This window comes from Pistacia vera, unplaced genomic scaffold, assembly GCF_008641045.1.
Source record: "Pistacia vera cultivar Batoury unplaced genomic scaffold, PisVer_v2 Contig78, whole genome shotgun sequence".
NCBI lineage: Eukaryota > Viridiplantae > Streptophyta > Magnoliopsida > Sapindales > Anacardiaceae > Pistacia > Pistacia vera.
The window spans coordinates 3,113,059-3,185,147 of record NW_022196645.1 but is presented as its reverse complement, the minus strand read 5'-3'; the positions used below and the strand labels follow the sequence as shown (position 1 = coordinate 3,185,147).

General features: G+C 35.0%; 4 protein-coding genes and 1 pseudogene across 13 annotated transcripts; 4 read left to right on the top strand and 1 right to left on the bottom strand.

The window, feature by feature from the left end:
- Positions 1-17,361: 17,361 nt before the first annotated feature.
- Positions 17,362-45,437, bottom strand: LOC116116678 (cx9C motif-containing protein 4). Its single transcript, XM_031402722.1, is given in 4 exon segments — positions 17,362-17,447; positions 17,450-17,469; positions 45,136-45,241; positions 45,307-45,437. Coding segments are annotated over 3 exon segments (192 nt in total). The 5' UTR covers positions 45,222-45,241; positions 45,307-45,437.
- LOC116116571 (protein EI24 homolog) lies at positions 28,559-32,934 on the top strand. The gene is made up of 9 exons (XM_031402638.1): positions 28,559-28,581; positions 30,358-30,486; positions 30,579-30,642; positions 30,831-30,916; positions 31,002-31,084; positions 31,694-31,770; positions 31,884-31,999; positions 32,606-32,715; positions 32,791-32,934. The coding sequence occupies exons 2-8, from the start codon at positions 30,392-30,394 to the stop codon at positions 32,679-32,681; spliced, it is 597 nt and encodes a 198-aa protein (XP_031258498.1). The 5' UTR covers positions 28,559-28,581; positions 30,358-30,391; the 3' UTR covers positions 32,682-32,715; positions 32,791-32,934.
- Positions 37,458-42,604, top strand: LOC116116562 (annotated as a pseudogene).
- Positions 45,438-50,820: 5,383 nt separating the features above from the next.
- Positions 50,821-57,399, top strand: LOC116116570 (protein EI24 homolog). 5 transcript variants are annotated; one of them, XM_031402635.1, is made up of 12 exons: positions 50,821-50,953; positions 51,029-51,094; positions 51,959-52,109; positions 52,499-52,551; positions 54,405-54,533; positions 54,626-54,689; positions 54,878-54,942; positions 55,049-55,131; positions 55,741-55,817; positions 55,931-56,046; positions 56,653-56,762; positions 56,832-57,399. In XM_031402635.1, the coding sequence occupies exons 1-11, from the start codon at positions 50,835-50,837 to the stop codon at positions 56,726-56,728; spliced, it is 999 nt and encodes a 332-aa protein (XP_031258495.1). In that variant the 5' UTR covers positions 50,821-50,834; the 3' UTR covers positions 56,729-56,762; positions 56,832-57,399. The 5 variants fall into 5 exon arrangements, with proteins under 5 accessions (XP_031258495.1, XP_031258494.1, XP_031258493.1 ...); XM_031402634.1 differs by having other exon boundaries at positions 54,878-54,963; positions 56,838-57,399; XM_031402633.1 differs by having other exon boundaries at positions 54,878-54,963; positions 56,832-57,396.
- Positions 57,400-57,975: 576 nt separating this feature from the next.
- LOC116116704 (protein EI24 homolog) lies at positions 57,976-60,642 on the top strand. 6 transcript variants are annotated; one of them, XM_031402760.1, is made up of 8 exons: positions 57,984-58,194; positions 58,287-58,350; positions 58,539-58,603; positions 58,710-58,792; positions 59,402-59,478; positions 59,592-59,707; positions 60,314-60,423; positions 60,493-60,642. In XM_031402760.1, the coding sequence occupies exons 1-7, from the start codon at positions 58,100-58,102 to the stop codon at positions 60,387-60,389; spliced, it is 576 nt and encodes a 191-aa protein (XP_031258620.1). In that variant the 5' UTR covers positions 57,984-58,099; the 3' UTR covers positions 60,390-60,423; positions 60,493-60,642. The 6 variants fall into 6 exon arrangements, with proteins under 6 accessions (XP_031258621.1, XP_031258620.1, XP_031258619.1 ...); XM_031402759.1 differs by having other exon boundaries at positions 57,996-58,194; positions 58,539-58,624; positions 60,499-60,642; XM_031402758.1 differs by having other exon boundaries at positions 58,006-58,194; positions 58,539-58,624.
- Positions 60,643-72,089: the final 11,447 nt, after the last annotated feature.

Below are 72,089 nucleotides of genomic sequence, written 5' to 3'. Positions count from 1 at the left end.
TGTTATTTTAGCATATTAGAATATTTCTTTTAGGAGATTTAGTAGGATTCAAATACTTGAACTGGATTTTTTGTTAAGGGAAAGATTAGAGCTTTTGGAAAAAAACACACACGCCTCTCTCTGGTCTTCTCTGTAACTTTTCCTTTGGAATTTTCATGATGGCCATGAGAGGCTAATTTTTATAACTTGGTCGAAGGAAATAGAGGCCTCGGAATCAATAACTGTGAGATCTAATCCGTTTTATTTCAGTGTTCAATTTCATGCTTTGAGTATTGGATGTTCTTCTACGCTTATTTTCATGATTGTTTCATTTAATTGCTAGGAGGCCTACTAGGTTATTATTTGTTACAATCTACTGCTAAGTTAGATATCAAATCCGTAATTGTTTGATCCCTCTAACTTGTGAAGCAATTAGGGTTATTAATTTGCTGCGTCAGGAATTAGTAATCTTAAGAGGAACACTCGACTAAATTAAATACAACCGCTTGAGTTTGTGTTGTTTAGCTTCATCGATCTCTCTAATTCTTAAGGCTGCCATTAGATTAAATCTTTAGCGCTTGTCTAGGGTTGTTTAATGGTAAGATTAATTAAGATCGCTTGTTTCCTAATTAATTACAATTAAGGAGAGATAGGAAAATAGTTCCAACGGTGAATATTCAAAGTAAGAATTGATTTACTTTTGCATCAATGATCAGTTGTAAGATTCCGATGGTGGATGTTGACGGAGACCAAGTTTCGTTATATTAATTGATTTCGAATTGAATTGTTTTTGTTTTTGTTTTTGGCTAAGATTGTTTTCTATTTTACTTAAAACCCCCCAGCCTTATTCACATCATCGAAAATTCGGCTAGACACTCTTCGTGGGATCGACCTTTGCTTACTCTATTTACAATTCAGTAGTTAGGTTAGGAAGGTTTTTAATCTTGGTTGCCTACGACAGCAAATCAGAACCAAAATCAGAGAAGTCATCCATGAAGACTTCTATAAACCGCTCCACCATATCTCCAAAGATCGACATCATGCATCTCTAAAATGTGGTTGGTGCATTGCACAACCCAAAGGGCATCCTTCGGTAAGCAAAGGTGCCATAGGGATAAGTGAAGGTCGTCTTCTCTTGATCCTCAGGAGTGATGGCAATCTGATTATATCTTGAATAACCATCTAGGAAATAGTAATAAGCATGCCCTGCCAATCTCTCCAACATCTGATCAATGAAAGGAAGTGGAAAATGATCCTTCCTTGTCGCTTCATTTAATTTTCGGTAGTCAATACACACTCTCCAGCCCGTGACTATCCTAGTTGGTATCAATTCATTGCTCTCATTCTTTATCACTGTGATATCTCCCTTCTTCGGAACCACTTGCATCGGACTTACCCATGGACTATCAGAAATGGGATAAATTATTCCTGCATCTAGAAGTTTCACCACCTCCTTTCTCACTACTTCCTTCATTGAAGGATTCAATCTTCGTTGTGGTTGAACTCTAGGCTTGATATCATCCTCCATGAGTATCTTATGCATGCAAAAAGATGGAGAGATGCCTTTGATATCCGAAATAGTCTATCTAATTGTTGATATGTGTTCCCTCAACACCCGAATTAACCGCTCTTCTTCCAATTTGCTCAACCTTGAATTGATGATTACTGGAAAGGTTTCTGATTCCCCAAGATACACATATTTGAGGTGGGAAGGTAAAGGTTTTAGCTCAAGCTTTGGAGGTTCTTCCTTTCTTTCCTTTTCCTTCTCTTTTTCAAAATTAAATTCCTTAAATTCTAAATCTTGGCTCTCATCAATCGGCTGAAGTGAGCGGATCTCAGAAGAGAATTGTAGTTTTTGGACTCAGAAGTGAGCGGATCTTAGAAGTTGGGAAAGTTTTAAAGCCGAATGGATGCACGATGAAGCTTGTTTCCATGAGAAAAGTGTCAAAGATCGAAGATTCAAGCAAAGGGCAAGTGGAGGGCAATTCTGTAATTTTAGAATTCCACATGAAGGTTTGCCGAGGCAAAGCTTGTTCTTCGCCACGGCGAAGAGAGTTGTGCACATGGGTTTATTTCACTTCTTCGCCGAGGCGAAGTCTGGGAATTTCAAAAATGCATAGTTTCATTTAGGCATTTGTTTTTAGGTTTTTGGCTAATTATAAAAGAGGAACTTAGTCATTTTTGTAGGGAGTTCGTTTTTTCTGAGAGAGAGCTATTTTTTTTTTACATTTTCCTAGATTAGTTTTGGGCAAACTTTGATTGTAAAGGGTGAAGATTCGAGATTAAACCAGTGGATTCTTCATTTGGGGAGATTTTCTTGTCTTCTCTCTTATTTTCATTATGTTGAACTTTGGATTTTTCATTTCTTTTATTGGTATTGTTGATTTAGCCATGAACTAACCTATTTTGGGTTAGGGTTTTGATGTAGTTCAGATTCTAATGGGTTAAGTAATTGATGATTATTATTTTCATATGATTTTGCTTAGATTGTATAATTATTCTAAAATTAATGATTTTATGTAATGAACATGATGAGATTGAGAAATAATTCATGTTAAGCTTCTTGGGTAATCACCATTGTAATATTAAATGCTAGAGATAGATTTAAGAATCAATGAAATCAATCTAGGACTATTTATGCTTAATGAACTTTAAACTTTTAGTCTTCATTTTGTTGGGTGCGGAAGATTAATAGGGAAGAGTAAGGAAATATAGCAAGGTATATTTTATACTTTAGAGAGTTCGATTTACAATCAATGCATGTGAATATGGAATTAGTATAACCTTTTGGTTTAACCCAGAGAGTCTGAATGAAGTCCAAACCCTACCTGTTTGTTTTGAATTGATTTTATCCGTGTCTTAAATTTTGCTTTCATCATTTAGTTTTGAACATTTGGAAATTTTATTTTAGTTTTTAAGTTTAATTTGTCTCCCTTCAATCCAAACAACTCGATTGCTCCAACTTGAAAATAGTAGAAAAGCTTAGTGCTTAGCCACCAATCCTTGTGGGAACGATACTCACTCATCATTTCATTACTTGTGTGACTAGTACACTTGCTACATTTGCTTGTATATGAAATCACGCATCAAAACGTCTGGCAGATGAATTCATGGAGCGGGCTGAACGTCAGAATTCCATGCGTAAAGCCCAAAGGGATTAAATGAGCATGCCTCATTCAGACGGCCATAACTTTTCATCCAGGAATATTTACGGGGCTTGTAAGATACCGTTGGAAAGCCCATTCAAAGCCTGTCAGAATTCTATTGGTGTGGAGTAACATAGAATGTCTTTCAATTGAATTCATGGTGCGGGCTGAACGGTAGAATTCCTTGTGTAATGCCCAAAGGGCTTAAATGAGCATGCTCCATTCAGACGGCCATAACTTTTCATCAGGGAAGAGTTATGGGGCTGTAAGATACCATTGGAAATCTCATTCAGAGCCCGTCGATGTGGACCAATGTAGAATGTCTTACTGATGATTTCATGGAGCAGGCTGAACGTCAGAGCTTTGTGCGTAAAGCCCAAAGGGCTTAAATAAGCATGTCTTGTTAAGACGGCCATAACTTTTCATCCAGGAAGAGTTACGGGGCCTGTGAGATACTACTGGGAATATCATTCAGAGCCCATCAACATGGACTAAGGTATAATGTCTAATGTATGAATTCATGGAGCGGGTCGAACGTCAGATCTCCGTGCGTAAAGCCTAAAGGGCTTAAATGAGCATGGCCTATTAAAACAGCCATAACTTTTCATCCGGAAGAGTTTTGAGGCCTGTAGGATAACATTGGAAAGCTCATTCAGAGCCTATTGGATATCTATTGATGGGGACTAACATAGAACATCTGGCAGATGAATTCATGGAGCGGGCTGAACGTCAAAATTCTGTGCGTAAAGCCCAAAGGGCTAAAATGAGCATGTCCCATTCAGACAGCCATAACTTTTCATCTAGGAAGAGTTACAGGTCCTGTAATGTTACAGTAGATACCCTAGAGCCAATCAATTATTATAGAATTGACTCTTTGTAATAATGTTCATTGATCAATAAAAATGGCATGTTATTCTATATCACGTAATCATTGTATGTATTGATATATGTCCTTAGAATGGTAGAACCGTGACGAGGGTATCATGTGCTTCAAATCTTGATAGTGAGAACCCTATGAACGGATGTGGTGGCCATTCTAGAAACGTCAGTAGCCCTAGTATTATTATGAAGTAAGGGCACAGATAATACAGTAAGGCTATCATAGTGTTGAACGACCCTGTCAAAAGGTAGTGACTGATCTCACTTGTCAAGGTTGTTTGGTGACAACTTGGTGCAACACGTGGGTGCTTGCTATAGGCAAGTTTACTGGATTGACCCACCAAAGGATTCCATATGGATGGTAGCCCCAATGTCTATGGAACAAATCCTCTAATGAATGGTGGTGCATGTGATCCTTAGACTTGAGATCATTGGAGCGCCTTGTGCACTAATTGGTGTAGTTTGACACTAGCCTAACGCAGTTCTATTCAGAACTGTCAATACGGTAGTGATTAGCTACATTAAAAAGTGTATCAAGACTTTGGTGGATAGACAGAGGATTCATCACTCTCGGGTACGGGAGAAGTTATCTCATAGCGCAATTCAGTAAATGACAATGACACTAAAATTGTGGCCACAGTGGGATTGAGTTGTTGCTCTATCCAGATTATCATTCATGTCATTGGTCTAGTGTAATGCTCTACTTCAGGTACGTCGTTCACTTGTGTTGTATTGTTTGAATGTTTATTAATTTGTTCTCATTTGAGCTTGCATGTTGTTATTTTCCATTGGTTGGCCCTTAGTTGGATTGATGAGTTGATTTGGTTAAGTGTTTGCCTTGATTTTGATTGAGACTTGGTGAATTTTTGAAATTCAGTCTTCGCCGCAGCGACGTTGGCTTGAGAGTTATGAGTCGTTTCTGTAAGTTTTCGTCGGGACGACGGGTCAGTTGAAAAATTTAATAAGTTTCTAGAGAATTCTTCCTTTGGGGCACAATGACCATTCTACCCCTAATTAGCAGGAAAAGTGGGGAGTGAAATGCAAGGAAATTGCGTGGAGAATAGTTTAAATGGGGGTGCATTTGCGAAGAATTAAAAGGACAAAGGTGGAATTCCTAAGAAAGAGTAAGGGTAAAATGGAAAAGAGTGAAGAAAAAATGAGATGTTAAGGGTTAAGTTTTAGAAACCCTTTCATTCTTCTTCTTCCACCGCCATACTCATTCACCACTTTCTCTCTACTTTCCATCCAATCCTTCAAGGATTTTAAAGGGCTTTGGAGTAGCTTTTGGGTAGAGAGGTGATTTAAGGCATCCTAAGGTAAGGGCCTTTATTCTAGATGTGAAATTTAGCTGTAAAGGTGTTAAGGTCTTATTGTGTTATTGTTTAAAAGTGTAGAGAAAAGACATCTACCAAAGGAAAAGAGAAGTGCTAGTGGAATCACACCATCACAAGGTAAGTAAATCCAACTCAAGCTAATGTTTAAGAAATCCTTGAGTAGAGATTCATTTATGCATGTATAAATGAGCTTGGTGAGAAATTGAGGAGAGATATATGTTGTGTGTTTGAGAAATTGAGTTGAGATGACTATTTATGTTGTGGTATGGATATGTTCTCTTTATGGGAAGTGTTAATGTGTGATAAGTTGAGATGATGTTGGAGGAGTTTAAGTATAACTTGGAAGTGTTATTCTATGATAGGAGTTATGTCCATAGAAGGAATTTCTTCCCATTTTGGATGGTTACAAGAGAAGAGATTGTAGTTAGAGAAGAGTTTTTATATGCACATGAGTTGTTTGATGAAATGCCAAAGAGAAGTATGAGAATGAGTATGAACCTAATTCTTGCAACATTGCATATTGGCATTTCCTAAGTGCATTAATGAGCATGAACCATTCTTATGCATAATTGTGCATTGAGAAGTAGCTTGAGAAAGAGTAGAGAATTTTTATACTATGAGTATTAGCTTGAGAAAAAGATGAGTATTAGTTTGAGAAAGAGTAGAGTTAAAGAAGAGAATAGAGTAGGTTGTGCGATAGGGAACCCGTGAGGGATGAGTAAAGTCAGAGAGTGGGTGCTTTGTGATCCCCAGCCGTGCTTCTGGTCAGATGAGGCCGTGACCGTCACGAAGAGGGAACATGAGGTTCCAGCCGTGCCTTCGGTAAGAAGGGGTCGTGACATTCGAGAGATAGAGAGAAAGAAATACACTCATATGGCCAAGGTTAATCCATGCATAACCGAATCCGATCGGTACAGACATAAGTAGAAGTCACGTAGAGCGGAGGTTTCCGGCCGTGCCCCGGTAAGATGAGGCCGTGACATTCCCATGAGTAGAATGGGAAAACAGAGAAATAGAAGAACAGAAAGAGAAATGAGTAGAGTCACGAAGAGTGGGTTGAGTCCTAGCCGTGCCTCCAGTAAGATGAGGTCGTGTCATACACCAGAGAGTAAGAGAAAAAAGTAGTAGAAAAAAAAAAGAAACAGAACAGAAATGAGAAGAGAAGAGAGTAGGAATAATTAAGAGAAGAGTTACGGGGATAGAGAGTAGAGGATTTACTTACTGAGCATTATTTTGCTCACCCGTTGTTTTTCTATGCTTTTGCAGGTTCTAGATGAGGACGCAGTCGGATGGATGTCGGGGGCGAGGAGGAGAGTTACACTGTCCACCACACTTTGTGAACTTTTGTAAAGGCATACTGACTTTGTTAAAAGAATATGTATATTAAATAAAAGAAAATTTGGGCCTACTATTTTTATTAATGTATCGTATATTTATTATACGTATTTTTTATAAGTATAGTAGTTCAAGAGCATTACATCAGTAACTGAATACATACATATCGAGAGTAACCGGTTGACACTATTTTATGCATCGGTCTCATCAAGATAAACAGATGATGAAAGATCGAATTGTACGGTAACCATATCGTTGACAGTAGCTGCTTCGCTGAATTCGAATCTATCAGGTGACCATGATGCTTGCTAGGGGCCAATCTGGTTTGTGTGTAATGAGACGATTAATTGGTGTTAATCGTGATACACACACTACCAATATGATGAGGAGCACTACGGGTCACACACATAGAAGATAATTAAGAACAGTTACAAGAATGGCGTTTTGTCTTTTAGGCAAAAGGGTATTTTGGTAATTTATAGTGCAATTAAATTTGAGGTCGTAGCTTTATTGATTGTGATATTAAAATTAAATAAGTGAGATTATGTTAAATATGTGTTCGCATATATTTAAAAATTATCATTATTGTTATATATATATATTATTATATTAATTGAATTGAATTGAGATAATGATAATTAAAATTAAAAATATATAAAGGGCATGTTTGTAATGCCCTACTATCAAAAGATTATAAGGAAATACATATAAAATAAGATAAAGAAATGGGCCCAAATTTTTCTTTTATTAAACATATACATACTTTTTACAACATAAACATTTTTACACAAAATGTATAAGGTATACAAAAAGTCATCAAAAACATCAGGGACAGTGTAACCACTCCTCCTCGCACGCCAACATCCATCCGACAGTGTCCTCACCTAGGTCCTACAAAACATGGAAAAACAATGGGGTGAGCACTAAAACAATGCTCAGTAAGTAAACCCTCTACTCATGTTATCCCCGTAACTCTCTCTCTAATTCTTTCCTTACAACTCCTCATTCAATTTCTCTTTGGGTTCTACTCTATTTCTCTTTCTCTTTCACTAGAACTTTTTCTCATAACTCTTTCAAAATCACGACCCCATCTTAGGGGGCACGGCCGGGACTCACTCCACTCTACGTGACCTCTATTCACTCTAGCGATCGGACTCGGTATGCATGGATTCGGAACCCTTGGCCAGTGAGTGTATAATCTCTCTCTCGGGTACTCGGGTATAGCCCTATCCGCATGCACTCTCACGGGCTACACCACTTCTCTATCTGATACTCATGCCGCTCTCTCAATGCGGCGTACATGAGGGAATACTCTACCCATTACTCACGGCTCCCCATCGCACAACCTACTATTCTCTTCTCTTAACTCTTAAAGTAGCTTATACTCACATTGTCCCATAATCTCAAGCTATTTCTTACTACTTAAGTGCATAAACAATTTGTAGAGCTAGCTCATGCTCACTAATGCACTAATGAAATGCCAAATACAAGATTCCTCAAAACAGTCATTCTGCCACCAGTCCCACTAAAAAGGCCATAACTTGCGTTATACACCTCGGATGCTACGGTTCTGGTCTCATTTTAAAGCTTAGAAACAGTACTACAATTTCTATGTCTTGGTCTCAGCCCAGTTCAAACCGTAAATAACCAAAAATTACTTAGAAGTTACGACAGTGACAGGGCAGTTTCACTTAGGCATTTCATCAAACAACTCATGTGCATATAAACCCTCTACTAAAATTACTACTATACTTCATTCTCTAGCCACCAAAATGGGGAAAAACTCCCTCAAATACTCATAATCCCTGTTAAGAAAAGCACTCCCAAAAAGTTCACACAACATCTCTCAAACTTCATCTCAATATCCTTCTCAATACACATTAAAACCTTCTCATACATGGAATCTATCCACAAACTACAAAAATAGCTACTCATCTCAATTCAATTTTCTCATTAATCATACTATAACTGATCATGCATACATCTCTACTCAAAAGCTGTTTAAAACTCAAGTTGGTTGGATTTACTTACCTTGTGCAAAGATGACTCCTAGCACTTTTCCTTCCCTTTGTGTCTTGTTCTCCTCTCTACAACTCAAAACAACCAACGGACAGCAACAACCTAATAAGAATTCACTATATTTATAAGAAATTCACATCTAAAGCGAATTTTACCTTAGAAAGCTTTAGATGTAATCTCTACACAAAACCCCTCTTAAATCCCTTAGAAATCTTGGAAGAATGGATGGAGAAATTGAGAGAAATGGGCAAATGGAAGAGGCGGTGGAATGAAGAAATAAAGGGTTTCTCTACACTTAACCCTTTTTTGTTCATAAATAAGCATTCTTTCCCATTTTGCCCTTGTCTTCCTTGGAAATTCCATCTATATCCTTTGATTCTTTACCAATACACCCCCATCCAAACACAATCTCTACTAAATCCTTTCATTTACTCCACCTTTTCCTACTAATTAGGGGTAGAATGGTCATGTGTCCCAAAAGAAGATTCTCTAGAAAACTCAAGAATCTTTGTTTTAGGCTCGTCGCCGCGGCGAAGCATTTTTCGTCGCCTCGGCGAAAGGGCAGAACTACCGTAATGCACTTCTCTCCTCGCCGGGCGAAGCTTCTCTTTCGCCCCGGCGAAGATTGGATTTCCAACTTCACCAAAACTCAACCAATTTCAAGGCAACATTCAACCAACTCAACATACAAACTCAATTTAGTTGAAACAATAAACTTTTAACAAACAATAATCTTAAATACGTACCTCAGTGGGATATTACAATTCTCCCCTTAAAAGAATTTCGTCCCCGAAATTCACACGAATAGCTCCGGTCCTCTCCGCATGTCTTGTTCCGTCTCCCATGTGGCTTCCTCTACCTTGTGATTCCTCCAAAGAACCTTCACTAACGGAATATTCTTGTTTCGGAGCTCTTTAATCTTCCGATCTAAAATCGGTACAGGGCGCTCCTCATACACAGATTCTATAAGTTCAACTTCTTCTTATACAAGATGTGGGGGGATCACTTACGTACTTCGCAGCATTGAGACCGGAAGACATCATGCACCTTGTCCATATGGGTGGTAGTGCTAACCTGTAGGCAACCTTCCCAATTCGTGCAATACTTCAATGGACCAATATACCTGGTGCTAACTTCCCTTTGTTCCCGAAGGCATTACCCGTTATAAGGGGAACTTTCAAAATACCTTATCACCCACTTGGAACTCTACGTCTTTTCTCTTTAAGTCGGCATAACTCTTCTGTCTATTGGGTTGCTTCATTCTACTTCGGATTAATCTTACATCCTCCATTATTTTCTGAGTCATTTCTGGCCAAGAGCTATACTCAACTCTCTCTTTCTGCCAATCTCATCCCATGTAGTGGAGACCTACATCGTCTACCATACAAAGCCTCGTAAGGCGCCATCTTATTGTAGATGATAACTATTGTTGTAGGCAAACTCCACTAAAGTAACATTCATGCCATGACATTCTATAATCCATACAGCCAGCTCTCAACATGGTCCTCAAGCACCTGATTCGTTCTCTCTGTTTGGCCATCTGTTTGAGGATGATAGGGTACCGAATGCCAAACGGTACCCAAATTCTTCTGCAAACTAGTCCAGAAAGCTGAAACAAACCTAGAATCTCTGTCTGACACTATTGTCTTGGGCACACCGGTAATCTGACTATCTCTTTGATGTAGATCTGGCCAACTGATCTGAGGTGGTACTTTCCTTTACTGGAAGGAAATGGGCAGACTTGTTAATCTATCCACAACTACCAAATAGCATTATAACCTTTGTACTCTAGGGAGACCTGTGATAAAATCCATCGAAATACTCTCCCATTTCCACCTGGAATATCAGTGGTGAAGCAACCCTGATGGGCGTTGGTGTTCTGCTTTAATCTGTTGACAGTCAAGCACTTAGCTACAAATTCACAATATCCTTCTTCATACCTGGCCACCAGTAGCTTTTCTTTACATCTTGATACATCTTGGTTGCTCCAGGATGAGCAGTGTATGGTGGGCCATGAGCCTCTATAGTATTCTCTTCTTCAATTCATCATTTTGAGGAATACACAACCGATTCTGAAATAAAGAACACCATCCTGTAAGTGGAACTCCATTACCTTGCCTCATGCACTGTTGAACTATTCTCTGACACCACTCATCGGCCACTTGCTTTCTCGACTTCCTCCAATAAGGTGGACTGAACCTCTAATCTGGCAATCCTCCCGGTATCACTTCAATCTGCTCCTTACACAACTCTTCTATCAATTCTTCTGTCTAGTGAGCCGGGACAAATAAGCTTCCTGCTCAAGATCGGCTACTACATTGGCTTTCCTGGTTGATACTTAATCTCACACTCATAATCTTAACCAGCTCTAACCACCTTCTTGTCTCATATTCAACTCCTTTGAGTGAAGAAGTACTTTAAACTCTTGTGGTCGGTGTAGATATACTCTTGGCACCATAAAGATAAGCCTCCAAATCTTTAAAGCGAAGACAGGCTGCCAACTCTAAATCATGCGTAGGGTACTCGTCTATACTCTTTCAATTGCCGTGAGGCATATGCTATTACCTCTCCACTGCATCAACACAGCACCAAGTCCTTGCAAAGAGGCATCGTATAAGTCATAATCCACACCCTCCTGAGGCAACACTAACACCTGGAGCTGTTGTTAACCTTTCTTTAACTCTTGAAAACAGTTCTCACAAGTTCTAACCATATAAAATGAGTCTTCGTGTTGGTAAGAGTTGTCAATGGTTTAGCCAACTGGGCGAACCCTTCAACACAATCATCTGTAGTAACCTGCCAGGCCTAAGAAACTTCAGACCTCTTTACTGTCTTCGGCCTCTCGCATTCAAGGATTGCTTTTATCTATCTAGATCTACTGAAATCCCTTCCTTCGATACTGTATGGCCGAAAATACCACTTGATCAAGCACAAAACTCACACTTCGAAAATTTAGCATACAACTGTCTTTCTCTCAACCGTTGCAAACAGTGTCTCAAATGTTCTTCATGCTCTCTCGACTTGAATAAAACCAGGATATCATCTATGAAAAACTCTATAAATTGATCCAAACAATCATGAAATACCCGGTTCATCAAGTCCATAAAGACGGCTGGGGCATTAGTCAACCCAAACGGCATCACTACAAACTCATAGTGCCCATACCTTGTACGAAAAGCAGTCTTAGCTACATCCTGCTCAGCCACTCTTACTTGATGGTACCCTGACCTCAAATCAATCTTGGAGAATACTGCTGCTCCCTTCAACTGATCAAACAAATCGTCTATTCGAGGTAGCGGGTACTTATTCTTCACTGTCACCTTATTCAATTCTCTATAATCAATACACATCCGCAGTGATCCATCTTTCTTCTTCACAAACAAAATTGGGGCTCCCCAGGGAGAATGACTCGGTCGGATAAAACCTTTGTCTAAAAGTTCTTGGAGTTGTTTCTTTAACTCTTGAAGCTCTGCTGGGGCCATTCGATAAGGGGCTTTAGATATAGGTGCTGTTCCTGGTGCAAGGTCAATACTAAACTCAACCTCTCTTTCCGGCGGCAAACCTGGTAAGTCTTTCGGAAACACATCTAAAAATTCTTGAATTATCGGCACCCTCTGAATTTCTGACTGTGGAACATCACCACTCTGTACTACATGAGCAATGTATCCAGAACACCCCTTTCTCAACATCTTTCTCACCTTTACACAACTAATCAACATACTCAACCGATGGCCCTCTCCAAAACTAAACTTATCTCCATTATCGAGATTAAATCTCGCTTTCTTCTTCCGACAATCAATTTCTACTCCGTTCCTCCCTAGGAAATCCATACCCAAAATTACATCAAAATTGGGCATATCGAAGACTATTAAATTCCCTAATGTGTAAAACATACCTTCTCAGGCTGTGTTTTCCTACTTTTCCCTATTAAGCTTCTGCGCCCAACAAATTGAAGGTTGATAGTTCCAAGTTCGTTAAGCTAAATGGAATCCTAAATTGATTTCATTGATTCTCATATCTCTAGTGTTCAATACAACAATGGCAATTACCCTAAGAAGCTAATACATGACTCACTTCTCAATCTCATCATGTTCAACAAATAATTTCAACAAAAACAAGAGTAATCACACAATCCATGCAATAGAATGCAAAAGCAACATCAATTTATTGATTAAACATAAAAACCCCAATTACATCAAAACCCTAACCCAAAACGAGTTAGTTCATACTAAAATTAACGCAAATAGAAATAAAAATAGTAAACAATGCATTCAACATGTTGGAATTAAGAAAAGAGAACAAAATCTTCCCTATTTGATGAATCCAAAGAGTTCGATCTTCAATCTTCTCTTCTTTCTCCCAAAAATGTCAAACTCCCTAATAAAAAGACTAAGTTTTCTTTATATAGTCGGTCCAAAACAAACCTAAAACTTTCGCCTAAATTAAAACACACAGTTTTGAAAAACTAAATCTTGCAACTCTTCGTTGCGACAATGAATTGGTTTAAAATTGTTAATCTGTCCCGAAAGTTTATCGTCGTGGTGAAGAATGAACTTTTCTGCAGCGAACTTTTCTGCACAATTCCGAAATAACGAAACTGCCCTTCGCTTGCTTCCTTGCTTGAATCTTCAAGCTTTCGTGCTCTCCAATAGGAACAAGCTTCATAGTGCTTCAAATCCTCTTTAGAACTCCCCTGAATCCTGAGATTCGTTTTCTTCTGGGTCCAAAAACTCAATTTCTCTCATTATTTGCTCTAACTGCATGTTTTGGCCTAAAACATAAAATGTATGCAATTAAGTTGTAATTCAGGCACAAACGAAATAAGAAGTATCCAACTTCTGGCCAAAAAGCCTCGATAAAATAGTATAATCCTAGGATTATCATAACTCTTCCTGGATAAAACGTTATGGCTGTCTGAATGGGATATGCTCAATTAAGCCCTTTGGGCTTTATGCATAGACCTCTGAAGTTCAGCCCGCTCCATCAATTAATCTGCCAGACATTCTACATTAGTCCATGTCAATGGGCTTCTGAAAGGCTCTGAATGAGGTTTTCAATGATATCTTAAAGGCCCCAAAACTCTTCTTGGATCAAAAGTTATGGCCGTTTGAATGGGGCATGCTCATTTAAGCTCTTTGGGTTTTATGCACGGACTACTAATGTTCAATCCGCTCCATGAATTCATCTGATAGACATTCTACATTAGTCCATGTTGATAAAATTCTAACGTGCTTTGAATGAGGTTTCCAATGGTACCTTACAGGCCTCGTAACTTGATGCGTGTTTACTACAACATGCAAAAATAGCAAGTATACTAGTCGCAAAAAGTAATAAAGTGNCTTGTCTAGGGTTGTTTAGGGGTAAGATTAATTAGGATCGCTTGTTTCCTGATTAATTACAATTAAGGAGAGATAGGAAATTAGTTCCAACGGTGAGTATTCAATGTGTGAATTGATTATCTTTGCATCAATGATCAGTTGTAAGATTCCGATGGTGGATGTTGACAGAGACCAAGTTCGTCATTTTGATTGAATTCGAATTAAATTGTTTTTGTTTTTGCTGAGATTGTTTTCTTTTTTTACACAAACCCCCTAGCCTTTTTCACATCAAAGAAAATTCGGCTAGACACTCTTCGTGGGATCGACCCTTGCTTACCCTACTTACAGTTTAGTAGTTAGGTTCAAAAGGTTTTAATTCTGGGTGCCTACGACAGCACGCCACCACCACATGTGCTCAGAGGGTTCTCACTATCAAGATTTGAAACACTTGATACCTTCGTCACGGTTCTACCATTCTAAGGACATATATCAATGCATACAATGATGATTTACGTGATATAGAATCAAATGTCTTTTATTGGTCAATGAACATTATTACAAAGAGTCAATTGTACAAGAATTAATTGGAATTGATTGGCTCTAGGGCATTTGCTCTAACATATGGAACCATTATCAGTGCTAAGAAGGGGACTTCGACGACGCAGCGACACTTGGAGAAGAAGCACCCCCAAATAATGCAGCTGTTTGATTCATCTTCAACTAGACTCGATAAGCAAAATCAAACTCAACATAATTTTAATCCACAATCCTCAACTCTGTCAACATGACAATACAATGCACTCCAAGCACGAAAGGAAATAGCAAGATACATAGTTGCTACAGACTTTCCCCTTTCTTTATTTGAAAACCCTTATTTATTCACATGATTAAAGCTGCATTTTATCCAACATATACTCCCGTTAGTAGAGGTACAAGTAGAAGTGACATACTAAAACTATATAACAAAATAAATGTTCAACTTAAAAATGAATTTCAACATTTTTAGAATATATCTATCGTACTTACTTTAGACATATGGGCTTGTAGATCAAAAAAAGATTTTTAACTGTCAGAATACATTACTTAGATCACATTTGGGGTTTACAACAAAAATTGATAGGTTTTAGACCATTATATACTACACATAATGCTAACACTATTTATTTTACAATTATTGAAGTTTTGCAAGAATATATATTAACTGAATGAGTTGTAGCACTAACACTAGATAATGCAGCTGCTAACATTGCGACTATCTCTTTATTTGAAAAGAGTTGGATCCGCGTGGTGAAGGCAAATTTTTTTCACTAGAGATGTGCTTGCCACATCATCAATTTGATTGTTAAAGCAGGTTTGGAAGCTGTAAATTTGAAGATTGAGAGAGTGCGCGCGACTACCAGATTCATCATCGGCGGTAGCAACAAAAGATCGCAGGAGTACGTCAAATATTGTAAGCAAGAGGACCCATCAGTTCGACCTTTGAAGTTATGTATGGACATGTCTATCCGTTGGAACTCCACCTACTTGATGTTGGAAAAAGCTTTGCCAACCACAAGACAAATTACAAATTTCCTCAACTACAAGAACCATCCGCAAAAAGTTGTCAGCTATGATGATTGGACGGTTTGTGAACTTTTTTATTCATTTCTTAAAGTTTTTTATGAATTCACTAATACATTAAGTGGTATTTATTATCCTACTATTAATTTAGCATTAGATATTTTACTTCAAATTTCTAAAACTTTTGCTAAATATAGATATAATGACTTCTTAATGGAAATTGTTTTAAAGAAGGAAAAAAAAAAAATACGAAAAATATTGGTTAAATATTTCATTCTTATATGGATTAGGCCTTGTTGTAAATCTTAGGTTTAAATTACACGTAGTTAATTGTATAATTACTGAGATATGCCAAGATTTAGGACATGATTATATGTTTTATTAAATTAACTTTAAGCAAAAATTGGAAAGCCTTTTTTCTTTATATCAGAGCAGGTACAGTGGAACTAGAACTGGAACATCCAGCAGAGACGACCAATAGGACCCTGGTGAAAACATCTATCAAGGATTGAGCATGTGGTCGTATATGGAACATGGTAGAAGCAACAGCTCTAGCTCGTACATATATGAACCAAATGAGCTGAATCGCTACCTACAAATGAACATGTCCTACATGATGAAGAAGGAGAAACATGAAATGGATGTGCTTCCATTGTGGAACTAATATTAAAGTCGATTCCCCATTATAGCCCAAATGTCAAATGGCACGTAACATTTTTTCTGTGCTGGTTTCAACAATTGCATCCGAGACAGCATTGAAGATAGAAGATGTTCTTTAACCAATAAGATGATTGAAGTGATAACATGTTTACGGGATTGGACTCGTGCAGAGAGAAGACTACAACAGTATCCTAAAAATCCCGAACCACTCGAACTCTTCAAGAATACAAATTTGAACGATGTAAATATTATTGACGATGTAGATGAATAATTTGAAAAAAAAAAAAAAACAAATTTATTCAATTGTTTATTTGTGAAGTGTAAATGTGTAATTAAAAAAAAAAAAAAAAACAAATTTATTCAATTGTTTATTTGTGAAGTGTAAATGTGTGAATATTACATTTATGTTAAAATTAATTAATTAAATTATCTCTTGAAAGTTTAAATTGAACACACCTCTATTATAACTATAGTATTAATTATAATTTCACCATGTAATTTATTATTATTTTTAAATTAATTAAAATTTACTTATCTCCCATAAAAATTACAAACCCCCTACATAAATTTATTTGACCCCTAATATAAAAAAAGTTGAAGAAAAAATAAAATTTTAGACCCATAGCGAACCGGCCCTAAAATTTTTCATGAGCCTGGGACTGATCAACAGCCCACGAGTGACTATCCCCAATCAAGCCTAGACCTGTGACCCAGTTGGGATCCGTCCCTGGCAAGGGTCTATAGTTGAATGACTAGTTATTTTTATCATGGTCAATTTATCAAGGGAGGAAAGTTTTTTATGTCAAACCTCAGGGTGGCACTGCAATATAAATCCAATCCCTTTACCATGATCAAAAGCATCGGAAAAAAAAAAAAAAAAAATTAAATAAAGATCATGTACAAGTAGTTTTACTAATGCCACGCTGAGTATATCAATTACATGTACTTTTTGGGGTAATATTGCTCTACAAACACAGCGCAAACAAATGTTTTTTTTTTTTTTTTTTTTTTTTGGGTGGTGTGTTGTTGGTTATTATTACAATAGAACCCATCAACAAAAAAGAACAATGGTTTCTGGTTGTGTTTCTCATCCAGAGACTCCTGGTCTCCAATCGCAAAACACATCCAGGTCTATCTCTTCCCTATTTGCTTCAGAAGGCCAGACACCGAAGCACAATGCGTTGAGTCATAATTACACTTCTCACAGCAAGACTGAGCAACTCGATAACCTTCTGGCACCTAGACCCATTTATAAACATCGGTCAATAAAAAGCTATCATAGATTTTTGGTTTAACAATAGCAAAGAATGATAATACTTGCAACTTCCAAACTAAGACAATGTTTAAAAATAAGTTGGTCACGATGCACTACAAATGATTTCGAGTACATGCAGGTTTTAGCACAAGCATCTAACTTCGAAACTAAATTGATTTACTAGATTTAAATGGAACTAGGGTTATAGTAACTACTTTTCCCATATGATTATAGTAGCATTCACATGGGGATTAGATTTGAACATAATGAAGCTCCATTATAGATGAAGTTGATTATACACAAAATGCAGTACCCCACAAATACAATGTTAGTGTCTCCAGTTGGCGGAAACACTTAAATAATTTGTAAGTATCACTATTTTAATAGCTGAAAGGTTTTTGTTACTGGGTGATTACAGCTACGATGGCTCAGAGAGGCAATTACAGAAGCTAGCAGGTGAGAATAGATAAAGGTTTATTACATATGTGAAGTACATTGATCAAGTTCAGGCCTTACTCCCCTAGAAAGAAAACCTTCCACACAGTACCAATAGAAAGGATCAAATTCATATCACCACGCTATCCTGTTTTAGAACTATCATTTACTTATCTACGTTAAAAATACCAACAGCATAAAGGGACTAGACATATGGTTGGCACAGAAGTGAGTAAAAAAGCCCTAGTACATGTCCCTTGACAAGAATCTAGTTGAAAATTCATGCTTTACGGGCTAAATAGACAGCAAAGAATGACAGGAAATGTCAAACCCAACAAGGCCATGAAGCTTTTAGAATTAGATTAAAGTCTGATCTCGAGAAGATATAGAGAATGTGGGTACGGTAAGACAATATAGTACATAGCCTGGAATAATTGGGTGAAAACATGCTCATAAAAACAAAGGAACGGCAAATCACATTCTATACAATTAAGCAACATAAAGAAGAGTGTCATATCCACTTGGGATGCATCACGACCATAAGATCGCAAATGATGAGAAAACAAAAATCTTGGGATTTACATTGACAAACTATTCTCCAAGAGTAAAAACTTGTGAATGATTAGCTCACGAGCTCAATATTGTATCATTTTCTGTCAGTACCAACCATACCAACACAGCGCATTTGACATGCTAGACTCCATTTACATCAATTGGACTTCAAACGTGGCACTTTAAAATAATAGTAAAATTGGGAATTGTTACAGACCTCACTCAATGAAACAATTCAGTCAAAAAGTTCACCAAAACAGCAGTTCATCAATCACAGATTAATAAGAGTAATCCAATACTTGCAATATGAAGCAATGTGATAAAAGAACGAGTGCTAGCAGTTCGAGGAGCTAGCGGCCTCCCACTGGTGATTCCCTAAACAAAAATAATAACTGTCCAGCTAAGCTCCCCCTTAATATTCAGCAATGATTCTCCCACTAATTCCCAATCAATCGCGACACTGTACTCTAGCCTAACTAATTTCCACTGCCCTTATTCCACCCAACGTCCTCCTTCCTTGCCTGAATACTTCTTATTAAAGGGTGGCCTATCAATACACACCCTGCCAACTTGTCCCTAAGGTGAAGTAAGGAAAGTGGAGGTCAATGACTTCTAGGATCCCAGGGTGGCTTCAAAAGGAGGAAGATCCTGCCACTTAATCAAGACCTCTTGAGAACCATCCAAAAGACTGCGGAGAAGAGAGTACCGCTTCAATTGAACTAAGAGCTCCAATTCCTCGGTGAGACATGGGGTACGGCTAAGTTGGACAGAACTATGGAGGCTCGCTTGAGTTGCAAGAACATCGAAAACTGGGTGAATGGAGGTTATATCTAGCAGGCCAACTTGTAGGCGACAGAACCAATTTTCTCAAGCACAGGAAATGGACCAGAGAATCGGGGACTAAGTTTCTTGTTCAATTTCCTAGCCAGGACTTAAACTTATAGGTGCTGAAGTTAAGATATACACAGTCACACCCTTAAAATGAGATCTTTGCGATGAGCATCGACGGTCCTCTTTCATGTGTCCCTATGCGACCAGTAGTTGTCCTTGATCTCATTAAGAATAGCGTTTCTCTCCGACATTTGTCTATTAACATCTTCCACCAGAGAAGGGCACTAGTGAACTTAAGAAGTGGGGGGTGCTCGACCATAGAAAGCTAGGAAGGGAGTCATCCTGGTTGAGCTGGGTACGTAGTGTTGTACCAAAATTCAGCCCAAGGTAGCCAGCAAGGTCATTGTCAAGGTTGGGAACTGCAGAAACAGCAGAGGTAGCTTCGATACAATGATTAACTACCTCGGTTTGCCCATCTGTTAAGGATGATAGGCGGAACTAAATTTTAGAGATGTGCCGGCTGCCCTAAATAATTCCTCCCAAAGGTGACATAAACATTCTGTTTCTATCGGATACGATTGATTGCGGAGCCTGTAGCTTGACTACTTCTTTCACAAAAATGTCGCCACCTCTTAGCATTGTAAGGGTGGATAGTAGATGAAGTGTCCATACTGTCAGGCGGTCTACAACCACAAAAATGGTGTCATAGCCTGGCCCTAGGCAAGCCCCAATGACATCCATAGTAAGGTCCTCAAAAACCGGTTGGGGATGGGTAAGGGCTATGGATACCGCTGGTTTCAATGTCGAATGCTTGTTGGTGACATATAGTGCAAGATTTAAGAAAGTCTTGCAATCCCTTTTGATCCTTCCCAAAGGCAATTCTCCGCCACTTTCTTATATGTCCAAAGAACCCGAAGTGGCACCACCGGCTGGAGTGGAACTCATGGAGCAGCTTAGAAATATAGCTTGAAGACTTAGGAGCACCAACCGACTATGTACAACAAACAACCCTTGCATAGCTCATAGTTGGCCAACTACATGGATCAAACAATAGATCTTGTATGATTTTTGGAGCTTGGGATCTTGCTGGACTTCTGCAGCCAAATTGTCATTTTTTTGAATTGAACTACCAAGAGGGCCTGGTAGTTAACTTCTTCGTCACGCGAGATAAGGCATCAGCACCCTATTTGTGTTCCCTAGATAATATTGGATCTCAAATGTGAACCCATGAGCTTGGAAATCCATTTTGTTGCTCTGGCAGTTTCATCCTGCTGATCAAGGAGAAATTGAAGGCTTGTTGGTCAGTTTTGATTATGAATTTGCGCCTAAGAGGTAGTGACTCCACTTGCGTATGCGAACACTATGGCATTAATCTCTCTCATAGACTGACTTCAGTGTGGATTGAGGAGAGAAAGCTTGCTCAAGTATGCTACTGGTTTGGATTTTGAACTAGGACCGCCCCAAGTCTTGCACCTAAAGCATCTGTGTGAATTTCAAAAGGGAGGTCAAAGTTGGAGCTCCAATACCAAGACGTAGCCTGGCTGTCTTCAACTAATGAAGACCTTTGTGCTTCTCACCCAAAAAAAAGTCTTTTTTAAACAATGTGTAAGGGCTATGCAATGGGGCCATAGACCTTTAAAAATCTCGATAGTACCCCTAAGCCTAAACCCTCTCACTCTTCACATTTTTCGGGACTGGCCAAGCTACATGCTTCAATTTTTTGCGGCATCTCCTCTACCCCATCCGCAGACACCAGATGGCTTAAGTATTAAGTTTTCTGATTGAAGTTGCATTTCTTGCAGTAACCACCAGTTATGATTATGCAGAGTCAAAAGCTTGAGTAAGGTGAACTATGGGTATCCATGTCCAGACTGTAGATTAGAATATCATCAAAGAAGACCAAGACAAATTGCAAAGGATGGTTGAATAGGTGTTAAAAAGGATTGGAAGTGGAAGGTGCATTGGTTAATCCAAAGGGCATCACTAAATTCATGGTGACCTTCATGGCCAAAAGGCTGTTTTCGGAATCTCCTCTTTGACTCTATTTGGTGGTAACCGATTTAAATCCAATTTTGAAAAGACAGTTGCTCCAGCCAACTCGTCCAAAAGTCATCGATCGTTGTAATTGGAAACTTGTCGGGATGGTGAGGTTGTTAAAGGTCCTGTAATCCACAAACGAACCTCCTTGCCATCCTTTTTCTTAACAAAAAAAACCGGACTGAAAGGGATGTTGTGTGGGTTGTATGATGTCACCGCCAACATGTCTCTCCCAACCTTTCGATCTCATTTTTTTGGAAGAATGGTACGGTATGGTCTGATGTTAGGTGGTTGAGCGCCTTCTTTAAGAACTATGGCATGGTCATGAACTCTTTTGTTGTGCAACTTAGTGCGTTGATTGAACAATCTCTGAACTCTTCTAACACTCTAGCTACTCTTGGGTCTAAGGTCCCTTACTATCTTTGATTTACTCTCAATGGAACACAACAACTAGATACCCTATGCTGTATTCTGACTGTTCGAAGCATCGACTTAAGCAATACTCCTGATTTAATAGTGAGGATCCCCTTGCATAATACACCTCTTCCCTCTCCTCCAATGTCATAGTTAACTTTTTCCAATTTCGCACAATATCTCCTAGTGAGCTCCCCCCCCAAATTCAATGGAAATACTCCTGTTGGTATGAATTCTGTATCTCCATCTAAACCCTCACATATACCTTCCCCTTTTACTGTCACCCTGTTTCCCACCATTACTCTGAGGTCCTGCCCTTATCAATTGGTACCCCCAACTTGCACACCAACTCATGTGAAATAAGTTGTGCAAAGCACCACTATCAACAACACATGACCTCCTCTTTCCCGATGAGGCCTTTAACTTTCAAGTTTTATCCGAAGTAATCCCACAATTGAGTTCATGAAAGAGCTAAAGGTTACCTTCTGGATGATCTCTCTTCGGCATCGGGCATCGGTGTCGACATTTCCCTGTTCTAGCTCATCGTCTCCCATGCAAGAACTTGCAGAGATGTGGCTCTTCCATCGATGATTAGGGCCAAATTTCATCGCACCTAAAGCAAAGCCCTCTTTCCCTCTTGCTCTGTATTTCAACCTCTTAATCACCAAAAATTTTCCCCGGAAGCTTGTCGCCGTAGTTTCAGATGTTCTCTCTTTACAGTCAAATTGGCGAGTAGGCATAGAATACCCAATTTGGACTTCGTGTTGGACTACTTTCCCAATTTGGGCCTATGGATCTAGGCTTGGGCTGACCCAGTTGTAAGAGTCCATCCTGCCAAAAGTGCCTCCATTAAACTTTCCAACCCTTTTCAAAAACCAATTTCTCTCTTCCACTCTATGGGCCTGTTCCATTAAATCATGCAAGTTTGTAGGCTTAGTCAACCTAAGGTCAACTTTAATCTCTTCTTTAAGCCCATTGAGAAAATGCCCATGGAGTAACTATCTCCTACCTCCTTCAATGGTGCAGCGTGAGCTTCAAATGCTCACAGAATTCGTTACAGTTCTTGTTTGCCTCAGACGACCACCAGAGCTTAAAGGCTGACCCCTTAAATGATGGACGGAATCTATCGATGATTGCCGATTGAAGGATGCCCAGGAAATATCGATGAATGTGAATCCATCCACTGATACCAGTTTAAGGCTCGGCCCTCCATCAGACGACGACTGCCTCCACCTTTTCCTCCTCCTCATATCGGTTGATGGCGAAATAGAGATCAACTTTGAGTCTACCATACGGGTCCTCCCCATTAAACACCGGTACTCCAACTTCTTGATTATCCTTTTTCTCTATTGACCTCTTCTTTCCCAATCGATTCTGATCTCTATACTTTCCCCTCTAAGTTTCTCGAAATCGTCCCTGTTTTTTCCACTGACTATGATTGATCTCCCTCATCCTTCAATCTCATCCCTCCCTGAGCTCAAGAAGATATCCTTCAGACTTCCATGTCCTCCTTGAGATTTCCCAGATCTTCCCTCACCGAGCTCATAGCTTTTTAAACGTACCACTCCCTTTTCTATACCATCCATTTTGTTCTCCATTTTTGTTTTTAACATACCCCAACGAGGATCTGATACCATTGTTACAACCTCACTCAATGAAACAATTCCAATCAAAAAGTTCACCCAAACAAGCAGTTCATCATACAGATTAATAAGAGAATCAAATACTTGCATTGAATTTAGGGAAAAAACAGTACAGCAATATAGAAGCAATAGGATAAAAGAAAACAGATGCTAGCAATTCGAGGAGCTAGTAGCCGCGATATACTTGTTATTAATGGCTGGCCTATTAGATCAATGGTATGAATATAGAGACAAAACCGAGATTGTTCATGAGGCTAATAAGGCGAAAACGAACAAATGTTTAGCCCCTGAAGCCATAAACCTTTGACAGTAATCAAGAGACAACATCTTTCTTACTCATCAATAGGTCCTTTAGTTGACATGCACCCTAACGGCACAGACTCACATAACAAACACCTGGCCGCTGAAGGTCTTAGAAGCACAGAACTAACCAACTGCATTGATGTATCAACACATCAAATGCAGTCAATTGCGGTCTTTCCAAAGACTCTCATGCCAAAAACTCATCCTTTCAATGTCACCCTCAACTAGTCCTTCACTAACAAAGTGAAATAGAACTCCAAATTTGACTTGGAGGAACCCATATTTCTGTACTGAAAGTACATCACTTCATACCAACAAGGCCACAAATTTACACATTCTCTCCAACAAAATTAACTTCCTATTTCTTATTGAAAATCATAACATTGAACTCATGATCATAGGTTGTGAACTGGAAAAAGAAAAATACTTATTTTGAGAATATACGTATAAAAAGATTAAAAAATAAATACATTTTTCAATACATCAAATACTAATTTTTGTCTTTCCATGTAAAACAAGCCTTATCCTACAAACTTGGCAAAGTATCAGTCAAGTCAATCACTTCTCTATATATAACAACATAAAATCATAAATTCAAAATCCTATTTCAACAGCATCAAAATCTCATTGAAACAAAAGACTTTTCTTTTCTTTTCTTTTTATATCAATTTTCAATGAAACCCAGATGGATGATGGTGAAAGTTGTACCTTTGAGGGAGGAAGTTGTTTTTGGTGAGACAAGCTTGAATATCGCAAGCCTCTTTCTTGCATGGCTCTTGGTGGGCTGTGCCATTTTTAACTCGATCTTGCTCCCTGTTAAAGTTTTCTGATTCTCAGAGGAGTTTTATAATAATACGTTTGCAGCGGTACAGTTTTGTACCTTGAAATAACCGAACCGAACTAAACTCAACTGTCGGAGCCTCTCGATTTGCCACGTGATTTAACAAACGGATTTTATAGTTTAACCGTCTGTGTTAGTCTTTTGTATGAACACCGCGAGTTTCATTCTAACTCATACGGTTTGATCTTTTTTATAGTGAGTCTAGTTTCAAAATGTCCTTTTCAACATTTAAATTATAAAAAAAAATTCATAAATTTGACCTTAAGAAATATATAACCTCTTTGCTCCGTGTGTATAATTTTGTGTTTTTTTGGAAAAGTTTTTTGAAAAAAGTTAAAAAAAAAAGTTGAATTGGGGGGTATTACGATGTAGGATTACAAATTATTAAAATACCCCTATGTTTATTTTACAAAACACTCTTATAATAAAACATTAAAAGTTAACAAAAACACCCCAATCCACCCTCAAATACGACAGCCGGCCACCACACGCCGGGGTGGGCCGGAGCGCGTAACAAAAACATTAAAATATTAGGGGTATTTAATAATAACAAATTTAGGGGTTAAAAAATGTTGAATAATATTGTGAGTTTTTTGGTATTTTATGTTTAACTTTTTTGGGAATACTAAAAGGAGATTCCAAAATCCAACCAAACGAAGCCTTAAGTGGTGATAATTTGATAAAACATTGGCTTGCTGATTCCATTTTGAGAATATATTTTTAGTATTCTCAAAAAAGTTAAACAGTAAAATACCCCAAAAATCACAATATTATTCAACTTTTTTAAACCCCCTAAATTTGTTAATTTAATTAAATACCCCTAATATTTTTAAAAAATTTAAAATACCCAACAATCCACATTTACCAGATCGGCCACCACTGAGGATGTGGTAGGATGGCGCACTACCGGCTGAATCTGGCCGGTAGTCGCGATCTAGCCTTTTGGCAGATCCACGTGGTTGGCAAAAGGCAGATCTAAGGCCAAAGATTGCCATGACGGCCAGATCTTTGGCCGTAACCAGCGTAAACAAGCGCCAACAAACGGTCGTCGTTGACCATCAACGACGACTGTTTGTTTGGCCATGTTGACGAGCAAATACGGCCAGATCTGGCCGCAATGGCAGATCTACGCTAGATCTGCCTTGGGACAAATCCAAGTGGATATGATCGGAAAAGACATATTGCACCGACAGACAAGATCCAGCGGTCATGCTGCCGATACGGCGACTCCGCCACCCTCCGGCGATGGTGGCGGCTGTCCGTATTTGAGGTGGGTTGGGGTATTTGTTAACTTTTAATGTTTATTATAGGGGGTATTTTGTAAAAATAAAACAAGGGGGTATTATAATTTATAAATCCTACATCGTAATACCGCTCAATTCAACTTTTTTAACTTTTTTCAAAACTTTTCCCAAAACACAAAATTTAACCAAACGGACCATTATTCTTTTAAACTTAAATAAGTAATCTAACATTTGTAAAAAAAATAGAGGTAAAGGTCGTATTCGAGACAAGCAAATACACTAAAAAAAGAACCCACAGGAATTAGAATTGTATTTGCTCATTACCAGAAGGACAAATACATGGATAAAAAAACCTAGTTTTTGTTAAAACAAAATCGAGACATAAGATTATTTTTTGAAATTAGTTTCTTTTAAAATCTAGAGATTTAAGGAGTTTGTATATGACTTAATATATATATATATTTTTTAATACAATAGATGAATATTTTACCAATTACATTTATTTTATATACAGTGTGTAATTTATTTTTAAGAATTAGATAAAACCGAAATTAGAAAAAAAGTGATCATTACTTACAAATTGTTTTTACATATTATTTAAGGGTCACTTGTTTTAATCAAAATAATTTTAATACATATTATTTGCTAATGACTTGACAATAGTCTTCTAAAATAATATATAATCCCAACTCTAAGTTATACAGTATTAAATATATTTGTTATTAGAAGAGATCAAATACCATAAAATAATTTCAAAGGTTAAAATTGTTGTATTTTTTCTAAATATAAAATTTTGTGTGAATATGTTTTTTTTTTTTTTTAAACTAAAAGAGTTAAGATTACAAAAAATATAATTTTTTTTTCCTTTTGTACACTTTAATATTACATAATATTTATCTTGATCAAGAACAACTTCTTTAATTTTCTTAAAATAATTTCTAAAAGAACACAATCGTTATGTAATTAAAATTAAGCAAATTACTCTTAACTAGTTAATCTCCAATTAATTAAAAGTTAATTAACTAATAAAATCGGCCTTTTTCTTAAAAAATACAAAATATATCCGTGGCCAATCAAAACCCAAGACATTGATTCAAAATTGAAGTAGCTAAAAGCTTTCTTCAATCGTCTCGCTGAAAAATTTCCGATGGAAAATTCAACATTAATAAATCTTCTGAATCAAAATCAAAACAAGCTTTGCTTCAATGGCTCGACGTTTCCGAGAAGCTGCTGTCTCCACAGAGTCGTCGTTCTTTGCCACGGTTTGGCATAAAGAAGCGTGGTTTATTTCACGCTTCTTTAATTGGTTATTATTTGTGTTGTTTTGCTGTTTTAGGTGAGAAAGCTGATGATTCGAACAGGGCAGTGTTTTCTCTGAATGGGTTTATTTTTTTAGGAAGGTAATTTGTTTATTGGAGAGTTTAATTGGGTTTTCATCAATTGAGTTTTTTTTAGAAACTTTAGTTGTTTGTGATAGGATTTTTGCTTTTCAATTAACCATTAAAATGACTAAAAATAGAAGCTTTGTGAGTTCATTGTAATTGGATGTATTAAGGGTAATGATACTGCTAGTGCAATTTAGTATTTAGTTTTAATTTTTTCTCAAGTGTGGTTAGAGTGTTGATTAGTTATTACTTGAATTTGGATACTTTTACTCGGAATGCATGTTGTAGTTAATAGTTGCATCTGGATACTATTTAATTAAGAAAACGGGGGAGGATTGTTTGGGAGGGAAAGATAAAAGTAGGCGAAGACGTCTCTTTATCTGTATGTTGTTTGAAAGAAGAAAATGAAGGAAAGGAATAAATTTAAAAATAGGTTTGGTCAATCCTTTCATTTTGGGAAACCCAGAGGGATAGCACTCCCTCTCTCTCAGTGGATTGAGTTTTCCCTCAGCCCTTTTCTGCAACTGGTCACATTTGTATGTTCACTCATATCCAGTCTGGCTAATTAAGAATGTTCGTTTGTTGACCGGAGTTTGAACTTTATTCCCATAACATTTAGCCCATTTTCTTTGTAATTTTAGTCACTAACACAAATTTTAATTTACTCTGCCTTAATTTAGTATTTTTTTTCCATTTAGTCATGCAATTCCTTTCTGTATATTTATTTCTACGCAATCATTCATGTACCAATGCTTTCACTGTTGATGAACAACACTTTTTGAATCATTCTTGAAAATATGATGGATCTGACCACATCTCAATTGTAACCCATGCAGTATATGTGTTCTATACTCTGTTATGACCCCTACATTGCTGTGGATGTTACCTGATCATGCTCAAAGTTTTAGTTCTCAAGAACTTGCTCAGCTGGTGGTATTTTAAGCTTTATTCATTCTTACGTTTGGACTCATACAACTCCTTTATGTAAGTACACTGTATTTATCTTGTCAATTGCTTCATATTCTCACTCTTTCAAAAATTTTAAAACCATTTGTTTTAGTTTCTCCACGACACTTGTGGTATTCAGTTCATTTTATGGTGGGATTTTGGATAAACATGAGGTTTCAAATATTTCATGAAGTTAAGTTAGTTGAGTTTCATGTGCAAAGGAAAAATTTCAACCCTTGGCATTTTTGAACTTCTAGACATGGGTTAATTAAAAATTTCATTGTTGGTCTATTGCTTTGTTCTATATTTTTATCATATAAGACAATTATCATTCCTAGAGCACACTACTAGTTATACTCACTTTTCTGTTTAATTGGCACCAGGGAAAGTCACTAATTTGGCATTAATGCAGGTATTTTGGTTTTACCACTGTACTTTTCAGCATTATTCTGAGCAATATCTGGTATGTTTTCCTTCGATTTGACCTTGTTGTGGTTAGATTTGTAGATTATCTTCATTGTTTTACCTAGTTACTATACTATATGATTTGAGCGTAGATTGGTATATTTTCTTGGTTTTTAGTTCTATTCATACATTGATGAAGATAATAGTATTCCATTTGAAACCTTATCGTTAGATATTTGAAGAACTTCTCACTTTAACACCAGTCTTTGATACTGAAAGACCTCCTTTACTGAAGTCTACCAATTGAAGGGGCATAAAGGGCACAACGGGCGAAGGTGTTAGGGTGTGAATGAGCACTAAAGATTGATTGTGCTAGTGGGAGTTAGGTTGATTGATTGTGCTAGTGGGAGTTAGTTGGGAATCTCCCTGGCAGTTTGTTTAGAGGGGATATTTTAGTAGATCATTAGTATATAAAGTAGGATACTTGGGGAAGGGTTAAGTATTTTCTTCAGGGTTATCAAGGAGGGCCCTAACCTCGAAATTGCTGGGAAATTATCTTGTTTTGTGTTTACTTTGCTGTTGATTTGTTGTCATTCATTTCTCTTCTTAATACAGTATTGATTAATATGAGATTTGGTTTTCCTTGTATCTGTCTTTTGGGTTGTTTGGTTGGTGGATTTGGATTCATTTTGGCAGGGGTTCCCATCAAATACACAAAGTATTGATCCAAATATAAGCCACCCTCGCACTTGATCTGATAATTATTGTACAATATTCAAGTGTATTGATAAATAATTCATTTATCACAATATTTGTGGAATAGCACGAGATTTTGAGAAGTGACACATGATTAATCTTCACCCCTGAACTTGTAAATGAAGGAATTGCATGCTGCATGCTCTGGGATAGTCAGCTATGACTAACAGGAACCGGTTACTCTTAGGCTAAAGCCACCATTAAGCCCACAGTTAGCAATCTGCTCTTTTATAATACCTGTATTATATAGTAGCATTATATCTTTATTTCCTTTTTCTTTTATAAAGGGTCGAGAATTTCATTTAATTAATAAGTATATCAAATCTCACTTGCCACAAAATACACTTGGTTTGGAAGTCAAAATATAACCTTTGTATGAAATACGTGCTAAATTCATTGGATTCTCTTTACATATATTAAATAACTAAGATGATAAACTATTTTGGGTGACTGATGAGAAAAGCTACAGGGTTTATTTGATCAAATGGTTAAAAAACTCTTCTAATTCATCAAATAGTTCTATCATTTTAATGCTTAATCTTTCAAATTTTAGTGTTTTTTTTTTTTTTTTTTTTATTTGGTAGTGCTGAACATTTATGCTTTACAAATGGTTGTTTGTTTATGGAGGTTAAAATATGCATGAATAAATTGATTAAAAATACTCAACTTTTCATTCAAAATTTAGAACTTTTATGAATATTCCCTTAAAAAAAAATTGAATCAATACAACCAGTCTATAAACCATATTTTGTGACCTACATCTCTGTCATTATCCATTTTGCAAACCTTGTTTGTGTTGTATCTTGAAGGAAACTGTATGTTATAATCAATATATCCTTATTTTATTAGATCAAAAAATCTGTCAGCAGAAGTGTTTTAACTTTGCAGGTATGTTGTGACATCATAATTAGGAAGGAAGCTGGATATTGGAGTATTTGATCTACTATTTACTTCTACCTTCTGTGTTTTCATATTCTGTCATGAATGTCTTATTTGATGTTTATCATTGATTTCTTCCATATTCTTTTAGTCATAATTTCTAATTATCTTTTAAAAATAAAAAATTGTGATAATCTAGGTACAATGACATTGCTAAGTATGGGTTTGCTGCAATGGGAAGATCAAGGCAGACTGTACCAGAACCATCAAGAAAAAATGAGACTTCACAAAATGCAGATCAGAAGGATAGACCAATTGACCTAGGAGGGTACTACTGGTTACAGGCATTTATCTTCAAATAAGCAACTACGTTTTCCATACAGTGCGTAAAGTTCATATTTTGGATCATTTTTTCTGCAGGGTCATGATTGGACTAGGTGAACAAGTTTACTCGGTGCTTCTTTTGAGCTTCTTCTTTTTGGAGGTGAGATATTTTTTACTATATAAATTTTACCTCTCCCTTTTTTTACTTAATAATACAGTGGTAGTCTTATTTCATTCTATTCTTGTGTTTATAGAGCACATACTTCTTGTAACAGATATGGTATGCTATTGACTTGCAAAACTTACTCTTTTTATGACAATCTTCGTAGTCTTTTGAATCTTATGCAGGTTTACGCAACAGGATTTATACCCTACATTGGGAAGGCAGTTAATTTCCTACTTCTAGCTTGGATGTATGCCTATTACTGTTTCGAGTATGTAGTAAATGTGGACCTGCTGTTTAGTTTTTGTAGTTTCTCTTAACTGGATCATAGCTGATTCAGCTTTTGCACTTATTAGGTACAAGTGGAACTTTTCTGAAGTGGGTCTGGACAAAAGGCTTGACTTTTTTGAATCTAACTGGGCATTCTTTGCTGGTTTTGGTAATATATATTTTACTTGCTTCATGTGATTTTGGTTTAACCCTTTTGATATCCTAATCAATTTCACATAACAAATTAGTTAGTTCTGTAGATTCACATGGCCTGTGTTACTGTATGTTGCAGCTCCCCCAATTCCTATAGCATAACTTGAGATTCAGTAGTAATGAGGCTTAACTGTTAAGAGAGTGAGATTGACCCAATAAACTTCATGCAGTGTGGCTAAACTGTGCGAGTGTGACGTTGTATGCAGTAGGTTCCACCATGTAGTCCTTGATGTGCTCCCTCTCACCATGATAAAGGGTTTATAGTCATTTATATTTAACATTGAAGTCAAGGCTTCAATGTTTAGATGTTAATGCTTATCTAGTGTAATAACAGTTACCTTGGCTTTTATGGTAGCAAATATTGCTTTTAGAGAAGCTGACATCACCGGAAGAAGTGAATAATAATCTCTCATAATGTGGGAAAGAGTGATCTGAGTGTGGTGTCTCATTGTGTTATATGTCTAATGATCTTATTAACGTGTTATGAGTGGCTTTTTTGCATTATTTTACATGCATGATTATGATGACATATGCAATAGTACTAATCTCTTTAGTGGCATCACAGGAAGCCCTTGTGTTCTTGCTATTTTCTTTTTCTCACCTCTTGTGAGCTACGGAGTCATGGCCATACTATTTCCATTGGTACTGACTTAAACATTCTTCTCCATTGATTTACCAATTTCTTCTTTTTTCTTAAAGATGATACTTGCTTCTATTTTGGTTATATTTATGGTACTGATGGATGTGTCTCTCAGTTTGTTCTTACTGCGACGGGCTCCGGAGCAGAAGAATTTATTTCTTTAAAAAGAAGACAATGGAAAGGTTCCAGACTGGGGAGGCTTCCAATATTTTATGCAGCAGATACTTTGTCGTAAGCTATAACCGATACTATATATCTCTCTCAGAGCATTAACTTCACATTATTTCATTTGATAAACTTGCAGAAGGCATCCTTGAGTATCATAAATTTATGATATCCGCCTCACTTTAAACTAGCTTTTCATGATTTCTGTTGCAACTACCATTTCTGATGGGTTTCCATGTTAAAGTGAGTAGTTATCTTGAAGAGATGTTATGATTGTTGGTGACAAAAGCGACTTAATTTATCTAGGTTTCATGACCTCTTGGAACCTATTGAGGTACATTGCATTGGGGATGAACTATGAGTGTTCCTAGGAATGGTCTATTAAACAGATTAACATCATTTATTTAATTTTCTGAAGGTTAATACGACATGATGGATGACGCCCGTCAAACAAACATTCTCTCTCTCTCTCTCTCTCTCTCTCTCTCTCTCTCTCGCTATATATATATATATATATTCACCGGCTTGTATGTATTTTATCAGACACATGCTTTTCCGTTCAATTAATTTATATGCTTAATCTACCAGAGGAAACTGGGTTTCTTTTTCCTCTTTTGTTAATATTAATATTATCACTAGAGGCTGATGTTGCCTAACGTTGTTGATTTATAGGCTGAGAGTCTTGTCGTTCTTCCACTTCCGCCTGGAATCTCTAAAACAGAAACAAGAAGACAGTAAGACACTCTAAAAAGCTGTCTTGACGCTTACCTGATTTATCAACTGTAAGTCAATTAAGTCTGTTGAATGTTGAAGTTTCTGCAAGCTTGGATACCTAACATGTCACTCAGTAGTATCAGGTTCAAATCAAATGCTCGGTCAAACAAATCACATATATTCAACAGGACGATACCGATGTATTATAAGCTCCAATGCTCCAAGAAATTCTGCTGAAATTTCATGTGAGTTGAGCAAAATTGTGAAAAAGGTAATCTATAACCTGTCAATTTCGTAGCACTGTGTGTATAGAAATACAGGCTTTGAAAAATGAAGTTAATTTGTACATAATACAATCCTGAGCAATATGCAGGTGTTAATATTCCAAAATTTAACTTCCACATATCTTTGATGCTCATATTTAGGAATTTAACCATGAAATTATGTGGTGTTGACGTTTTTGCCAATTGCAAGCCTCACCAATGGTATCGGAATAGTGTTACCTTCTTTGCGGGCGTTAGCAGGAACCCAAAAAATTACATTTGGGGGTTAAGTGTAATATTTGATGAATAAGGGGACTAACTTTAAAAAATGTAGTTAGGAAATTGCATCGAAGGGAGAATTTGAAGAATAAGGGAGGCTGAAGGGTGAAATATGAAATTTAGGGGAGAAAATATATTTTTATATAAAATTTAAACTTTTTCTTAGGGCAACTCCACTTTACGTGGGTCTTTTTATCATGATTCAAAAGTTGATTGAATCTATTGATAACGTTACCTCTCAATCCTCATATGTATAGATGGGATTATGATTCAACCCTTGAGGGGACATCATGCACTCAAATTGATTGAACCATGATCCAATAGTTTAATTGTACGGTTGCGCATTCTAATATGTATTCAATAACTTAAAATGTCACACTTATATCATTTACGCATTCTAATATGCATTCAATAACTTAAAATGTCACACTTATATCATTTACCAAATATGGCTAAACATCTGGTCGTTAATTATCAGATTTTTTATCGTAAATCTAGTCTTTTTTTGCTAAATCGACACATTATTGGTTAGAATCAGCAAGTCGTGCATCATTAAGGCGACTTTTGATTAACCTCAAGTGATGATGGTCGATTGTCAATATTTAGGGTGTTTTTGTTAATTTTTATTGTTTTATTGTAAAAAAAGTTTAATTAAATTAAGGAACTTATAAAGTTTAAATAGAACTTATAAAGTTCAAAAATAGTTTATTGGATTTGAGAATATTAAAATAAATATATATTTTAGGTAGACTGATAGTCCCTTCTATCAAATACTAATGAATTTGTTAATATTATAAAATATAAACTTTGTCGTTATTGTATATTCCAAATTAAGATATCAAATCAAGAATAAGATTATGATGAGAGAGTTATGAGTTTGTGAAAAAAGTTGTATAATCATTACAAATGGGACAGAAGATTAGTTACCTAATCATGGATTCACCATAGGTCAAATAATAATAAAATTATTTTGTTACCCAATAAATATTAAATTTTTAAAAATTATTTTTTGAATCACAAAACAAAACTCTCTTTCAAGATGCTTGAAACTGTTTGGTATATTTTCTGAATATTTTTTTAACATAATAATTAATCAATAAAACCCTAGAGATTTTGAGTGATATTTTATCTAAAGTTATTATTCATATTTTAATTTTATTTTTATTTTTATTTTTCATATTTGAAAATTAATTTTGAAAAAGATACAAAAGACTCCAACAAAAAAAAAAAAACTTTTAAAATATAATTTGATAGCTGTGGAAATCCACGCGCTTTTCCTTTACAACCAAAAGACGCACTTACTACTCTAATCATTGGTGCACGTGAAACGCGTATTCCCCAATAACACATTAACAAACAAATGAATCCTAGCCCTCCTTCCCCCTCACAGTAACACCTCCGTGATCATCTCCGCTTCAAGATTTGACGAATCTTCAAGATCCCGCCCCTAATGTCATAAATTACATATCTTCATTCTTAAATTAACACTATTACTTTTCTCTCAAAATAACCTTTACATCTCAATTTTTTCTCAAATAACACCTAAAAGATTCCAACCAAACTAAAAATCCGGCCTGATTCCAACACCATTAGACCTCCCCAACACCACCATCAATATCCCCTTATCATCCTCACCAAAACCTCTAACTTTTTCACCCGATTGCACCTCGACAAGGTACCGAAATTTGACTAGAAAGAGACAACAAAATGTGAAAACCTAAGGGAGAGGCGGCGACGATCAACAAGCAAATACAGTCGGCGATGTTAGGGGTTTTGGTGGGGGCAAGCTGGTGATGCTATTGGTGGTTTTGGGGGTGGTTTTTAGTGTCGGGACTTGTCAGAATTTGGATGAAACTCCGATTGACACTAAAAGCGACGACCGGCGATTGGGGGATTCAATCAGATGGGGAGGTTAAGGGTTTTGATATAGGGGTTGAGATGATTGTAATGGTGGTGTCAGGAGGGGTCGATTATGTTGGGACCTAAAATCGTTAGTGGGGTAAATTTGAGAAGTAAAGGGTTATTTTAAAATTTTTATCTTTGAAATGATCATTTTACCATTTTAACTTTTAGAACAATTATCTGTTAATTTAAGGGTGAAAATCTGCAATTTGTAAAACCAAGGGTTCGCCAAACCTTGGGTGGGAAAATGTCGTTTACTCCCACTTCAAACAATTCAATCCCGGCCTTCCATTTTCCATCATCACAATCAATACCATTTTTTTCTGAAATTTTTTCTCATAAATCCATCGAAGTAAATAATGTCTTATGAGGATGAAATTAACCTAATATTATACCTAGGTCGGACACATAAATTTGAAATGATGTGATAAATAACATGAAACAATGACATAAAATGATACTGTACATGTTAATAAATTTCATTCTTAAAAAAAAGAGTAATGCTAGCTTTACACCACCCTTTACACCATTTTCATTACATCATGATGTGACATATGTCACATCCACACAAATTTTTAATTATTTTAAATTTTTAATATTATAATAAAATTATTATTAGTAAAATAGTCATGGTGTAATGAAAATAGTGTAAAGGGTGGTGTAAAGGTAACATTACTCTAAAAAGAGAGTCTTTTATATGATGAATACATATACAACTGAGTAATGAGATTATACACCACGTCAATCAAAATAAAATAAACACCCTCGTTAACCAATTATAAGTGCATTTGTTAAGATATCCCAATTTTTATTTTTATTTTCTTAAATTAAATTTATTTATCTATTAATTTTTTATCGATATTCTAGGACATATTTGGCTTATTATTTTTGCCCATATTCTCAATCCTATTCTCCAAAATAATGTTTGACACATTATTCCAGAAATATTAGCTTATTTTTTTAATTACTTTAGACCCCATAAGGTTATTAATTTCATTAAATACCCCCTGAAAAAAAGTTTAAAAATTAATAAAAACACCCTCATGACCTATACTTGCCAGATTCCGGTAACCACTGTCGGTGGTAGCCGGAATCTGTACAACGGCCTACCTGTCGACCAGAAATAGCTAGAAGTTCACCGATCTGGCCGTCAGCAACGGCCAAATCTTGGCCGTCGTTGACCAAAACTGACGGCCATATCTTTGGTCGTCGCTGACTTCTTTTGACGTTTTTCGACCGTCAACGACAATATTTAGCCATAGATCTGACATTTTTCGGGCAGATCCGTGGTGGATCTGGTCAGAAAAGGACATAGCGACACGTTACGATACAAATCTGACCGGTCTGAGTCGTAACGAAATTTTCCAGTCAAATTCTGGCGGTGGTGGCCGGAATCTGGCACTGCAGGTAGTGGGTGTGTTTTTGTCATTTTATATATTAGGGTGTTTAATTAAATTAGCAAACCTAAAGGGCTTTTCATAAATTTTTAAATTTTACCTCGTAATACTCTCCTATCCAACTACCCAATATTATTCTCAAAATCATATCCAAAATAATAAACCAAATATACCCCTAGAGTTTAGTATTTTCCCTTTATTCATATACAGAAGTCAAATACATGTACTTAGTATTTTAAAAAAGTAATTACTTTTTATTTTATTTATTAGTAAATCAATTTCAAAATTTAACTTTTTCTTGCTCAAATTGCGGAGCAGTGGAACAGTCATCGATGAACAAAATTGTCAGTGGCGGTAGGTTATTTTTATATTAAATTACGAATAATTTTATTTAATTTGTATTAACTTTTCTTAAGTATTTTTGCTAATGACTTGACAATGTCTTCTAAATTAAATAATCCCAAACTCTAAGTTATACGTATTAAATGTATTTGTTATTAGAAGATATCAAATACCATAAAATAATTTCAAAGGTTAAATTGTTGTATTTTATATTTCTAATATAAAATTTTGATTGTGAATATTGTTTTTTTTTTTTAAACTAAAGAGTTAGATTACAAAAAATATAATTTTTTTTTTCCTTTTTTACATTTAATATTACAATAATATTTATTCTTGATCAAGAACAACTTCTTTAATTTTTCTAAAATAATTTTCTAAAAGAACACAATCGTTATGTAATTAAAATTACAATTTACTCTTAACTAGTTTAATCTCCAATTAATTAATAAGTTTAATTAACTAATAAATGGCCTTTTTCCTTAAAAAATACAAATAATGTCCACGTGGCCCAATCAAAACCCAAGACATTGATTCAAAATTGAAGTAAGCTAAAAGCTTTCTTCAATGTGTCTGGCTGAAAAATTTCCGATGGAAATTCAACATTAATAAATCTTCTGAAATCAAATCAAAACAACTTTGCTTCTATGGCTCGAGGGTTTCCGAGAAGCTTGCTGTCTCCACAGAGTCGTCGTTCTTTGCCACAGGTTTGGCATAAAGAACGTGATTTTATTTCACGCTTCTTTAATTGGTTATTTATTGTGTTTGTTTTGCTGTTTTAGGTCGAGAAGCTGATGATTCGAACAGGCAGTGTTTTCTCTTGAATGGTTTATTTTTTTAGGAGGTAATTTGTTTATTGGAGAGTTTAATTGGGTTTTCATCAATTGAGTTTTTTTAGAAACTTTAGTTGTTTGTGATAGGATTTTTGCTTTTCAATTAACCGTTAAAAACTAAAATAGAAGCTTTGTGAGTTCATTGTAATTGGATATATTAAGGTAATGAACTGCTAGTGCAATTTAGTATTTAGTTTTAATTTTTTCTCAAGTGTGGGTTAGAGTGTTGATCTAGTTATTACTTTGAATATTTGGATACTTTTACTCGGAATTCATGTTGTAGTAATAGTTCATCTGGATATCTAATTTAATTAAGAAAACGGGGGAGGATTGTTTTGGGAGGGAACAGATAAAAGTAGGCGAAGACGTCTCTTTATCTGTATGTTTTGTTTGATAAAGAGAAAATGAAGGAAAGGATAAATTTAAAAATAGGTTTGGTCAATCCTTTCATTTATTGAGAGGATTGATTTTGTAACCCAAGAGGGATAGCACTTCCTCTCCTTTCAGTGGATTGAGTTTTCCCTCAGCCCTTTTCTGCAACTGGTCACATTTGTATGTTCACTTCATTTCCAGTTCTGGCTAATTTAGAATGTTCAGTTTGTTAACCAGTTTGAACTTTATTCCATAACATTTAGCCCATTTTCTTTGTAATTTTAGTCACTAACACAATTTTTACTACTCTGCCTTAATTCAGTATTTTTTTCCATTTATGGTAATGCAATTCCTTTCTTGTATATTATTTCTATTCTACGCAATCATGCATTACCAATGCTTTCACTTGTTGATGAACAACACTTTTTGAATCATATCTTGAAAATATGATGGATCTACCACATCTCAATTGTAACCCATGCAGTATATGTGTCCTATACTCGTTTTGACCCCTACATTGCTGTGGATGTTACCTGATCAGTGCTCAAATTTTAGTTCTCAAGAACTTTGCTCAGCTGGTGGTATTTAAAGCTTTATATTCTTACGTTTTGGACTCATACAACTCCTTTATGTAAGTACACTGTATTTATCTTGTCAATTGCTTCATATTCTCCCTCTTTCAAAAATTTTAAAACCATTTTGTTTTAGTTTCTCCACGACACTTGTATGGTACAGTTCATTTTATGGTGGGATTTTGGATAAACATGCATGGTTTCAAATATTTCATGAAGTTAAGTTAGTTGAGTTTCATGTGCAAAGGAAAAAATTTCAGCCCTTGGCATTTTGAACTTCTAGACATTGGGTTTAATTATAAAATTCATTGTTTGTCTATTGCTTTGTCTATAGTTATTATCATATAAGTACATATTTATCATTCCTAGAGCACACTACTAGTTATACTCACTTTTCTTTTTAATTGGCACCAGGTAAAGAGTCACTAATTGTGTCATTAATGCAGGTATTTTGGTTTTACCCACTGTACATTTTCAGCATTATTTCGAGCAATATCTGGTATGTTTTCCTTTGATTTGACCTTGTTTGTTTGTGTTTAAGATTTGTATATTATCTTCATTGTTTTACCTAGTTTACTAAATAATGATTTGAGAGTAGATTGTATATTTTCTTTTGTTTTTAGTTCTATTCATACATTGATGAAGAATAATTATTCCATTTGAAACCTTATCGTTAGATATTTGAAGACTTTTCACTTAAACACCATCTTTGATACTGAGAGACCTCCTATTACTGAAGTCTACCAATTGAAGGGCATAAAGGGCACAACGGGCAGAAGAGTGTTAGGGTGTGAATGACACTAAAGATTGATTGTGCTAGTGGGGTTATTTGATTGTTGTGCTAGTGGGAGTTTTTATTGATTGTGCTAGTGGGGTTAGTTATGGGAACTCCCACTGGCAGGTTTGTTTAGAGGGGATATTTTAGTAGAATCATTAGTATATAAAGTTAGATTAGTCTTGGGAAGGGTTAAGTATTTTCTTCAAGGGTTATCAAGGGAGGTCCCTAGCTCCTCAAATTGCTGGGAAATTATCTTGTTCTTGTGTTTACTTTGCTGTTGATTTGTTTTGTCATTCATTTCTTTCTTATACAGTATTGATTAATATCTTGTGTTTTCCTTGTTATCTGTCTTTTGGTGTTTGTTGGTTGGTTGGATTTGATTCATTTTTGGCAGGGGGTTCCCATCAAATACACAAAGTATTGATCCAAATATAAGCCACCCTCTCACTTTGATCTGATAATTTATTGTACATATTCAAATGTATTGATAAAATATTCATTTATCACAATATTTGTGGAATAGCACGAGATTTTGAGAGTGCACATGATTAATCTTCACCCCTGAACTTGTAAATGAAGGAATTGCATGCTGGCATGCTCTGGGATAGTCAGCTTATGACTAACACGAACCGGTTACTCTTAGGCTAAGCCACCAACTTAAGCCCCACAGTTAGCAATCGATTGCTCTTTTATAATACCTGTATTATATAGTAGCATTTATATCTTTATTTCCTTTTCTTTTATAAAGGGTCGAATCATTTAATTAATTAGTATATCAAATCTCACTTGCCACAAAATACACTTGGTTTTGGAAGTCTAAAATATAAACCTTTGTATGAAAATACGTGCTAAATTCATTGGATTCTCTTTACATATATTGAATAACTAAGACTGAATAACTATTTTGGGTGACTGATGAGAAAAGCTACAGGGTTTATTTGATCAAATGGTTAAAAACTCTTCTAATTCATCAAATAGTTCTATGATTTTAATGGCTTAATCTTTCAAATTTTATTGTTTTTTTTTTTTTTTTTTTGGTAGTGCTGAACATTTATGCTTTACAAATGGCTGTTGTTTTATGGAGGTTAAAAATGCTGATAAAATTGATTAAAAATACTCACTTTTCATTCAAAATTTAGAACTTTTTATGAATATTCCCTTAAAAAAAATTGAATCAATACAACCAGTCTATAAACCATATTTTTGACCTACATCTCTGTCATATCCTTTTGCAAACCTGTTTTGTGTTGTATCTTGAAGGAAACTGTATATTATAATCAATATATCCTATTTTATTAGATCAAAAAATCTGTCAGCAGAAGTATTTAACTTTGCATGTATGTTGTGACATCATAATTAGGAAGGAAGCTGGATATTGGAGTATTTGATCTACTATTTTTCTACCTTCTGTGTTTTCATATCTGTCCATGAATGTCTTATTTGATGTTTATCATTGATTTCTTCCATATTCTTTTAGTCATAATTTCTAATTATCTTTTAAAAATAAAAATTGTGTAATCTAGTACAATGACATTGCTAGTATGGGTTTGCTGCAATGGGAAGATCAAGGCAGACTGTACCAGAACCATCAAGAAAAAATGAGACTTCACAAAATGCAGATCAGAAGGATGACCAATTGACCTAGGGGTACTACTGGTTACAGGCATTTTCTTCAAATAAGCAACTACGTTTTTCCATACAGTGCGTAAAGTTCATATTTTGGATCATTTTTCTGCAGGGTCATGATTGGAATAGGTGAACAAGTTTACTCAGTGCTTCTTTTGAGCTTCTTCTTTTTGGAGGTGAGATATTTTTTACTATAATAATTTTACCTTTCCCTTTTTTTACGTAATAATACAGTGGTAGTCTTATTTCATTCTATTCTTGTGTTTTATAGAGCACATACTTCTTGTAACAGATATGGTATGCTATTGACTTGCAAAACTTACTCTTTTTATGACAATCTTCGTAGTCTTTTGAATCTATGCAGGTTTACGCAACAGGATTTATACCCTACAGGGGAAGGCAGTTAATTTCCTACTTCTAGCTTGGATGTATGCTATTACGTTTCGAGTATGTAGTAAATGTGGACCTGCTGTTTAGTTTTTGTAGTTTCTCTAACTGGATCATAGCTGATTCAGCTTTTGCACTTATTAGGTACAAGTGGAACTTTTCTGAAGTGGGTCTGGACAAAAGGCTTGCTTTTTTGAATCTAACTGGGCATTCTTTGCTGGTTTTGGTATATATATTTTTACTTGCTTCATGTGATTTTGGTTTAACCCTTTTGATATCCTAATCAATTTCATAAACAAATTGTTAGTTCTGTAATTCACATGCCTGTGTTACTGTATGTTGCAGCTCCCCCATTCCTATAGCATAACTTGAGATTCAGTAGTAATGAGGCTTACTGTTAAGAGAGTGAGATTGACCCAATAACTTCATGCAGTGTGGCTAAACTGTGCGAGTGTGACGTTGTATGCAGTAGGTTCCACCTGTAGTCCTTGATGTGCTCCCTCTCACCATGATAAAGGGTTTATAGTCATTTATATTTAACATTTAAGTCAAGGCTTCAATGTTTAGATGTTAATGCTTATCTAGTGTAATAACATTTACCTTGGCTTTATGGTAGCAATATGTTGCTTTTAGAGAAGTGGACATCACCGGAAGAAGTGAATAATAATCTCTCATAATGTGGGAAAGAGTGTCGAGTGTGGTGTCTCATTGTGTTATATGTCTAATGATCTTATTAACGTGTATGAGTGGCTTTTTGCATTATTTCACATGCATGATTATGATGACATATGCAATAGTACTAATCTCTTTAGTGGCATCACAGGAAGCCCTTGTGTTCTTGCTATTTTCTTTTTCTCACCTCTTGTGAGCTACGGAGTCATGGCCATACTATTTCCATTGGTACTGACTTAAACATTCTTCTCCATTGATTTACCAATTTCTTCTTTTTTCTTAAAGATGATACTTGCTTCTTATTTGGTTATATTATGGTACTGATGGATGTGTCTCTCAGTTTGTTCTTACTGCGACAGGCTCCGGAGCAGAAAATTTATTTCTTTAAAAAGAGACAATGGAAAGGTTCCAGACTGGGGAGGCTTCCAATATTTTATGCAGCAGTACTTTGTCGTAAGCTATAACCGATACTATATATCTCTCTCAGAGCATTAACTTCACATTATTTCATTTGATAACTTGCAGAAGGCATCCTGAGTATCATAAATTTATGATATCCCTCCACTTTAAACTAGCTTTTCATGATTTCTGTTGCAACTACCATTTCTGATGGGTTTCCATGTTAAGTGAGTAGTTATCTTGAAGAGATGTTATGATTGTTGTTGACAAAAGCGACTTAATTTATCTAGTGTTCATGACCTCTTGGAACCTATTGAGGTACATTGCATTGGGATGAACTATGAGTGTTCCTAGGATGGTCTATTAAACAGATTAACATCATTTTTTAATTTTCTGAAGTTATACGACATGATGGATGACGCCCGTCAAACAAACATTCTCTCTCTCCTCTCTCTCTCTCTCTCCTCTCTCTCCTCCTCTCGTATATAATATATATATATATATATTATATATATTCACCTGCTTGTATGTATTTAATCAGACCACATGCTTTTCCGTTCAATATTTATATGCTTAATCTACCAGAGGAAACTGGGTTTCTTTTCCTCTTTGTGTAATATTAATATTATCACTAGAGGCTGATGTTGCCTAACGTTGTTGATTTATAGGCTGAGAGTCTTGTCGTTCTTCCACTTCCGCCTGGAATCTCTAAAACAGAAACAAGAAGACAGTAAGACACTCTAAAAGCTGTCTTGACGCTTACCTGATTTATCAACTGTAAGTCAATTAAGTCTGTTGAATGTTGAAGTTTCTGCAAGCTTGGATACCTAACATGTCACTCAATAGTATCAGGTTCAAATCAAATGCTCGGTCAAACAAATCACATATATTCAACAGACATACCGATGTATTATAAGCTCCAATGCTCCAAGAAATTCTGCTGAAATTTCATGTGAGTTGAGCAAATTGTGAAAAAGGTAATCTATAACCGTCAATTTCTTAGCACTGTGTTATAGAATACAGGCTTTGAAAAATGAAGTTAATTTGTAATCATACAATCTCTAGCAATATGCAGGTGTTAATATCCCAAAATTTAACTTCCACATATCTTTGATGCTCATATTTAGGAAATTAACCATGAAATTATGTGGTGTTGATGTTTTTGCCAATTGCAACCTCACCAATGGTATCGAAATATGTTACCTTCTTTGCGGGCGTTACAGGAACCCAAAAAATTACATTTGGGGGTTAAGTGTAATATTCGATGAATAAGGGGACTAAATAAATGTATTTAGAAATTGCATCGAAGGAGAATTTGAAGAATAAGGGAGGCTGAAGGGTGAAATATGAAATTTAGGGGAGAAAATATATTTTTATATAAAATTTAAACTTTTTCTTAGGGCAACTCCACTTTACGTGGGTCTTTTTATCATGATTCAAAAGTTGATTGAATCTATTGATAACGTTACCTCTCAATCCTCATATGTATAGATGGGATTATGATTCAACCCTTGAGGGGACATCATGCACTCAAATTGATTGAACCATCCAATGTTTAATTGTACGTTGCGCATTCTAATATGATTCAATACTTAAAATGTCACACTTATATCATTTACGCATTCTAATATGCATTCAATAACTTAAAATGTCACACTTATATCATTTACCAAATAGGCTAAACATCTGGTCGTTAATTATCAGATTTTTTATCTAAATCTAGTCTTTTTTTGCTAAATCGCACATTATTGGTTAGATCAGCAAGTCGTGCATCATTAAGGCGACTTTTGATTAACCTCAAGTGATGATGGTCGATTGTCAATATTTAGGGTGTTTTTGTTAATTTTTATTGTTTTATGTAAAAAAAGTTTAATTAAATTAAGGAACTTATAAAGTTTAAATAGAACTAAAGTTCAAAAATATTTATTGATTTGAGAATATTAAATAATATATATTTTAGGTAGACTGATAGTCCCTTCTATCAATACTAATGAATTTGTTAATATATAAAATAAAACTTTGTCGTTATTGTATATTCCAAATTAAGATATCAAATCAAGAATAAGATTATGATGAAGAGTTATGAGTTTGTGAAAAAGTTGTATAATCATTACAAATGGGACAGAGATATTAGTTACCTAATCATGGATTCACCATAGGTCAAATAAAATAAAATTTTTTGTTACCCAATAAATATAAATTTTTAAAAATTATTTTTGAATCACAAAACATCTCTTTCAAGTGCTTGAAACTGTTTGGTATATTTTCTGAATATTTTTTTTAACATAATATTAATCAATAAAACCCTAGAGATTTTGAGTGATATTTTATCTAAAGTTTTATTCATATTTTAATTTATTTTTATTTATTTTTCATATTTGAAAATTAATTTTGAAAAAGATCAAAAGACTCCTTTTCAATACATCAAAATACTAATTTTTTTGTCTTTCCATGTAAAACAAGCCATTATCCTAACAAACTTGGCAAAGTATCAGTCAAGTCAATCAGCTTCTCTATATATAACAACATAAAACATCATAAATTCAAAATCCTATTTCAACAGCATCAAAATCTATCCATTGATAACAAAAGATTCTTTTTCTTTTTCTTTTTCTTTTTATATCAAATTTTCAATGAAAACCCAGATGGATGATGGTGAAAAGTTGTACCTTTGAGGGAGAAAGTTGTTTTTGGTGAGACAAGCTTGAATATCGCAAGCCTCTTTCTTGCATGGCTCTTTGGTGGGCTGTGCCATTTTTAACTCGATCTTGCTCCCTGTTAAAAGTTTCTGATTCTCAGAGGAATTTTATAATACGCTTAGCAGCGGTACAGTTTTGTACCTTGAAAGAACCGAACCGAACTAAACTCAACTGTCGGAGCCTCTCGATTTGCCACGTGATTTAACAAACGGATTTTATAGTTTAACCCGTCTGTTTAGTCTTCTTGTATGAACACCCGCGAGTTTCATTCTAACTCATACGTGTTTGATCTTTTTTATAGTGAGTCTAGTTTCAAAAATGTCCTTTTCAACATTTAAATTTATAAAAAAAAAATTCATAAATTTGACCTTAAGAAAATATATTGACCTCTTTAAGATTGGTGATAATTTTGATAAAAACTAAAAAACATTGGCTTCATTTGGTTGCATTTTGGGAATACTACTTTAAGTATTCCCAAAAAAGTTAAACAGTAAAATACCCAAAAACTCACAATATTATTCAATATTATTCAACTTTTTTAAACCCCATAAATTTGTTAATTTAATTAAATACCTCTAAATATTTTTTAAAAAATTACAAAAACACCCCAACAATCCACATTTACCAGATTCCGGCCACCACTGCCAGAAAATGACCGAAATCTGGTAGGATGGTGCACTACCTGCTAAATCTGGCCGGTAGTGGGCCGATCTAGCCTTTTCTGGCCAGATCCACGGTGGATCTAGCCGGAAAAGGCCAGATCTTTGGCCGTAACCAGTCGGTAACAACGGCCAACAAACGGTCGTCGTTGACCATCAACGTCAACGACAAACGTTTGTTGGCCGTTGTTGACGAGCAAATCTGACCAAATTTGGCTGTTAATGGCCAGATCTAGTTGTAGATTTGGCCTTTGCTGACCAGATCCACCATGGATCTAGCCAAAAAATGCCATATCGGCGCACGACCGGCAAGATCCAGCCGGTTATGCGCCGATACGGCGACTCCGACCACCCTCCGGCGATGGTGGCCGACTGTCCGTATTTGAGGGTGGGTTAGGGGTATTTTTGTTAACTTTTAATGCTTTATTATAGGGGGTATTTTGTAAAAAAAACATAGAGGGTATTTTATTAATTTGTAAATCCTACATCGTAATACCCGTCCAATTCAATTTTTTTTTTAACTTTTTTCAAAAAAAATTTCCCAAAAACACAAAATTATAAACCAAACGGAACCATTATTTCTTTTAAACTTAAATAAAGTAATCTAACATTTGTAAAAAAAAATAGGAGTTAAAGGTCGTATTTCTGAGACAAGCAAATACTCACTAAAAAAAGACACCCACAGGAATTAGAATTGTATTTGCTCATTACCAGAAGGACAAATACATGGATAAAAAAACCCTAGTTTTGTTAAAACAAAATCGAGACATAAGATTATTTTTTAGAAATTAGTTTCTTTTAAAATCTAGAGATTTAAGGAGTTTGTATATGGACTTTAAATATATATATATATTTTTTTAATACAATAGATGAACTATTTTACCAATTAATATTTTTTTTTATATATAGTTGTTAATTTATTTTTAAGAATTAGTATAAAATCCGAAATTAGAAAAAAAGTTGATTCCATTACTTACCAAAATTGTTTTTACATATTATTTAAGGGTCACTTGTTTTAATACAAAATAATTTTTAATACATCTTATTCTGCAACGTAAGGTCAACTTTAATCTCTTCTTTAAGCCCATTGGAGAAAATGCCCATGAGTAACTCATCTCCTACCTCCTTCAATGGTGCAGCGTGAGCTTCAAATTGCTCACAGAATTCCGTTACAGTTCTTGTTTGCCTCAACACCACCAGAGCTTCAAAGGCTGACCCCTTAAATGATGGACGGAATCTATCGATGATTGCCGATTTGAAGGATGCCCAGGACAATATCGATGAATGTGAATCCATCCACTGATACCAGTTTAAGGCTCGGCCCTCCATACATACGACGACTGCCTCCACCTTTTCCTCCTCCTCATATCGGTTGATGGCGAAATAGAGATCAACTTTGAATGTCTACCCATACGGGTCCTCCCCATTAAACACCGATAACTCCAATTTCTTGATTATCCTTTCTTCGCTATTGACCTCTTCTTTCCCAAATCGATTCTGATCTCTATTACTTTCCCCTCCTAAGTTTCTCGAAATCGTTCCCTTGTTTTTTCCACTACTATGATTGATCTCCCTTTCATCCTTCAATCTCATCCACTCCCTGAGCTCAAGAAGATATCCCTTCAGACTTCCCATGTCCTCCTTGAGATTTCCCAGATCTTCCATCACCGAGCTCATAGCTTTTTTAAACGTACCCATCTCCTTTTCTATACCATCCATTTTGTTCTCCATTTTTGTTTTTACCATACCCCAACGAGGCTCTGATACCAATTTGTTACAGACCTCACTCAATGAAACAATTCCAATCAAAAAGTTCACCCAAACAAGCAGTTCATCAATCATAGATTAATAAGAGTAATCCAAATACTTGCATTGAATTTAAAGGAAAAACAGTACAGCAATATAGAAGCAATAGGATAAAAGAAAACAGATGCTAGCAATTCGAGGAGCTAGTAGCCACGATATACTTGTTATTAATGGCTGGCCTATTAGGAATCAATGAGTATGAATATAGAGGACAAAACCGAGATTGTTCATGAGGCTAATAAGGCTGAAAACGAACAAATGTTTAGCCCCTGAAGCCATAAACCTTTGACAAGTAATCAAGAGACAACATCTTTCTTACTCATCAATAGGTCCTTTAGTTGACATGCACCCTAACGGCACAGACTCACATTAACAAACACTCTGGCCGCTGAAGGTCTTAGAAGCACAGAACTAACCAACTGCATTGATGTATCAACACATCAAATGCAGTCAATTGCGGTCTTTCCAAAGACTCTCAGTGCCAAAAACTCATCCTTTCAATGTCACCCTCAACATAGTCCTTCACTAACAAAGTGAAATAGAACTCCAAATTTGACTTGGAGGAACCCATATTTCTGTACTGAAAGTACAATCACTTCATACCAACAAAGGCCACAAATTTTACAATTCTCTCCAACAAAATTAACATTCCTATTTCTTTATTGAAAAATCATAACATTGAACTCATGATCATAGGTTGTGACACTAGGAAAAAGAAAAATTACTTATTTTGATGAATATTACGTATAAAAAGATTAAAAAATAAATACATTTTTCAATACATCAAAATACTAATTTTTTTGTCTTTCCATGTAAAACAAGCCATTATCCTAACAAACTTGGCAAAGTATCAGTCAAGTCAATCAGCTTCTCTATATATAACAACATAAAACATCATAAATTCAAAATCCTATTTCAACAGCATCAAAATCTATCCATTGATAACAAAAGATTCTTTTTCTTTTTCTTTTTCTTTTTATATCAAATTTTCAATGAAAACCCAGATGGATGATGGTGAAAAGTTGTACCTTTGAGGGAGGAAGTTGTTTTTGGTGAGACAAGCTTGAATATCGCAAGCCTCTTTCTTGCATGGCTCTTTGGTGGGCTGTGCCATTTTTAACTCGATCTTGCTCCCTGTTAAAAGTTTCTGATTCTCAGAGGAGTTTTATAAAAATACGCTTTGCAGCGGTACAGTTTTGTACCTTGAAATAACCGAACCGAACTAAACTCAACTGTCGGAGCCTCTCGATTTGCCACGTGATTTAACAAACGGATTTTATAGTTTAACCCGTCTGTGTAGTCTTTTTGTATGAACACCCGCGAGTTTCATTCTAACTCATACGTGTTTGATCTTTTTTATAGTGAGTCTAGTTTCAAAAAATTCTGTTCAACTTTAAATTATATAAAAAAAATTCATAAATTTGACCTTAAGAAATATATTGACCTCTTTAAATGTGGTGTAATTTTGATAAAAACAAAACATTGGCTTCATTGGTTGCATTTTGGGAATACTACTTTAGTATTCCAAAAAGTTAAACAGTAAAATACCCAAACTCACAATATATTCAATATTATTCAACTTTTTTAAACCCCATAAATTTGTTAATTTAATTAAATACCCTAAATATTTTTAAAAAATTACAAACCCCAACAATCCACATTTACCAGATTCCGGCCACCACTGCCAAAATGACGAAATGGTAGGATGGCACTACCTGCTAATCTGGCCGGTAGTGGGCCGATCTAGCCTTTTGGCCAGATCCACGGTGATCGTCCGGAAAAAGGCCAGATCTTTGGCGGACCAGTCGGTAACAACGGCCAACAAACGGTCGTCGTTGACCTCACGTCAACGACAACGTTTGTTGGCCGTGTTGACGAGCAAATCTGACCAAATTTGGCTGTAATGGCCAGATCTAGTGTAGATTGGCCTTTGCGACCGATCCACATGGATCTAGCCAAAAAATGCCATATCGGCCACGACGGCAAGATCCAGCCGGTATGCGCCGTACGGCGACTCCGACCACCCTCCGGCGATGGGGCCGCTGTCCGTATTTGAGGGTGGGTTGGGTATTTTTGTTAACTTTTAAGTTATTATAGGGGTATTTGTAAAAAAAACATAGGGGTATTTTATTAATTTGTAATCCTACAGTATTACCCGTCCAATTCAATTTTTTTTTTAACTTTTTTCAAAAATTTCCCAAAACACACATTGTGAACCAACGGACCATTATTTCTTTAAACTTAAATAAAGTAATCTAACATTTGTAAAAAAATAGGAGTTAAAGTCGTATTTCTGAGACAAGCAAATACTCACTAAAAAAGACCCCCCCAGGAAAGAATTGTATTTGCTCATTACCAGAAGGCACAATACATGGATAAAAAAACCCTAGTTTTGTTAAAACAAATCGAGACATAGATTATTTTTTAGAAATTAGTTTCTTTAAAATCTAGAGATTTAAGGAGTTTGTATATGACTTTAAATATATAATATATTTTTTTAATACATAGATGAACTATTTTACCAATTAATATTTTTTTTATATATAGTTGTTAATTTATTTTTAAGATTAGTATAAAATCCGAAATTAGAAAAAAAGTTGATTCCATTACTTACCAAAATTGTTTTTACATATTATTTAAGGGTCACTTGTTTTAATACAAAATAATTTTTAATACATTTATTTTGCTAATGCTTGACAATATCTTCTAAAATTAATATATAATCCCAAACTCTAGTTATACAGTATTTAAATTATTTGTTATTAGAAAGATATCAAATACCATAAAATAATTTCAAAGTTTAAATTGTTGTATTTTATATTTCTAAATATAAAATTTTGATGTGAATATTGTTTTTTTTTTAAACTAAAAGAGTTAAGATTACAAAAAATATAATTTTTTTTTTCCTTTTGTACACTTTAATAATTACAATAATATTTATTCTTGATCAAGAACAACTTCTTTAATTTTTCTTAAAATAATTTCTAAAAGAACACAATCGTTATGTAATTAAAATTAAGCAAATTTACTCTTAACTAGTTTAATCTCCAATTAATTAATAAGTTTAATTAACTAATAAAATAGGCCTTTTTCCTTAAAAAATACAAAATAATATCCACGTGGCCCAATCAAAACCCAAGACATTGATTCAAAATTGAAGTAAGCTAAAAGCTTTCTTCAATGTGTCTGGCTGAAAAATTTCCGATGGAAAATTCAACATTAATAAATCTTCTGAAATCAAAATCAAAACAAGCTTTGCTTCAATGGCTCGACGGTTTCCGAGAAGCTTGCTGTCTCCACAGAGTCGTCGTTCTTTGCCACAGGTTTGGCATAAAGAAGCGTGATTTTATTTCACGCTTCTTTAATTGGTTATTTATTTGTTTGTTTTGCTGTTTTAGGTCGAGAAAGCTGATGATTCGAACAGGGCAGTGTTTTCTCTTGAATGGGTTTATTTTTTTAGGAAGGTAATTTGTTTATTGGAGAGTTTAATTGGGTTTTCATCAATTGAGTTTTTTTAGAAACTTTAGTTGTTTGTGATAGGATTTTTGCTTTTCAATTAACCATTAAAATGACTAAAAATAGAAGCTTTGTGAGTTCATTGTAATTGGATATAATTAAGGGTAATGATACTGCTAGTGCAATTTAGTATTTAGTTTTAATTTTTTCTCAAGTGTGGGTTAGAGTGTTGATCTAGTTATTACTTTGAATATTTGGATACTTTTACTCGGAATTCATGTTGTAGTTAATAGTTGCATCTGGATATCTAATTTAATTAAGAAAACGGGGGAGGATTGTTTTGGGAGGGAAAAGATAAAAGTAGGCGAAGACGTCTCTTTATCTGTATGTTTGTTTGATAAAGAAGAAAATGAAGGAAAGGAATAAATTTAAAAATAGGTTTGGTCAATCCTTTCATTTATTGAGAGGATTGATTTTGTTAAACCCAAGAGGGATAGCACTTCCTCCTCTCTTATCAGTGGATTGAGTTTTCCCTCAGCCCTTTTCTGCAACTGGTCACATTTGTATGTTCACTTCATATCCAGTTCTGGCTAATTTAAGAATGTTCAGTTTGTTGAACCGGAGTTTGAACTTTATTCCCATAACATTTAGCCCATTTTCTTTGTAATTTTAGTCACTAACACAAATTTTAATTTACTCTGCCTTAATTTAGTATTTTTTCCATTTATAGTCATGCAATTCCTTTCTTGTATATTTATTTCTACGCAATCATTCATGTACCAATGCTTTCACTTGTTGATGAACAACACTTTTTGAATCATATCTTGAACAATATGATGGATCTGACCACATCTCAATTGTAACCCATGCAGTATATGTGTCCTATACTCTGTTATGACCCCTACATTGCTGTGGATGTTACCTGATCAGTGCTCAAAGTTTAGTTCTCAAGAACTTTGCTCAGCTGGTGGTATTTTAAAGCTTTATTCATTCTTACGTTTTGGACTCATACAACTCCTTTATGTAAGTACACTGTATTTATCTTGTCAATTGCTTCATATTCTCACTCTTTCAAAAATTTTAAAACCATTTGTTTTAGTTTCTCCACGACACTTGTATGGTATTCAGTTCATTTTATGGTGGGATTTTGGATAAACATGCATGGTTTCAAATATTTCATGAAGTTAAGTTAGTTGAGTTTCATGTGCAAAGGAAAAAATTTCAACCCTTGGCATTTTTGAACTTCTAGACATTGGGTTTAATTATAAAATTTCATTGTTGGTCTATTGCTTTGTTCTATATTTATTATCATATAAGTACATATTTATCATTCCTAGAGCACACTACTAGTTATACTCACTTTTCTGTTTAATTGGCACCAGGGAAAGTCACTAATTGTGTCATTAATGCAGGTATTTTGGTTTTACCCACTGTACATTTTCAGCATTATTCTGAGCAATATCTGGTATGTTTTCCTTCGATTTGACCTTGTTTGTTGTGTTTAAGATTTGTATATTATCTTCATTGTTTTACCTAGTTTACTATAATAATGATTTGAGAGTAGATTGGTATATTTTCTTGTGTTTTTAGTTCTATTCATACATTGATGAAGAATAATAGTATTCCATTTGAAACCTTATCGTTAGATATTTGAAGACTTCTCACTTAAACACCGTCTTTGATACTGACAGACCTCCTATTACTGAAGTCTACCAATTGAAGGGGCATAAAGGGCACAACGGGCAGAAGAGTGTTAGGGGTGTGAATGAGCACTAAAGATTGATTGTGCTAGTGGGAGTTAGTTTGATTGATTGTGCTAGTGGGAGTTAGTTTGATTGATTGTGCTAGTGGGAGTTAGTTATGGGAATCTCCACTTGGCAGGTTTGTTTAGAGGGGGATATTTTAGTAGAATCATTAGTATATAAAGTTAGGATTAGTCTTGGGGAAGGGTTAAGTATTTTCTTCAAGGGTTATCAAGGGAGGTCCCTAACTCCTCAAATTGCTGGGAAATTATCTTGTTCTTGTGTTTACTTTGCTGTTGATTTTGGTTTGTCATTCATTTCTCTTCTTAATACAGTATTGATTAATATCAGATTGTGTTTTCCTTGTTATCTGTCTTTTGGGTGTTTGTTGGTTGGTTGGATTTGATTCATTTTTGGCAGGGGGTTCCCATCAAATACACAAAGTATTGATCCAAATATAAGCCACCCTCTCACTTTGATCTGATAATTTATTGTACAATATTCAAGTGTATTGATAAAATATTCATTTATCACAATATTTGTGGAATAGCACGAGATTTTGAGAAGTACACATGATTAATCTTCACCCCTGAACTTGTAAATGAAGGAATTGCATGCTGGCATGCTCTGGGATAGTCAGCTTATGACTAACAGTGAACCGGTTACTCTTAGGCTAAAGCCACCAACTTAAGCCCACAGTTAGCAATCGATTGCTCTTTTATAATACCTGTATTATATAGTAGCATTTATATCTTTATTTCCTTTTTCTTTTATAAAGGGTCGAGAATTTCATTTAATTAATTAAGTATATCAAATCTCACTTGCCACAAAATACACTTGGTTTTGGAAGTCTAAAATATAAACCTTTGTATGAAAATACGTGCTAAATTCATTGGATTCTCTTTACATATATTAAATAACTAAGACTGAATAACTATTTTGGGTGACTGATGAGAAAAGCTACAGGGTTTATTTGATCAAATGGTTAAAAACTCTTCTAATTCATCAAATAGTTCTATGATTTTAATGGCTTAATCTTTCAAATTTTAGTGTTTTTTTTTTTTTTTTTTTTTTTTTGGTAGTGCTGAACATTTATGCTTTACAAATGGTTGTTTGTTTATGGAGGTTAAAATATGCATGAATAAATTGATTAAAAATACTCAACTTTTCATTCAAAATTTAGAACTTTTATGAATATTCCCTTAAAAAAAAATTGAATCAATACAACCAGTCTATAAACCATATTTTGTGACCTACATCTCTGTCATTATCCATTTTGCAAACCTTGTTTGTGTTGTATCTTGAAGGAAACTGTATGTTATAATCAATATATCCTTATTTTATTAGATCAAAAAATCTGTCAGCAGAAGTATTTTAACTTTGCATGTATGTTGTGACATCATAATTAGGAAGGAAGCTGGATATTGGAGTATTTGATCTACTATTTACTTCTACCTTCTGTGTTTTCATATTCTGTCATGAATGTCTTATTTGATGTTTATCATTGATTTCTTCCATATTCTTTTAGTCATAATTTCTAATTATCTTTTAAAAATAAAAAATTGTGATAATCTAGGTACAATGACATTGCTAAGTATGGGTTTGCTGCAATGGGAAGATCAAGGCAGACTGTACCAGAACCATCAAGAAAAAATGAGACTTCACAAAATGCAGATCAGAAGGATAGACCAATTGACCTAGGAGGGTACTACTGGTTACAGGCATTTATCTTCAAATAAGCAACTACGTTTTCCATACAGTGCGTAAAGTTCATATTTTGGATCATTTTTTCTGCAGGGTCATGATTGGACTAGGTGAACAAGTTTACTCGGTGCTTCTTTTGAGCTTCTTCTTTTTGGAGGTGAGATATTTTTTACTATATAAATTTTACCTCTCCCTTTTTTTACTTAATAATACAGTGGTAGTCTTATTTCATTCTATTCATGTGTTTATAGAGCACATACTTCTTGTAACAGATATGGTATGCTATTGACTTGCAAAACTTACTCTTTTTATGACAATCTTCGTAGTCTTTTGAATCTTATGCAGGTTTACGCAACAGGATTTATACCCTACATTGGGAAGGCAGTTAATTTCCTACTTCTAGCTTGGATGTATGCCTATTACTGTTTCGAGTATGTAGTAAATGTGGACCTGCTGTTTAGTTTTTGTAGTTTCTCTTAACTGGATCATAGCTGATTCAGCTTTTGCACTTATTAGGTACAAGTGGAACTTTTCTGAAGTGGGTCTGGACAAAAGGCTTGACTTTTTTGAATCTAACTGGGCATTCTTTGCTGGTTTTGGTAATATATATTTTACTTGCTTCATGTGATTTTGGTTTAACCCTTTTGATATCCTAATCAATTTCATATAACAAATTAGTTAGTTCTGTAGATTCACATGGCCTGTGTTACTGTATCTTGCAGCTCCCCCAATTCCTATAGCATAACTTGAGATTCAGTAGTAATGAGGCTTAACTGTTAAGAGAGTGAGATTGACCCAGTAAACTTCATGCACTGTGGCTAAACTGTGCGAGTGTGACGTTGTATGCAGTAGGTTCCACCATGTAGTCCTTAGTGTGCTCCCTCCCACCATGATAAAGGGTTTATAGTCATTTATATTTAACATTGAAGTCAAGGCTTCAATGTTTAGATGTTAATGCTTATCTAGTGTAATAACAGTTACCTTGGCTTTTATGGTAGCAAATGTTGCTTTTAGAGAAGTGGACATCACCGGAAGAAGTGAATAATAATCTCTCATAATGTGGGAAAGAGTGATCTGAGTGTGGTGTCTCATTGTGTTATATGCCTAATGATCTTATTAACATGTTATGAGTGGCTTTTTTGCATTATTTTACATGCATGATTATGATGACATATGCAATAATACTAATCTCTTTAGTGGCATCACAGGAAGCCCTTGTGTTCTTGCTATTTTCTTTTTCTCACCTCTTGTGAGCTACGGAGTCATGGCCATACTATTTCCATTGGTACTGACTTAAACATTCTTCCCCATTGATTTACCAATTTCTTCTTTTTTCTTAAAGATGATACTTGCTTCTATTTTGGTTATATTTATGGTACTGATGGATGTGTCTCTCAGTTTGTTCTTACTGCGACGGGCTCCGGAGCAGAAGAATTTATTTCTTTAAAAAGAAGACAATGGAAAGGTTCCAGACTGGGGAGGCTTCCAATATTTTATGCAGCAGATACTTTGTCGTAAGCTATAACCGATACTATATATCTCTCTCAGAGCATTAACTTCACATTATTTCATTTGATAAACTTGCAGAAGGCATCCTTGAGTATCATAAATTTATGATATCCGCCTCACTTTAAACTAGCTTTTCATGATTTCTGTTGCAACTACCATTTCTGATGGGTTTCCATGTTAAAGTGAGTAGTTATCTTGAAGAGATGTTATGATTGTTGGTGACAAAAGCGACTTAATTTATCTAGGTTTCATGACCTCTTGGAACCTATTGAGGTACATTGCATTGGGGATGAACTATGAGTGTTCCTAGGAATGGTCTATTAAACAGATTAACATCATTTATTTAATTTTCTGAAGGTTAATACGACATGATGGATGACGCCCGTCAAACAAACATTCTCTCTCTCTCTCTCTCTCTCTCTCTCTCTCTCTCTCGCTATATATATATATATATATTCACCGGCTTGTATGTATTTTATCAGACACATGCTTTTCCGTTCAATTAATTTATATGCTTAATCTACCAGAGGAAACTGGGTTTCTTTTTCCTCTTTTGTTAATATTAATATTATCACTAGAGGCTGATGTTGCCTAACGTTGTTGATTTATAGGCTGAGAGTCTTGTCGTTCTTCCACTTCCGCCTGGAATCTCTAAAACAGAAACAAGAAGACAGTAAGACACTCTAAAAAGCTGTCTTGACGCTTACCTGATTTATCAACTGTAAGTCAATTAAGTCTGTTGAATGTTGAAGTTTCTGCAAGCTTGGATACCTAACATGTCACTCAATAGTATCAGGTTCAAATCAAATGCTCGGTCAAACAAATCACATATATTCAACAGGACGATACCGATGTATTATAAGCTCCAATGCTCCAAGAAATTCTGCTGAAATTTCATGTGAGTTGAGCAAAATTGTGAAAAAGGTAATCTATAACCTGTCAATTTCTTAGCACTGTGTGTATAGAAGTACAGGCTTTGAAAAATGAAGTTAATTTGTACATAATACAATCCTGAGCAATATGCAGGTGTTAATATCCCAAAATTTAACTTCCACATATCTTTGATGCTCATATTTAGGAAATTAACCATGAAATTATGTGGTGTTGATGTTTTTGCCAATTGCAAGCCTCACCAATGGTATCGGAATAGTGTTACCTTCTTTGCGGGCGTTAGCAGGAACCCAAAAAATTACATTTGGGGGTTAAGTGTAATATTTGATGAATAAGGGGACTAACTTTAAAAAATGTAGTTAGGAAATTGCATCGAAGGGAGAATTTGAAGAATAAGGGAGGCTGAAGGGTGAAATATGAAATTTAGGGGAGAAAATATATTTTTATATAAAATTTAAACTTTTTCTTAGGGCAACTCCACTTTACGTGGGTCTTTTTATCATGATTCAAAAGTTGATTGAATCTATTGATAACGTTACCTCTCAATCCTCCTATGTATAGATGGGATTATGATTCAACCCTTGAGGGGACATCATGCACTCAAATTGATTGAACCATGATCCAATAGTTTAATTGTTGTGCTGAACATTTATGCTTTACAAATGGTTGTTTGTTTATGGAGGTTAAAATATGCATGAATAAATTGATTAAAAATACTCAACTTTTCATTCAAAATTTAGAACTTTTATGAATATTCCCTTAAAAAAAAATTGAATCAATACAACCAGTCTATAAACCATATTTTGTGACCTACATCTCTGTCATTATCCATTTTGCAAACCTTGTTTGTGTTGTATCTTGAAGGAAACTGTATGTTATAATCAATATATCCTTATTTTATTAGATCAAAAAATCTGTCAGCAGAAGTGTTTTAACTTTGCAGGTATGTTGTGACATCATAATTAGGAAGGAAGCTGGATATTGGAGTATTTGATCTACTATTTACTTCTACCTTCTGTGTTTTCATATTCTGTCATGAATGTCTTATTTGATGTTTATCATTGATTTCTTCCATATTCTTTTAGTCATAATTTCTAATTATCTTTTAAAAATAAAAAATTGTGATAATCTAGGTACAATGACATTGCTAAGTATGGGTTTGCTGCAATGGGAAGATCAAGGCAGACTGTACCAGAACCATCAAGAAAAAATGAGACTTCACAAAATGCAGATCAGAAGGATAGACCAATTGACCTAGGAGGGTACTACTGGTTACAGGCATTTATCTTCAAATAAGCAACTACGTTTTCCATACAGTGCGTAAAGTTCATATTTTGGATCATTTTTTCTGCAGGGTCATGATTGGACTAGGTGAACAAGTTTACTCGGTGCTTCTTTTGAGCTTCTTCTTTTTGGAGGTGAGATATTTTTTACTATATAAATTTTACCTCTCCCTTTTTTTACTTAATAATACAGTGGTAGTCTTATTTCATTCTATTCTTGTGTTTATAGAGCACATACTTCTTGTAACAGATATGGTATGCTATTGACTTGCAAAACTTACTCTTTTTATGACAATCTTCGTAGTCTTTTGAATCTTATGCAGGTTTACGCAACAGGATTTATACCCTACATTGGGAAGGCAGTTAATTTCCTACTTCTAGCTTGGATGTATGCCTATTACTGTTTCGAGTATGTAGTAAATGTGGACCTGCTGTTTAGTTTTTGTAGTTTCTCTTAACTGGATCATAGCTGATTCAGCTTTTGCACTTATTAGGTACAAGTGGAACTTTTCTGAAGTGGGTCTGGACAAAAGGCTTGACTTTTTTGAATCTAACTGGGCATTCTTTGCTGGTTTTGGTAATATATATTTTACTTGCTTCATGTGATTTTGGTTTAACCCTTTTGATATCCTAATCAATTTCACATAACAAATTAGTTAGTTCTGTAGATTCACATGGCCTGTGTTACTGTATGTTGCAGCTCCCCCAATTCCTATAGCATAACTTGAGATTCAGTAGTAATGAGGCTTAACTGTTAAGAGAGTGAGATTGACCCAATAAACTTCATGCAGTGTGGCTAAACTGTGCGAGTGTGACGTTGTATGCAGTAGGTTCCACCATGTAGTCCTTGATGTGCTCCCTCTCACCATGATAAAGGGTTTATAGTCATTTATATTTAACATTGAAGTCAAGGCTTCAATGTTTAGATGTTAATGCTTATCTAGTGTAATAACAGTTACCTTGGCTTTTATGGTAGCAAATATTGCTTTTAGAGAAGCTGACATCACCGGAAGAAGTGAATAATAATCTCTCATAATGTGGGAAAGAGTGATCTGAGTGTGGTGTCTCATTGTGTTATATGTCTAATGATCTTATTAACGTGTTATGAGTGGCTTTTTTGCATTATTTTACATGCATGATTATGATGACATATGCAATAGTACTAATCTCTTTAGTGGCATCACAGGAAGCCCTTGTGTTCTTGCTATTTTCTTTTTCTCACCTCTTGTGAGCTACGGAGTCATGGCCATACTATTTCCATTGGTACTGACTTAAACATTCTTCTCCATTGATTTACCAATTTCTTCTTTTTTCTTAAAGATGATACTTGCTTCTATTTTGGTTATATTTATGGTACTGATGGATGTGTCTCTCAGTTTGTTCTTACTGCGACGGGCTCCGGAGCAGAAGAATTTATTTCTTTAAAAAGAAGACAATGGAAAGGTTCCAGACTGGGGAGGCTTCCAATATTTTATGCAGCAGATACTTTGTCGTAAGCTATAACCGATACTATATATCTCTCTCAGAGCATTAACTTCACATTATTTCATTTGATAAACTTGCAGAAGGCATCCTTGAGTATCATAAATTTATGATATCCGCCTCACTTTAAACTAGCTTTTCATGATTTCTGTTGCAACTACCATTTCTGATGGGTTTCCATGTTAAAGTGAGTAGTTATCTTGAAGAGATGTTATGATTGTTGGTGACAAAAGCGACTTAATTTATCTAGGTTTCATGACCTCTTGGAACCTATTGAGGTACATTGCATTGGGGATGAACTATGAGTGTTCCTAGGAATGGTCTATTAAACAGATTAACATCATTTATTTAATTTTCTGAAGGTTAATACGACATGATGGATGACGCCCGTCAAACAAACATTCTCTCTCTCTCTCTCTCTCTCTCTCTCTCTCTCTCTCGCTATATATATATATATATATTCACCGGCTTGTATGTATTTTATCAGACACATGCTTTTCCGTTCAATTAATTTATATGCTTAATCTACCAGAGGAAACTGGGTTTCTTTTTCCTCTTTTGTTAATATTAATATTATCACTAGAGGCTGATGTTGCCTAACGTTGTTGATTTATAGGCTGAGAGTCTTGTCGTTCTTCCACTTCCGCCTGGAATCTCTAAAACAGAAACAAGAAGACAGTAAGACACTCTAAAAAGCTGTCTTGACGCTTACCTGATTTATCAACTGTAAGTCAATTAAGTCTGTTGAATGTTGAAGTTTCTGCAAGCTTGGATACCTAACATGTCACTCAGTAGTATCAGGTTCAAATCAAATGCTCGGTCAAACAAATCACATATATTCAACAGGACGATACCGATGTATTATAAGCTCCAATGCTCCAAGAAATTCTGCTGAAATTTCATGTGAGTTGAGCAAAATTGTGAAAAAGGTAATCTATAACCTGTCAATTTCGTAGCACTGTGTGTATAGAAATACAGGCTTTGAAAAATGAAGTTAATTTGTACATAATACAATCCTGAGCAATATGCAGGTGTTAATATTCCAAAATTTAACTTCCACATATCTTTGATGCTCATATTTAGGAATTTAACCATGAAATTATGTGGTGTTGACGTTTTTGCCAATTGCAAGCCTCACCAATGGTATCGGAATAGTGTTATCTTCTTTGCGGGCGTTAGCAGGAACCCAAAAAATTACATTTGGGGGTTAAGTGTAATATTTGATGAATAAGGGGACTAACTTTAAAAAATGTAGTTAGGAAATTGCATCGAAGGGAGAATTTGACGAATAAGGGAGGCTGAAGGGTGAAATATGAAATTTAGGGGAGAAAATATATTTTTATATAAAATTTAAACTTTTTCCTAGGGCAACTCCACTTTACGTGGGTCTTTTTATCATGATTCAAAAGTTGATTGAATCTATTGATAACGTTACCTCTCAATCCTCCTATGTATAGATGGGATTATGATTCAACCCTTGAGGGGATATCATGCACTCAAATTGATTTAACCATGATCCAATAGTTTAATTGTACGGTTACGTATTCTAATATGCATTCAATAACTTAAAATGTCACACTTATATCATTTACCAAACATTTAGTCATCAATTATCAGATTTTTTATCATAGATCTAGTCTTTTTTGGCTAAATCAACATATTATTGGTTAGAATCAGCAAGTCGTGCATCATTAAGGCGACTTTAGATTATCCTCAAGTGATGATAGTCGATTATTAATATTTAATGAGTAAATGAGAGTGTTTTTGTTAATTTTTATTGTTTTATTGTAAGAGAAATTTAATTAAATTAACAAATTTGTAAAGTTTAAAAATAATTAAAAGAATATATTAGATTTTGAGAATATTAAAATAAATATATATTTTAGGTAGACTGTTAGTAAAATAGGATAAGAATTGGAAAACAATCACTGATCTATCAAATATTAATGAAATTGTTAATATTATAAAATATAAATTTTGTCGTTATTGTATATTCCAAATTAAGATACCAAATCAAGAATAAGATTATGTTGAGAGAGTTATGAGTTTGTGAAAAAAGTTGTATAATCATTACAACTGGGACAGAAGATTAGTTACCTAATCATGATTCACCATAGGTCAAATAATAATAAAATTATTTTGTTACCCAATAAATATTAAATTCTTAAAAATTATTTTTTGAATCACAAAATAAAACTCTCATTCAGAATACTTGAAACTGTTTGGTATATTTTCTGAATATTTTTTCAACATAATAATTAATCAATAAAACCCTAGAGATTTTGAGTGATATTTTATCTAAAGTTATTATTCATATTTTACTTTTCATATTTAAAAATTAATTTTGAAAAAGATAGAAAAGACTCCAAAAAAAAAAAAAAAAATTTAAATATAATTTGATAGCTGTGGAAATCCACGCGCTTTTCCTTTACAACCAAAGACGCAATTACTACTCTAATCATTGGTGCACGTGAAACGCGTATTCCCCAATAACACATTAACAAACAAATGAATCCTAGCCCTCCTTCCCCCTCACAGTAACACCTCCGTGATCATCTCCACTTCAAGGTTTGACGAATCTTCAAGATCCCGTCCCTAATGTCATAAATTACATATTCTCACTCGTAAATTAACATTATTGCTTTTCTCTCAAAATAACTTTTACATCTCAATTTTTTCTCAAATAACACCTAAAAGATTCCAACCAAGCCAAGAATCTGGCCCAATTCCAATTCCAATACCACCATTAACATCCCCTTATCATCCTCACCAGAACCTCATATTTTTTTGCCCGATTGCACCTCGATAAGGTATCGGAATTTAGCTGGAAAGAGGTGACAAAATGTGAAAACCTAAGGGAGAGGCGGTGACTATCGACAAGCAATTACAGCCGACGATGTTAGGGGTTTTGGTGGGGGGAAGCCGGTGATGCTATTGGTGGTTTTGGGGGTGGTTTTCAGTGTCGGGACTTGCCAGAATTTGGATGAAACTCTGATTGACACTAAAAGCGACGACCAACGATTGGGGGGTTCAATCAGATGGGGAGGTTAAGAGTTTTGATATAGGGGTTGAGAGGATTGTAATGGTGGTGTCAGGAGGGGTCGATTATGCTGGGACCTGAAATCGTCAATGAGGTGAATTTGAGAAGTGAAGGGTTATTTTGAAATTTTTATCTTTGAAATGATCATTTTACCCTTGTAAGTGTTAGAACAATTATCTGCTAATTTAAGGGTGAAAATCTGTAATTTGTGAAACCAGGGGTTCGCCAAACCTTGGGTGGGAAAATGTCGTTTACTCCCACTTCAAACAATTCAATTCCGGCCTTCCATTTTCCATCATCACAATCAATACCATTTTTTTCCGAAATTTTTTCTCATAAATCCAACGAAGTAAATAATGTCATATAAGGATGAAATTAACCTAATATTATACCTAGGTCGGACACATAAATTTGAAATGATGTGATAAATAACATGAAACAATGACATAACATGATACTGTACATGTTAACAAATTTCATTCTAAAAAAAGGAATAATGCTAGCTTTATATCATCTTTTACACAATTTTCATTATATCATGATATGGCATATCACAAATTTTTAATTATTTTAAATTTTTAATACCATAATAAAATTATTATTAGTAAAATGGTCATGGTGCAATGAAAATAGTGTAAAGGGTGGTGTAAAGGTAGCATTACTCTAAAAAGAAAGTCTTTTATATGATGAATGTATATACAACTGAGCAATGAGATTATACACCACGTCAATCAAAATAACATAAACACACCCTCGTTAACCAATTATAAGTGCATTTGTTAAGATATCCCAATTTTTATTTTTATTTTCTTAAATTAAATTTATTTATATATTAATATTTTATCGATATTCTAGGACATGTTTGGCTTATTATTTCTGCCCATATTCTCAATTCTATTCTCCAAATAATGTTTGGCACATTATTCCAAAAATATTAGCTTATTTTTTTAATTATTTTTAGACCCCATAAGGTTATTAATTTCATTAAATACCCCCTAAAAAAAAGTTTAAAAATTAACAAAAACACCCCCACGACCTATACTTGCCAGATTCCGGCAACCACCGTCGGTGGTAGCCGGAATCTGTACAACGACCTACCTATCGACTAGAAATGGCTTAAAGTTCACCGTCTGGCCGTCAGCAACGGCCAAATCTTGGCTGTCGTTGACCAAAAAGACAGTCATATCTTTGGCCGTCGCTGACTTCTTTTGATATTTTTCGGTCGTCGACGGAAATATTTAGCCGTAGATCTGGCCTTTTCCGAGTAGATCCGTGGTGGATCTGGCCGGAAAAAGCCATAGCGACACGTTACGACACAGATCCGACCGATCTGAGTCGTAACGAAATTTTTTGACCAGATTCCGGCGGTAGTGGTCAGAATCTGGCACTGCAGTGATGAGTGTGTTTTTGTCATTTTATATATTAGGGTGTTTAATTAAATTAGCAAACCTAGGGGCTTTTTCATAAATTTTTAAATTTTACCTCGTAATACTCCTCTATCCAACTATCCAATATTATTCTCAAAATCATATCCAAAATAATAAAATAAACGCACCCCTAGAGTTTAGTATTTTCCCTTTATTCATATAGAGAAGTCAAATACATGTACTTAGTATTTTAAAAAAGTAATTACTTTTTATTTTATTTATTAGTAAATCAATTTCAAAATTTAACTTTTTCTTGCGCAAATTGCGGAGCAGTGGAACAGTCATCGATGAACAAAATTGTCAGTGGCGGTAGGTTATTTTTATATTAAATTACGAATAATTTTATTTAATTTGTATTAACTTTTCTTAAGAAGAATGTGTGAAAGTAGTATTTTGTCTCTAATAAACTGAATGGTGGTAAAATAATAATAAAAATAATAATTTTCCTAATGTTTTACCTAATTAATTCAGGCCCCTTATGTTTTGATAATTTTTTGAAATTTTGTAAAAATCTATAACATAAATTCTATGACTCTTGCATGAATATAATCCCTTTAGAAAACAAAATTATAGTTTTGATTTCTTATTTTATAATTCATGTTTTAGTAGTACAGTATTAGGATTTCAATTCATATTTTAGTAATATTAGAATTTCAATACATTTCAATTGCCTACTTTTGAAATTGATAAAAGATTGTTTCTTAGAACCAGCAAAAGTGAGTGTTATTGATGGAACTGTAAATATAGTTGATGCATGTCAATTGATGTGAAACTACTAACAATTGTCAATGGTTTTAAGCGTTGCAAAATAAAAACTACTAATGTCATGAATTATAAGTTACAAATAAAGGGGATGAGGAGAATAAAAGAGTCATTATAGAATTGAGTGATCAGATTCGACAAATTCACTACACTAATCGAATAGATATTAATGTCTTCTTCGATTATCCAAATGAGCAACAAATCGTGTATACTTTAACCAAAGGAGAAATCATTATTGCAATTAGACAAGAAGATAAATGAAATAATCTTAAGAATAATAGTACGAAAATACAAAAAGTCTTGTGTCATGAAGCTCTAAACACGCTTGAGAAACTAAAAATATTTTGGCTTCAACAATAAGGTATCCATGCTAACGAGCTAGTAAGTACTCGTAAGGTAAAAGATGTGATAACAACTTTAAAACATAAATCATTATCCCAAACATAAATCATTATCCCAAACAATTTTAAATAAATATTTTATTTCATTATAAATCTTTAATTTTACATAATATATTTTATTTTGTAATATACAGATAATTATCACTATGTAGAGTTAGCTTTCCTTAAGGTCAGACTTAGAAAAATTATAACTTATTACAATGTAGAGTTTATTTTTATTTATAATTATCCCAAATTGGGACTAGAATTTTTTATTACTATATAGAGTTTATTCTTATATAAAGTATCACTATAGAGAAGTTTTACTATACATGTACTTAGTATTTTAAAAAAGTAATTACTTTTTATTTTATTTATTAGTAAATCAATTTCAAAATTTAGCTTTTTCTTGCGCAAATTGCGGAGCAGTGGAACAGTCATCGATGAATAAAATTGTCAGTGGCGGGTAGGTTATTTTTATATTAAATTACGAATAATTTTATTTAATTTGTATTAACTTTTCTCAAGAAGAATGTGTGAAAGTAGTATTTTGTCTCTAATAAACGAATAGTGGTAAAATAATAATAATAATAATAATAATAATTTTCCTAATGTTTTACCTAATTAATTCAGACCCCTTATGTTTTGAGAATTTTTTGAAATTTTGTAAAAATCTATAACATAAATTCTATGACTCTTGCATGAATATAGTCCTTTTAGAAAACAAAATTTAGGGTTCCTAGTAAATTAGAGAATTCAATGTTGATGAAACATAACCACCCCTAGGTGGTCGAGTAGGGCGATAGAAACTCTTGGATGTATTACTCAAAAAGCTTTGAGTTCGATTCTTCTTAATTGCTAATAGAGATTGTCACTTGAGGATTACTTCAAGGCCCTAGGGTGCGGTCACCAAAACATAAGTGTTGATGAAATCAAAACAGATATGCATGTAATGTATTAAAATCAGCAAAGAATTTAAGCCAAATGAAGGAAAGTAAAAAATGACAGTAGGAAGTTTGAAAGTGGTTCAGCGAGCTATTCCTCAAGCCTACATCCACTGTTTTATATTGTTTTTCTTTAATTGAACACAGAATACAATCTCTCTACTCCCAATCTTTGTCCAGCCGATTACATTGTTTTTTCGGGGTATTTATACAAGAATTTTTACAAAAGTCAGTGAGATAAATCTAGGATAGCGATCATATTTGGTTTATATCCCGTAATTTTTGTGATTGTGTGCCAAAATCAGGCTAAATGGATATTGGCATTATCTTCTCCAAGATATTAGGAGATAATCTTCTGATCTATCAAATAGTTGTTAAGTGGGTCACAATGGGGTTCGTTTTGATCTAGCTCTATCTTCTTGTAAGCTTTAGATCGCAACGAACTTTATGTTGTACGAGATACAAAATCTTCGAGCTTACAACAATTCATGCACAACATCTGTCCCACAATATTCGGAGGTCGTATCGAGCTTCGAAAACTGAATTCCTGAGGTTTGCTATTGATGCTTGATTCTTTTTTTACCTAACTCACACAAACATAAATTGCTAGAATTCTGGCAAGCTTTCATATGCAACCCTCGCTTACAATGACATGATCAAGACTTTGAAGTTGTCCATTCAACAGTTTCAAATTCAAACTTGAAATAAAAGCCACTAAGGTAACTTCTGAGTTGGCATGTCAAGCATTTAAGGCTATCGTACATGGCAATTACTTTTGCTACACTTTCACTGCGACAATTGGCTACGAGCATAACTGAAACGATGTGCAGCTACGGCTATGATTATTTAAAATGGCGGTTATACGCCTTTCACAAATCATTGCCATGTGTCCCAATTGAACGAACTTGATTGCTCGATGAATGGAAGGTCAAGATTCACCATGTAATAGATGGCCCATATCACTTCCTGCCAAATTTTCAACACTATAAAACGGGTTTTTGTAACCTATTTTTTCCGAAAATTTTCTTTTGCTCACTATTTAACTCTTTCTCTGCTCACTTTGCCAAGAGTCTCTTCAGTTTTTTCACGGTGATTCTCCAGCGAAACTTTTCATCTTCCGTTTGCAAGTAAGTACTCTAATTTTTCTTTTTCGGTTTCCTTTGCTCTAAACTTTCATTATGTTGTTGGGATGGCAATTACAGTGGCCTGGTTTGAACTAGGGTTTGACTTGTTGAGTTAGGCTCTACGAAGCACTAGATGAGTTATAACCGGAATCCTTTGTCGGGATTTTGGATTGGTTTCTGGGATTCGTCGTAGGGTGCTTGGCTGCGAGCTCTTTGGATGCCTGAACCAAATACAAGTGTAGACAGGTCGCTTACTATCAAAATAAGTAGTAAAACTTGTTCCTTCGTGTTTCAGGTATCTAAAGATGAGCTACCCAAGATGTCAAACAACAACCAAACCATTAAGAAACTCTATGAGGAAGGCTCCCTAATAGTTCTAATTTAGACCAGGGAGAGAGTTCAGGAAAAACTCACAACCAAAGTGCTGTAAAGGAATCAAGGAAGCCAGGCTGAGGTCTCATGGAGTACAATTAAGGAGCCAACTGAAGCGAGGCCCCTGCAAGCAATTAGACATAGAAAAGAGTTGTCTTTGCCTATCACTGTCGAGGATCTTGCTCGTATCAAAGAAAAGTATGCGATCAACAACCCTCTTCTTCCGCCGAAGTAGTACTTGCAGAAGGATCCCCCGCTGACTGGGTGGTGATCTCCAAAACCCTTTTGAGGTGTGGAGTGTCAATCCCACCTCACCCTTTTATCATCGACATTTTAGCACACTTTAACGTCATCCCCCTTCAATTGATGGGGAATTTGATATGAATTCATGCAACCTCAATTCATATATCACCTTATTTCAACCAATTTCAACTCAACCTAAGCTATGATTCACTTGCAACACCCTAAGACAAATCTTGCCAACACTCAACAAGCACACATAACCCTTATGACAACTTTAGAACAATACTTTTTATCTATTCTCAATCAACACAAACTCATTCCAAAGCAAACACAACACAAATGGGATCACAAACAAGGCAAGCTAAACCTGAAATTGAGATGAATGGTAACCAAATAGAAAATGACTTACAAGATAGATGACCAAGGATCATTCAAGTCTAAAAGAACTCCACCAGCTTGAAAAATCAATCCACAACCAAGCTTGGCCGAAACTTAGGTAAAGGAATTCAAAGAGAAAATAATTCTCCAAGGAAAATACTATTCATGCAATATTCATTGTCTAGTTCATATTATGAAAGAATGGCTTTTAAATAGGCTTTACAAAACATGAGAATTACCCTAACAAATATTAAATAAATATTACAACAAAATCTTACACAAAATATTAAGGGATAATTCTCCACCATGCAATTACAAAAGTCCAAACCATACCCATTTAATGCTACTGACAACCACTCCTTAAATTAAGGATCTATGTCCCTAATTGCAATTTTCTTGATTTTCCTTCACCAATTGAACCAAATGGCATCCACAAATTGGGCTTGGATCAATTAAGCTTCTCCCCACTCGATCTCCACAGCTTGGGCTACAAAAAAGGGTTTGTGCCATGTCTTGGATCCTTAACACATCTTGGACAAGTTTGTGAGCATCCTTGAGTACTTGGGCCGAATGTTGTCCTCTTTGTAAGGCTTGGGATTCTTGAATCTTCAATGAACACTCTTGCATGTTTAAAGCCTAGTTAGTAAATACGGGTACGACAAAAAAAGGGTACGGGAATTTTACGGGTATAATATGGCAAACGGTGAAAAATACGTTTATAAAAATTCGGCCATAAAATTCGGATACAGAAAAAATACGATACGGGTATATACGGGTTTAATACGGTGCATTGTCAATAATACGTTTTGAAAAATACGGCAATATCAATCTTAGTGTTAATAATTTTATGGATTACCTGGCTAAAATCAATATAGTATTTCAAATGCAAAGTATTCAATTAACCAATAACACAAATATACAATATATAACTGGTATTCAAATTATAATCTCTAGACTCAAACACAATATTTAGCCATGATTCTTTACTAATTTAAAACTTGATAAGTTTGATATTAAATGCAACAAATTTTAACTTCCCATTAATCCATCAAGAAATAAAATTTTGTCTCACAAATCTATATAAAAGATTAGTGTTACAATAGTCTAACTATTATTTTATACCTATAATATATGATAGTTTTTTTTTTTCACAATAAATTATTATTTTAATATCATCAATCCAATCTAATTTATTAGATAGCACGAAAATAATTGAAGAATATGAAATGATTTTGTATGTGTTTTGAGTTTAAAATGAAAAGGTGTGGGCGGGAAAATGGATGTCAGTAAATCATTTTGAGTTTTGAATTTTTGAGAGGATTATTTTATATTTTTATTCTCATTTTCCAATAAAACAAATGGATGTCAGTGACTCAGTGGTTAAATCAATGTGAAATGGGCGGGAAAAAGATGTCAATCAGTTTTGTTTTGTTTTTTCAAAAATTCGCGAATAATTCGGATACTCCAAAAATTCGCGAATAATTCGGCAGCTCTTTGGGAAATACGTGGATACGCATTTTATACGCGAATTATACGGATGGCCATATAATTCGCGTATAAAACGTGTATTTACTAACTAGGGTTTAAAGAACACAATGGGCTTGGATTCTTATCATCCTCCTCGGGTTGAGAAGGATTTATCATCAAATCTGAAAGTTCCCCATCTTCCAAGCATGGAGACAAGTCCCCAATGTTAAAAGTAGTTGAGACATTACCAAATTCAGAGGGTAAATCGACTTTATATGCATTATCCCTAACTCTTCTAAGGACTTCAAAGGGACCATCGGCTCTAGGTGATAATTTGCTTTTCCTCTTGGAAGGAAACCTCTCCTTTCTCAAATGAACCCATACAAGATCACCTGGTTGGAAAATGGTGGGTTTTCTATGTTTGTTGGCTTTCTTTCTATAGGCCTCATTGGACTTGGCTATTTGGGCCCTAATTGATTCATGTAGCTTTTTCATGGACTTGGCCTTCTCCTTAGCATCAAGATTCAATTGGATATCGAGGGGTAGGGCACTAAGTTCTATGGGAGTGATGGGATTAAGGCCATAAAAAACTTCAAATGGAGAATGGTTAGTGGTAGCACTAGGGGACCGATTATAGGCAAATCGGCATGGGCTAATTTGTAGTCCCAATCTCTCAAACTCTTACTCACCAAGGTCCTAAAGATGGTTCCTAGTTTTCTATTGGTGACTTCGGTTTGACCATCAATTTGGGGGTGATGGGAAGTGCTAAACAAAATTTTGGTACCCAATCTACTCCATATAGATCTCCAAAAATGGCTAAGAAATTTAGTATCCCTATCCGACACTATACTCCTTGGCACACCAGCAACCTCACAATTTCTTTGAAGAATAATTCAGCCACATGTGATGCATCATTGGTTTTGTTATATGCAATAAAATGGGCCATCTTAGAGAATCTATCATCAACAACCATTATGGAATCTTTACCTCTTTGGGTTCTCGGCAATGCCACAATGAAGTCCAGCTCAAGTCTTCCCATGGTTGGCTAGGAATGGGCAATTGAGTGTACATCCCCAACTGAAATGACTTTTAGCTCTAACAAAACCCCACATCTTTCCACTATGGATTGGACTGTTAGAGTAGATGCCCTGACCAATCAATTATTGTAGAATTGACTCTTTGTAATAATGTTCATTAATCAATAAAAGGCATTTTATTCTTATCGCATAAATCATTATTATTGCAATATGTATTGATATATGTCCTTAGAATGGTAGAACCGTGACGAGGGTATCAAGTGTTTCAAATCTTGATAGTGAGAACCCTATGGGCACATATGGTGGCCATTCTAAACTCCGTAGCCCCAGTATTATTCTGAAGTAAGGACATAGATAATACGGTAAGGCTATCATAGTGTTGAATACCTTGTCGAAAGGCAGTGACTGATCTCACTTGTCAGGTGTTGTTTGGTGACCTGGTGCAACACATGGGTGCTTGCTGTAGGCGAATACACGCAGCAATTCACTAGACTGACCCACAAGGATTCCATATGGATGGTAACCCCAGTTTCTATGGAACAAATCCTCTAACGAAGTGTGGTGCATGTGATCTTTAGACTTGAGATCACTGGAGCGTCTTGTGCACCGATTGGTGTAGTTTGACACTAGCCTAACGCAGTTCGTTTCAGAGCTGTCAATACGGTGGTGATTGCTACATCAGAGTGTATCAAGACTATGTGATAGACAGAGGATCATCACTCTCGGGTGCGGGAGAAGTTATCTCACGGTGCAATTCAGTACATGGGAATGACACTAAAACGGTGGCCACAGTGGGATTGAGTATTGCTCTATCCATATAATACAGGTCATTAGTCCAAAAACTGAATACATAATATCGAGAGTAACCGAAGTTGACACTATTTCTATGCCTTCGTCTCGTCGAGATGCATATGATAAAGGATCGAATTGTACAGTACCATATCGTTGACAGGTAGCTACTTTACTGAATATGAATCTATTGGGGGGGCCATGATGCCTTGCTAGGGGCCAATCTTGGTCTGTGTATTAGTGAGACGATTAATTGGTGTTAATCGCGATACTATACACTACCGGTATGATGAGGAGCCTATGGGTCACACATATAGAAGATAATTTAAGAGCGAGGAAGTTAGAAGGGCGTTTTCGTCTTTTTAGTGAAAGGGTATTTTGGTAATTTCATAGTGTAATTAAATTTGCTAAGGTCGTAGCCTTTATTTA

What these genes read in the sequence shown, in the direction of transcription:
- LOC116116571 (XM_031402638.1), top strand. Translation starts at nt 30,392, where the DNA reads ATGGGAAGATCAAGGCAGACTGTACCAGAACCATCAAGAAAAAATGAG. An exon ending in TATGCCTATTACTGTTTCGA is followed by an intron (nt 30,917 to 31,001) that starts GTATGTAGTAAA and finishes TGCACTTATTAG; the next exon opens with GTACAAGTGGAACTTTTCTG. An exon ending in TATGCAGCAGATACTTTGTC is followed by an intron (nt 32,000 to 32,605) that starts GTAAGCTATAAC and finishes GTTGATTTATAG; the next exon opens with GCTGAGAGTCTTGTCGTTCT.
- LOC116116570 (XM_031402634.1), top strand. Translation starts at nt 50,835, where the DNA reads ATGGAAAATTCAACATTAATAAATCTTCTGAAATCAAAATCAAAACAA. An exon ending in GACTCATACAACTCCTTTAT is followed by an intron (nt 52,110 to 52,498) that starts GTAAGTACACTG and finishes TCATTAATGCAG; the next exon opens with GTATTTTGGTTTTACCCACT. An exon ending in GGCATTCTTTGCTGGTTTTG is followed by an intron (nt 55,132 to 55,740) that starts GTAATATATATT and finishes GTGGCATCACAG; the next exon opens with GAAGCCCTTGTGTTCTTGCT.
- LOC116116704 (XM_031402759.1), top strand. Translation starts at nt 58,100, where the DNA reads ATGGGAAGATCAAGGCAGACTGTACCAGAACCATCAAGAAAAAATGAG. An exon ending in AGACCAATTGACCTAGGAGG is followed by an intron (nt 58,195 to 58,286) that starts GTACTACTGGTT and finishes TTTTTTCTGCAG; the next exon opens with GGTCATGATTGGACTAGGTG. An exon ending in TGGCCATACTATTTCCATTG is followed by an intron (nt 59,479 to 59,591) that starts GTACTGACTTAA and finishes TGTGTCTCTCAG; the next exon opens with TTTGTTCTTACTGCGACGGG.